The 72089-nt window shown below is 43.6% G+C and overlaps 2 protein-coding genes across 8 annotated transcripts in view; both read left to right on the forward strand.

Annotated features, from left to right (window-relative positions):
- Positions 1-29080: 29080 nt before the first annotated feature.
- On the forward strand, positions 29081-42614 carry col1a2 (collagen, type I, alpha 2). Its single transcript, XM_061882366.1, has 50 exons — positions 29081-29292; positions 30816-30825; positions 31424-31459; positions 31601-31684; positions 31826-31882; positions 31964-32008; positions 32078-32131; positions 32209-32262; positions 32326-32379; positions 32461-32514; positions 32609-32662; positions 32753-32797; positions 32874-32972; positions 33046-33099; positions 33181-33279; positions 33433-33477; positions 33579-33677; positions 33754-33807; positions 33888-33995; positions 34075-34128; positions 34207-34305; positions 34493-34546; positions 34636-34734; positions 35210-35263; positions 35342-35395; positions 35493-35546; positions 35717-35770; positions 35845-35889; positions 35971-36069; positions 36190-36297; positions 36385-36438; positions 36525-36578; positions 36729-36782; positions 36870-36923; positions 37016-37123; positions 37244-37297; positions 37498-37551; positions 39173-39334; positions 39408-39515; positions 39602-39709; positions 39784-39837; positions 39914-40021; positions 40094-40147; positions 40225-40332; positions 40939-40992; positions 41086-41193; positions 41266-41509; positions 41584-41768; positions 41848-42090; positions 42181-42614. The coding sequence occupies exons 1-50, from the start codon at positions 29219-29221 to the stop codon at positions 42325-42327; spliced, it is 4068 nt and encodes a 1355-aa protein (XP_061738350.1). The 5' UTR covers positions 29081-29218; the 3' UTR covers positions 42328-42614.
- Positions 42615-62670: 20056 nt separating this feature from the next.
- casd1 (CAS1 domain containing 1) overlaps positions 62671-72089 on the forward strand; it is a 126568-nt gene continuing 117149 nt past the window's right edge. For 5 of the 7 annotated variants that reach the window (XM_061882374.1, XM_061882375.1, XM_061882378.1 and 2 more), the window contains exons 1-3: positions 62671-62873; positions 69689-69785; positions 69907-70027. In XM_061882374.1, the coding sequence (XP_061738358.1) occupies positions 62741-62873; positions 69689-69785; positions 69907-70027 (351 nt within the window). In that variant the 5' untranslated portion in view covers positions 62671-62740. Of the gene's footprint in view, positions 62874-69688; positions 69786-69906; positions 70028-72089 lie in introns of those variants that run through there. The other 2 variants (XM_061882373.1, XM_061882379.1) reach the window with 2 other exon arrangements.

Below are 72089 nucleotides of genomic sequence, written 5' to 3' on the forward strand. Positions count from 1 at the left end.
TTATGGTGATTTAACCCCGAATTCCAACCCTTGATGCTGAGTGCCAAGCTCATGGGAGGCAATGGGTCCCATTTTTATAGTCTTTGGTATGACTCGGCCGGGGGTTCGAACTCACAACCTACCGATCTCAGGGCGGACACTCTAACCACTAGGCCACTGAGTAGGTGAGGAAGAAAAAGGAAGAGAAGAAAGAGGAGGAAAATAAAAAAAGAAGAGGAAAAAGAAGAGGAAGAAGAAGAAGAAGAAGAAGAGGTAGACGAAGTAGAAGAAGTAGGAGGAGGAGGTAAAAAGTGATGGAAGAAGTGTGAGGAGGAGTAGAAGAAGTAGAGGAAGAAGAAGTAGAGGAAGAAGAAGGAGGAGAAAGAGGAGTAGAAGAGGAAGAACAAGAAGGAGAAGAGGGAAAAAATGGGAGAAGAAGATGTAGAAGTAAGAGGAGAAGAAGAGGAAGAACATGGAGGCAGAGGGGGAGGGAGAAGAGAAAGGAGGAGAAGGGAAAAAAGAAGGAGAAGGAGAACAAAGAGAAGATGAAGAATAAGTAGGAGGGGAAGAAGAAGAAGGAAGAAGAGGAAGGAGAAGGAGGAGAGGAAGATGGAGGACAAGAAAAATGAGAAAAGGAAGAAGAATAGGAGGTGGAGGAGGATGAGAAGAAGTAGGAAGAGGAGAAGAAGAGGAAGAAGAAGAAGACATAGGAAGAGGAAGAAGAGGAAAAAAGTGGAGGAAGAAGTATGATTAGGAGGAGAAGAAGAAGAAAAGGAAGACAAAGAAGGAGAAGAGGAAAAAAAGGAGGAGAAGAGGTAAAAGAAGGAGGACAAGAAGAAAGAGAGGAGGAAGAAGAAGTAGGAGGGGAAGGAGAAGAAGAAGGGAAGAAGAGGGAAGTGAAGGAGGAGGAGAAGAAGATGGAGGACAAGAAGAATGAGGAGAGGAAGAAGAATAGGAGGCAGAGGAGGAGAAGAAGAGGAAGAAAGAGAAGCAGAAGAAGGAGAAGAAGTAAGAGGAGGAGAAGGAGAAGAAGAGAAAGAAGAAGTAGGAGAAGGAGGAGAATAACAAGAAGAAAGAGAAGATGAAGGAGGAAGAGGAGGAGGAGAAGAAGAAGAGGAAGAAGAAGTTGGAGGAGGAGAAGGAGATGGAGGAGGAGGACGACGAAAAGAAGAAGAAGAATAACTAGTAGGAGGACATCAGAGTGCAGATTGTAAGCAGATGCAGAAGGTTCACAGTGGAAGTGAGCCAGCAGGCATGTGCTCATGCTTCAAGTATGTCATTGGCCGCCTGCTCCAGGCTTCAAAGTCCCTCCTCCTCCATGAAATTCAACCATTCTCTCCTTCTTTCTATCCCACATACCCCACTTTAGTTTGGTTGTTTGACACTTCCACATGCTGCTCGTCCACTCTTCTCTTGCTTGTCCATCGATACTTATCTTAAGAAGCAGACGCACACTCTCGTCTTAAAAACAGACTATTCGAAATAATGCTGTTTATTCATCAACCACTCCACAAATCCAAGCAAGACACGGAGAGAGAACATCTAGGAGGAGCTAGACTGAAAGGAAATAAGGGAAAAAAGTCAAAGCATGTGCAATTCACGAGCGGAATTTCTTTCCTCATTGTTCAACTTCCTTAAAGCACTCCCTCTATGACAATTATGACGTGGATCCACACAGGAACCCTTGAGGGCTCTTTTGGTATCTCTCCCTAGCCTTCATCAATGTGCACCTCTAGTTGTTGGACTCCAAGGTAACAACACGCAGGCTTTTCATGTGGAAGAAACATGCAGACATCCCCCAAAAGTGCTGCAGAAGACATGAGACCTTCTACTTGGTTCCATCAAAACACAAGCAAGATGTTCATTCAGCCGTTTCATATTATAGATATGAGATGACACAAACGTATTGTCGACTCAAATGGTTACTGACTCAGTGATGTAGACTGCTATGGTTTGGTGAAAAGACTCTTAGCTCCACGCCGTGCTCCTGGTTCCTGCATCTTGGGGTCACAACGACCACAGCCATTGATTTTTTTCATGATTTCATTAATTTTTACCTCGTAATTGAGGGATTGTTTTGTTCACTCTGCTTGGTCTAAAAATGAAACCGTTCCTGACCACCACAACATATGTTGAATATTTCGTAAAGCCATTAGAAATTACTAAAGTTTTGTGTCATGTTTGTTATCTGATTTTTTTCTTATAAAAATGGAAACAACTGAATGAATATTCTCCAAAACTGGGGATGCCATCGTTTTTGCCAGGAGTTGTAGGCTGAATTAAATCATATTTACAAAGTACTCCCCCCACCCATAAAAAATATCTGTCCAGATGCTGAAAAATAATATCTATCTGCAATTAATCATTTTGAGTTACTTGTTGGATTTTCTGCTTCCATCGGCTTTTTGCAGGAACATCCTCCACACTTGCAAAAGACGAGGGGAATCAGGGGGATTATACATCAGATGATTGGACATCGAAGTTGATTGTCAATCAGACTTTTCTCAACAAGTGGTCAAATAATCTACAAACCCCGTGTCCATATGAGTTGGGAAATTGTGCTAGATGTAAATATAAACAGAATACAATGATTTGCAAATCATTTTCAACCCATATTCAATTGAATGCACTACAAAGACAAGATATTTGATGTTCTAACTCATAAACTTTATTTTTTTTTTGCAAATAATAATTCACTTAAAATTTCATGGCTGCGACACGTGCCAAAGTAGTTGGGAAAGGGCATGTTCACCACTGTGTTACATCACCTTTTCTTTTAACAACACTCAATAAACGTTTGGGAACTGAGGAAACTAATTGTTGAAGCTTTGAAAGTGCAATTCTTTCCCATTTTTGTTTTATGTAGAGCTTCAGTCGTTCAACAGTCCGGGGTCTCCACTGTCGTATTTTACGCTTCATAATGCGCCACACATTTTCGACGGGAGACAGATCTGGACTGCAGGGGGCCAGGAAAGTACCAACGCTCTTTTTTTACGAAGCCACGCTGTTGTAACATGTGCTAAATGTGGCTTGGCATTGTCTTGCTGAAATAGGCAGGGGCGTCCATGAAAAAGACGGCGCCTAGATGGCAGCATATGTTGTTCCAAATCCTGTATGTACCTTTCAGCATTAATGGTGCCTTCACAGATGTGTAATTTACCCCTGCCTTGGGCACTAATGCACCCCCATACCATCACAGATGCTAGCTTTTGAACTTTGCGTCGATAAGAGTCTGGATGGTTCGCTTCCCTTTGGGTCCAGGTGACACGATGTCGAATATTTCCAAAAACAATTTGAAATGTGGACTCGTCACACTACAGAACACTTTTCCACTTTGCATCAGTCCATCTTAGACGATGTCTGGCCCAGAGAAGCCGGCGGCGTTTGTGGATGTTGTTGATAAACGGCTTTCGCTTTGCATAGTAGAGCTTTAACTTGCACTTACAGATCTCAGCGCCGTCTGAGGGATCGAAGGTCACGGTCATTCAATGTTAGTTTCCGGCCATGCCGCTTACGTGGAGTGAGTTCTCCAGATTCTCTGAACCTTTTGATGATATATTGGACTGTAGATGTTGAAATCCCTAAATTTCTTGCAATTGCACTATGAGAAACGTTGTTCTTAAACTGTGTGACTATTTGCTCGAGCAGTTGTGGACCTCGCCCCATCCTTTCTTGTGAAAGACTGAACATTTTTGGGGGAAGCCGTTTTTATACCCAATCAATGCACCCACCTGTTCCCAATTAGCCTGCACACCTGTGGGATGTTTAAAATAAGTGTTTGAGGAGCATTCCTCAACTTTATCAGTATTCATTGCCACCTTTCCCAACTTCTTTGTCACGTGTTGCTGGCATCAAATTCTAAAGTTAATGATCATTTGCAAAAGAAAAACATGTTTATCAGTTTGAACATCAAATCCGTCTTTTTAGCATATTCAATTGAGTATGGGTTGAACATGATTTGCAAATTCAGTTTATATAACAATTGAATAATGGAAACAGGGTTTGTATAAACTCTTTGACATTGCCTTGTCGTGTGTTTGGAAGTTTTAGTTTTGTCGTTCAATGCTTCACAAACTTTTTGTCCAAAACGGATTAGATCCTTCGGTTTGATGTCCATGATACCAGAGTGAATCCTGAGTCAACTAGGATTGTACACAATGGAAACAAAGTCTTGAGCTAAAGATCTAATGGAAATAGCAGCGTGGTCCTCCCCACACAGCCCTAAGTGATGTGACCCGGCCAGTCCAACTGGCCACACGGAGGGGGGGTAGTGTCTTTATTGTGAAATGGTTAGCACCTACCACTTTAAGACTAATGTGCCCACCACATGGCTCCCTCCGTAAGAATGTAATGTGTTCCAGGTGTGAGTGCAGGCATTTTCCACCCTAGTCCACATACATATCTTTTTGGAAAACAGCACTTGCATGGATTCATGCTCAATGTGTTGCTTTCTTCTCACGCTGCAAAGCAGACAATTCTTGCATGAGCTTACTGAAACGCAGGAAGTTTTATGTCAATGAAAGCCTTTCAGGCGACAATGGAGGAGTGATTTCAGTCCGTTTACCCTCACTCGTTTAAACATGCAGGGTCTCCTTTTGACAACATACCTGTGGCCATTTTGGATTATTTACAAGTAGGACTTGTAGAAGTTCTTCTGCACACTGCATTTTCTCACTTTTGAGTAGAAAGACAAATTTCATTGACATGTCATTTGTGTTCATCCCTGGACTCACACAACTGCAGCACTCTTATTTCTGATCTGCAGTATTTTCTCTGGGAAGTAAAGCCTAGCATTTGTACGAAAAAGAAAATACGCAATAGGAAGAGAGAGCTTAGAGTCGGGAGAAAAGTGATGATGTTGAGCTTGTGAAGCCCGACTCTTAGGTCAAATACAGCATTAACAGTGAAGGTACATTAAATCACCAAGCACTTTTTTTGCTTTTTGTCTGAAAAAGAAGTAATTACAGTACACAGGATGGAAATCTTCATATATGCAATAGATTTACCCAAAGAGCTTTGCCAGTCCACCAATGTAGTCCACAATCTAGTCAATCAGTTCCTTTTTTGTCTCTATCCTCTTGTTGTAGAGCAGACTGGCTTCTACATGCAGATGCATCCTCCGCTGTTGCCACTTCTAACACAAAGTAGTGTATAGTTCCAACTTATATCTGGGGAAGATAAAAACTAAAACATGGATGAAACAAAACGGCTATTCCCGAAGAGACAGTCAGTAAGCTTCTTGAAGATGTCTCCATGAAACATCATCTATGCAACATTTTGACCACCTTTACATGTTATGTAGACCACAAGGATCAAGTTCTTTGGATGTAGGACTAGAATGAAGACTATCTCACAGTGAGCCTCAGGTTGAGTCAGGAAAAGTCTAAAAGGTGGTTTAACATTTGAAAAGTCAAAAGAGGGAAGAGAGAGAAAGGGAAGTGTTTATGGCTAATAACTGGAGCTTTTGGTTTTTTTTTAAGGCTTTTTAAGGATTTAATAAAACATTTGCTGGATGCCATTCTATTGTTTTTCCTACAAAAGTTATTTGAGGCATAAAATGGTGACATTTAGCACATATTCAATTGATGCCAGCAAATGGTAAATGAGGCATAAAAGAGATACAAATGTTTTGAGTTATGAGCTCGGTTGCGGTACCGATTAAGCTGGTACCAAGGAGATATTTATTAAAAACAAAAAGTCAGTTGAGATTTGATGATATCTAACGTCGTTCGTTTGTTCCGTCAACGGATATTGTCATACATGCTAGGGGTCACCTGGACCGGCTTGTGTGAGTTCGCCATTTTTATTTTTCGCAGTGTGTTTGTAGCCCAAACAAAAATATGTACATGGAGGGACCCATGTGTAAAATGCTCTTTTTTTGTTTGTATTGACTAACACTGGTCACTACACCTGCCTCCTGCCTCATTTGAAAAAGGAAATGGTTCACGTTTTTGAACTACTCAGGCGTATCTGATGCCGGTCCGAAGCACAGAAACGCCTCAGTCTGATAGTAAACGCACAGAAAGATTTACCCAAAACTCAATTTAATCAGGGAGATAATTCTTACACTTTTCTGCAATCATGGATAAAATGAAGCAGTAAATCCAGTAACAGTACATTGACAAATGCAATTATACGTTAGCGGTGTAGCATTAGCTCAGTACATGAGATAAACAGGCTAGGTAGGTATAATGTGAAATTTATGTAAACAAAAGACTGTTTTGTATGTGAAATGTATGTGAAATGTTTTGTAGACTCAGGGAAAACAATAGAATGACACATGTTCTTATTAAAAACCAACTTGAAATGAACAATAGATAGTATTTGTCTTGAACGGTGAAGCTTGCTTTTTCCACCAGCGACAGGAGATGTCTTGCACCCTTTGCTCTTACTTACACTGGAAGAAAGGAACAAGCCACCTCCCACCAACTTGGCGGCTGGAAAAAATGAGACAGCAGCAGACTAAATACTTGTGTGAACGTGCTCTCAGGCGCTGTGATCAAAATGAGGGCGGGGGCATTCTCAATGCTTGACTTCCATGACAAATGTGTTGATTCCGACGGGCCCCATCAGTCAGAAACATGCAGGTTAAGTTGATCAGCGATTGATAAAACTAAGTGACTTCTCTGCAGACCTATGCTTTCAAAAAGTTTGTGATGAAATGATTCATGATTGCTGCCTCATTGAAATAAGTGAGTCAAAGAGGCAAACCCAATGGCTCAGTCTAGTTGAAATATTCAGACCTTGGCCTCATTTCGGCAAGTTGTGGATTTAATTGGGCTGCCTTTGGCCTAAGGCCACATCTTTTGACCACACCCTTGGGGAGGTCTAAAGAGGCACCAACCAGGTGTTGTTTGGTGGCAGGTGTAAGGTTTGATTGGTAGCAGGTGGCAGACACTTCAAGACTTCAGCAGAAAAAGAAGACATTATTACCAACAAAGCAGTCCCACAGATCAGAAGTGTCTTGTATTGGCCCAATCATTTATCAGAAATATAAGAGTCCAATATCAGATTTCCTACCTTCAGTGGGGACTTTACCGAGTTCATCTGAATACCGCCACAAGCATGAATACACAAGCCATCAATATTGTACAGAAACACAATGAAACAAAGAGTGTCAGAAAGAAGCATCTCACATTTTGAGAATGAAAACACTGAATGAAGACACTACAACACTTCCTCATTCTCTGTCAATCATCTTTCAGGCACGGTTGGTGTGTTTGTGATCATAGGATCAATGGAATTCAAATCAAAACCACACAAACCTAAAGTATTACTACCAGCAAGTAGTTACACTATAAATAGATAGATAGACAGACAGACGGACAGACAGACAGACAGACCGACCGACTGACCCACCAGGCAGGCAGGCAGGCAAATAGATAGATAGATAGATAGATAGATAGATAGATAGATAGATAGATAGATAGATAGATAGATAGATAGATAGATAGATAGATAGATAGATAGATAGATAGATAGATAGATAGATAGATGGATGGATGGATGGATAGATAGATAGATAGATAGATAGATAGATAGATAGATAGGAGCAACAGCGCCAAGCAAGGGTGACATCATGCTCACTGTAGCTCGCCTCTCTGGTCAGGAACATGGAGGGACAGAAGAAGAGTCTAATATACATTAAACACCAGAAAAAAGATTTGTTGGTAGTAAATTTTCATGAAGAAAACGTCACATAAAATCTCTCGAAAAATTCTCAACAAGGTACATAAACATAAGCAGCAACAATTGAAAATATGGCAAAACAACATCATAAAATAATATCCTCCGCATAAATATTGCTCATTTCAATTGTTCTCACTTTCCACCTATCACTTGTTTGAAGTACTTGTTTAAAGTGTGGAAAGATATGGAAGTAGTTGGAACTCTGAGTCTGTCAAAAATGTTTTGATGGTTATTTGATATCCTGGTGTTCCAAATAGACTCTAACCAGAACCGTAGTCTAAGGCTGCTATAACTGAGTTCCAAAAGCCATAGATGTTATATGACTGGGCCGGCACGCTGTTTATATGAAGGAAAAGCGGACGTGACTGAGGACAGCATGCGGCCGTTATAGGTTGAAGGTTTCAGGGGAGAGAGGACGCTAAAGGCATGTCCCCAGTGAGCATATAGTGCTGCTATGTGCGTTGTAAATAAAAAAATTGCCAACAAACACATCACCAACATGGACGAGGTGCCGCTCACTTTCGACATCCCAGTGAAGCACACTGTGGAGAAGAAGGGGACCAGCACGATAGCGAATCGATACGCACAACGGGGCAGGAGAAGTCGGCTTTTACTGTTGTGCTAGTTTGCTATGCTAATGGACAACGAGACCGACATTGAAAATGAGGACAGGGAATCTGGCATGTTTGATAGAAAACTTGCCCAGCTGTTCATTTCGGACACAGAAGGTAAGGACTTTGATGGATTTGTGGATGAGGGTTGATAAAAAAAAAAAATAAGAGTACATTGATAAATACTTCAATGAAGTACAACCAAAGTTACTCAGCTTTGCTCCTGCAGCCTTTTTAAAACAGCATCCATGCATGTATATTTTAAGATAGTGTATGTTTTAAGCTAGCGTATGTTTAACCATGCCTGTGCCAAAAAATACGCTTTGCCCTATTTATGCATTAAATACAAAAATAACACCCGTAACTGACACGGCGCCTTTATACACGGTGAGCCCTATGATTGCGAAAATACGGTATACTGGCTTTGATAACGGGAACCGGTTTTCAAAAAGGAATTCGAATCCATGCAATCGGTTCTTTTCTTATCGAACAATCGAGAGAACCGTTTTCGAACATCATCCTTAGCAATCACATCACGTCAGGAGAGCTTTGGACAACAGCCTGAAATATTTCATTGCTTGAAAGCGTCTCTGCCTCAACCGACTTGTCTTTTTTCTTCCTTTCCATCTGTGAAATCATTCATGTGGGGTGAAGGTCTGGAGGAGTCGGCTAACTTCCATGATGGCACACGGACTTTAGCATTTCACTTGGAGTATTCAGTCTTTTAGTCCTTTGCATTTTTAAAATAGTTTTTGAACTCCAGCACTCCTCTGCAGACAGCTTCAAACTAGGAAAATGAAACATTGCTGTTAAAAAGGGTGTGATTTCTGCAGTGTAAAGTCACAGGTGTCAAAGTCAAGACCGGGGGGCTGATGTGGCACGGCACATCATTTCATGTGGCCCACAAAGCCTGCAAATGTTGTGCATTAAAAAGCACTCCATCTTTTTTATTTATTTGAATTTTGAAATTAAATGCACATCCAGGGTTAAGAGGGGGTTAAAAAACAGAACAAATTATGAAGGTGCATGCAGCAGCATTCGTGAGGGAGGGACAAAGACAGACAGAGCGAGGGAGTGGATTGATTGACATACTTGCGTTTGAGGTCAGGCAAGAATAGTTAGGGCATGTGCCTCGTTTTCTTTTCTAAAACCTCTCCACTTTGACTTTTGCTCTTCAACTCCCACCCATCACTCTCCATGTTGGAACTTGCAGATCAATATGTTCATCTTGAAAAAATTGACAAAATGTACTTTTAAATGGAAAATGAGAGCATTCAAAAAGTATCTACTGCTTGTATTCAGTCACGTGATTTCTTCCCAGAAGTGAAAAGTTGTGGTGGTTGACCAAGCCAAGATGGCTGTTGTGCAGCAAGCAGCGCACAAACTGTCGCAGTACAAAAGAGGTTTAAATTCTCCTGCAAAAAGCAGATACGAGCAGGAAATCCAACTACGCACCGTAATAGATCTTTATACTTTATTAAAAAAATATTTTGTGGAGTGATATCAAGGATTATACATCGGTGGTTTTCCCAGACATATGCAACGATTGTGCTCCAGACCTCATTCTACCCCAGTGGTTCTCAATAATTTTTCAGTAATGTACCTCCTGTAAACATCCATCCATCCATCTATTTTCTACCGCTTATTCCCTTTTGGGGTGGCGGGGGGCGCTAGCGCCTATCTCAGCTGCAATCGGGCGGAAGGCGTGGTACACCCTGGACAAGTCGCCACCACATCACAGGGCCAACACAGATAGACGGACAACATTTACACTCACGTACACACACTAGGGCCAATTTTAGTGTTGCCAATCAACCTATCCCCAGGTGCATGTCTTTGGAAGGGGGAGGAAGCCGGAGCACCCGGAGGGAACCCACGCATTCACGGGGAGAACATGCAAACTCCACACAGAAAGATCCCGAACCTGGGATTGAACCCAGGACTGCAGGACCTTCATAATGTGAGGCAGACGCACTAACCCCTCTGCCACCGTGAAGCCCCCCCCCCCCTGTGATTTTTTTTTTAATTCAAGTACCCTCTAATCAGAGCAAACCATTTTTGGTTGAATAAAAGAGATAAAGAATTAAAATACAGCACTAAGTCATCATTTTCTGTTTTATTAAATTGTATAACAGTGAGAAATATTGTTCATTTGTAGTGGTCTTTCTTGAACTATTTGGAAAAAAGATATAAAAATAACTAAAATCTTGGTGAAAAATAAACAACTGATTCAATTATAAATAAAGATATCTACACATATAGGTAATCAACTTAAAGTGCCCTCTTTGGGGATTGTAATAGAGATCCATCTGGATTCATAAACTTAATTCTAATAATTTCTTCACAAAAAAAGAAATCTTTAACATCAATATTTATGGAACCTGTCAACAAAAATCTAGCTGTCAACATTGTAATATTTCATTGTTGCATTTGTTTTCACAGTTTATGAATTTACATTCATATTTTGTTGAAGTACTATTTAATAAATATATTTATAAAGGATTTTTCAATTGTTGCTATTTTTAGAATATTTAAAAAAAAATCTCAAGCACCCATTGGCATAGATTCAACTACCCCCAGGGGTACGTGTACCCCCATTTGAGAACCATTGCCTACACGACAAAACAGTTGAGACTTGGAAAAGCATGGAGGGCTACAACTTCTTTGTATGTTTCTGGGTCAAGGACATGGGTATCAAGACTCTCCCGGATAAATATGTATCGTTTTTGTAAGAGTAAGGTTGCATTTCAGGATTTAACTTCACGTCTACTACCATGTTTATTGTTTTTGTTGCACGCACTGTTTACGAGTAGTGTGTTTTTATCAAAATATAACCATATATGTCAAGATTGTGTATGTGCTGAAAGATTCATTTATGATTGTTTATCAAAATATAACTATAGATGTCAACATAATGGTGTGCTGAAAAATTAATTTATGATTATCAAGACATGCACCTGGGGATAGGTTGATTGGCAACACTAAATTGGCCCTAGTGTGTGAATGTGAGTGTGAATGTTGTCTGTCTATCTGTGTTGGCCCAGCGATGAGATGGTGACTTGTCCAGGGTGTATCCCGCCTTCCGCCCGGTTGTAGCTGAGATTGGCACCAGTCCAAAGGAATGGATGGATGGAAAATATAACTATAAATGTCAACATTGCATATTTGCTGAAATATTAAGTTATGATTGTTCATCAAAATATAACTATAAATGTCAACATTGTGTATGTGCAGAAATATTCATTTACGATTGTTTTTCAAAATAAAACTATAGATGTCAACATTGTGTATGTGCTGACAATTCATTTACGATTGTTTATCAAAATATAACTATACCTGTCAACATTGTTTATGTGCTGAAAAATTATTTTATAATTGTTTGTCAAAATATAACATTATACATTGTGTATGTGCTGAAAGATTCATTTATGATTGTTAATCAATATATAACAATAGATGTTAGCATTTTTTATGTGCTTAAAGATTGATTTATGATTGTTGTCTTTGGTGAAAACTTAACTCTTTTAGGTTTTGCAGACACTTTCTTTCTTTTATTTAGCCTCGTGGAGTTGGTGCTTTGCGAATCACTCATAGCAAACATGTGTTTAAGAACTACAAATAATATCAAGATAATACTGAAATAAGAAACTTTAAAAGTATATCAAACAAACCTTTAACAAAGTGATTGATACTTTTATTGATTGATTGATACTTTTATTAGTAGATTGCACAGTTCAGTACATATTCCGTACAATTGACCACTAAATGGTAACACCCAAATAAATTTTTCAACTTGTTTCAGTTGAATTCAACTGATTTGTTTTGGTGCCTGAGAAAAACTGGGGTGGGACTTTCATATGATTTGTATGTTTAGTATGCTAAAAGCAGTCCACTGTACGCCAATAAATGCTAAGCTCGCTGAAGAAAGTATCCACATCTTGTTCCAGTTCCAAGTGACAAAGAACATGAGTTGAATATTCACTAACGTCAATATTCATGAAAAATTGGACATGCCAGGTTAGATTTGTCATAGTCGCAAATAAACAAGAACGTCTTGTTCCGTACCTGGTTCTAGATGCAAAATGACCTTATCATTTAGTTGCAAACATTAAAAGTAGAAAATTGCGACTGAAGCAAAACAAGGTTTTCCACAGTAGAGAGAAGAGCTGTAAAGTTTTCTCCCTCCTAAAAGCTAAGCCAGTCAACATCCATCAAACTAAAATCCAACTGTTGGCCTTTTAAATGGGCGGGACTGAGGAGGTAGGCGGAGTCACCAAAAGTCTCTCATTTCTGTTTATGTTCATCTTTCATCTTTCTCTTTTTTCCTCAACTTCATGTTTTTTTCCTCGTCGAAATGCTATATTCTCTATTCAAGCTTTAGTCAGTCAGTTAGTTATTTAATTAGTTAGTTAGTCAGTTAGTTAGTTATGGAGCACATTGTGTCTTTTTCTCCCAGGCATGTCATCCAGTGCATTTTCCCAGATGAGGAATTAAATCTGAGTGTTCAGCTTGCCTCCACGCAGCCAAAGAGTGAGAAAGAGAAAGAAACTTAAATGTGTTCCTCATGTGCACTGGAATATAGCAAAAATGTTTAATTTAACCCTTTAACGACCGAGGCTCCCTTTCTCTCTTGCAGCCGTCAACCACATTTGTTCAGTGTGGTTAAAAATACATATATTGTATCCAAAGTCCATTCTTTTTTTTAACCACATTGGATTAGTCACATGCTTGTTTACATCATTCAAATAAACTTTAAAAAAACATTCTAATTGTATCTGATCCCTAAGCAAGCCTTAGGCTAATCATCTCCTTCAGTCTATTCTGATTGATCTGCATATGTACACGATTAATGCAATAGCTTTTTGTGATGAGGTGTGTGAGGTGTGAGGTGGCGACTTGTCCAGGGTGTACCCTGCCTTCCGCCCGATTGTAGCTGAGATAGGCGCCAGCGCCCCCCGCAACCCCGAAAGGGAATAAGCGGTAGAAAATGGATGGATGGATTGTGTGCGTTAGTGCGTTAACTTTGACGGTCCAAGCCCTAGTGAAAATAAAAGTAAAATACTACTACTCCATGTTAGAGGGATCGGGCGCAAAAGTCTACCCCCCATTAGCTGCACTGTTAGCCACCTCTTACTTGCCATATTTGACAAATTAGAATGCATAAGAAAATACAAACACGTTCCTTTAATATTTGGGAACTATGGGCATCATTCCAAAAGAAGGCAGTTCCCCTTCAAGCTCAAACTGTGAGGAAAGCCCTTAGTCAAGTGTAAAAATCTATGTCAGTGGAGGTGCAACTCCGATTGAATGACAAACATTGCCTTCTTGGGGTCACATAGTCCTGATAGAACTCAGATCAGCACGGTCTTTCCAAGCAAAAGGAAAAGGTCCAAAAGGACCTTCACTTGCTCTTCCTTCCCTGCTCCTGTAGACCACAGCACAGCACTATGTAGCAATTACTCGACTGCCTCGGACTCTATCGACATTGTAGGGATATTTCTGTCCCGGTTATTATGCCTTTGCTGACCAGACTGTGAGTCATGTGGACATCTAACCATGGGCTTCTTCCAGCCAAGGGAGGCTCCGACTGCGTCCTGCCTTCACTCTTCTCTTTCTCTCTTCAGCTTTCACATTTCTGTTGGCTCCTGTCTCTTCTGTGACAAACCTTTGACTTTCACTCTTGCACCTTCTGCCCAGCCTGCCGATGTTGTTATTTGACGTAGCCACGTGGAGGTAGAAAGGCAAAGCAAGCAGATATGTTTATTCTTCAAGGATAAGCAACTGCTCGAATGAGAGAGGAGCTACATTTCAGATGCATATCACACGCTCACACACACACACACACACACACACACACACACACGCATACAGAAAGGCACTGCAAATATTCTTTGATTCAAAAATATGTTGCTTCCTTCCTGGTTGCAGAGCAACTTGTCAGTCATTGGCTGACATGCGCTCAGTTGGGTCCAAGCAAAAGTTAATTATTTGATCGGAAGTAAAGATAAAAGAAGGTAAGAAGTAAGTAAAGTAAGGTATAATTAATATCTTCTTGTTTTACACAACTGATGGTTTTATACAACTGATGGTTTTACACATCTGATAGTTTTAGACAACTGATGGTTTTAAACAACTGATGGTTATGCACAATTGATAGTTTTACACAACTGATGGTTTTAAACAACTGAAAGTGTTACAGAAAAAGTCAGAAGTAAAGGTAAAAAGAGGTAAAAAGTATGTCAAAGAAGGTAAGCACTGAGTAAAAAGAAGGCAAAATGAGTTAAAATGGTCAGAAGTAAACGTAAAAGAAGGTAAAAAGTAGGTCAAAAAAGGTAAAAGCTAAGTAAAAGATGGTATAATTAGGTCAAAAAGTCAGAAGTTAAGGTAAAAGGAGGAAAGAAGTAAGTAAAGTAAGTTATAATTAGGTTAAAAAGGCAGAAGTAAAGGTAAAAGAAGGTAAAAGGTAGGTCAAAGAAGGTAATTACAAACTAAGTAAAAGAAGGCATAATTAGTTCAAATGGTCAGAAGTAAAGGTAAAAGAAGGTAAAAAAGTAGGTCAAAAAAGGTAAGAGCTAAGTAAAAGAAGGTATAATTAGGTCAAAAGGTCAGAAGTATAGATAAAAGAAGGAATTAACTGAGTAAAAGAAGGTATAATTCGGTCAAAAAGTCAAAAGTAAAGGGAAAATAAGGTTAAAAAAATAGGTCAAATAAGGTAATTGGTTCAAATAAAGGTTAGAAGTAGATCAAAAGTAAAAAGGAGGAGAAAATAAGGTAAAAACTAGATCAGTGGTGTTCAAACTACTGCTAGATACTAGTGCGGCCCGCAAGAAATCACAAGTTTAACAAAAAGATTTGGCCTACGGCATGTTTTTGTTTAGGCCCTTGAGGATCGATATTGGCACCCCCTTGGGGGCGAAGATTAAACCGATTGTCATCCATTGCTGGAACCTTTTGGATGGCAGGTCGGATCCTGGACAAGGAAGGTGGGGTAGACCCTGGGCAAGGAAGGCAGTTTACACCCTGAACAAGGAAGGCGGGTTAGTGCCTGTAAAAGGAAGCCAGCGTAAACAAGTAAGGCAGGTAGACCCAGGTAAGTGAAGTGAAGTGAATTATATTTATATAGCGCTTTTCTCTAGTGACTCAAAGCGCTTTACATAGTGAAACCCAATATCTAAGTTACATTTAAACCAGTGTGGGTGGCACTGGGAGCAGGTGGGTAAAGTGTCTTGCCCAATGACACAACGGCAGTGGGAATCGAACCTGCAACCCCCAAGTTGCTGGCACGGCCACTCTACCAACCGAGCTATACCGAGCTATAGGATAAGGATGGAAGGGTAGACCCTGGACAAGCAAGGCAGGGTAGACCCTGAAAAAGTAAGACAGGGTAGACCTTGGACTAGGTTGGCAGGATAGACATGGACAAGGAAGGTAGGGTACTCCCTGGACAAGGAAGACGGAGTACACTCTGGACAAGGAAGGTGGTGTAGACCCTGGACAAGGAAGACTTGGTACACCCTGGATAAATGTCCACGTCATGACAGGGCTAACACAGATGGACAACATTCACATTCGCATTCACTCACTGGGGACTATTTAGTGTTGACAATCAACCTATCCTGAGGTGCATGTCTTTGGAGGTGGGAGGAAGCCAGAGTACCCAGAGAGAACCCAGGCAGTCACCGGGAGAACAAGCAAACTCCACACAGAAAGACCTTGAGCCCGGAGATCAAACTCAGGATCTGGATCATTTATTTTCAAATCTCTTCCTGAATTAGTTTTCCCCTTTTTCCATCTAGCCACAGGTGAACAATACCCCCGGTCAGGCTCCTCCCAGAAGTGTGTTTGTGATATCTGAGACACACAGAGAGTTTGGGTTGGAGGATAGGATCAATGGGAGCACTGCACATCTGGAGGACTCTGCAGGGTTCTGATCTGAGGTCAGAAATGCAAAGAGGGCTGATTTTGACTGGCATGTATTGGCGCCTCTTTGGCATATCCTTCTTGCACCCTGATAGTTGACCAGGTTCTGGAAAATGGTTCAACCAGGAAATGAGTGGAAGAGAATTCAACCAGTAAGTGAGTGAAAGAGGGTTAAACCAGGACGTGAGTGGAAGAGGGTTCAACCAGGAAGTGAATGGAAGAGGGTTGAACACGGAAGTAAGTGGGAGAGGGTTCAACCAGGACGTGAGTGGAAGGAAGTTCAACCAGGAAGTGAGTGGAAGAGGGTTCAACCAGGAAGTGAGTGAAAGAGGGTTCAACCAGGATGTTAGTAGAAAAGGGTTCAACCAGGAAGTGAGTGCAAGAGGGATCAACCAGGACGTTAGTGGAAAAGGGTTCAACCAGGACGTTAGTGGAAAAGGGTTCAACCAGGACATTTGTGGAAAAGGGTCCCACCAGGAATTTAGTACAAGAGGATTCAACCAGTAAGTGAGGGAAAGAGGGTTCAACCAGGAAGTGAGTGGGAAAGGATTAAACCAGGGAGTGAGTGGAAAAGGGTTCAACCAGGAAGTGAGTGGAAGAGGGTTCAACCAGGAAGTTGTTTGCGAGAGGCAACCATGAGAGATATAGCAGATTAATCTCGCTTAACAAGTGGCTGGCTAATTTTTGTGGAAAAAAGGACTAACGTTTATTGATAACTGGCCCTCTTTCTGGGGCAAACCGGGCCTGTTGATGAGAGATGGCCTTCACCCTAACCAGGAAGGCACCATCATCCTATCTAAGAACATAGATTTTTGTTTGAGTCACACTTGACTAACTTTTTACACTTGAGCAAGCCCGGTCACAGGAAATTACAGAGTCTGTTAGTCCGGGTGAGGAGTCTGTAAAGCTAGAACTATCCAGTGCCAGGCTTGAAAGTTCTTGAAATTTCTCGTAGAATACACAACTCACATAATCTTTTTTCTGCAGTGACTGTGCCAGAGGTGGACATATGTTCTACTGAGGTGGTAAATTAGGATGTGTTCAGTGTATCGCAGCACCAAGCAAACAATCTGAAAATTCCCGTCATATCAATTCCTAGATATGGTCAAAATTATTTAAACACACTACGCAAAATAAATGCAACATTATTAATATTATAACTATGGATAATTTTAACAAAAACTTCTCAAACTAGCCCACTACTTATAAGATAGGCTTTTTAAACATAAGATCATTGTCTCCCGAAACGTTATTAGTAATGAGGTCATTAGAGACAACAATCTTAACATCATTGGTCTCAGCGAAACCTGGCTCAAACCAGACGATTTTTTTTGCGCTGAATGAGGCATCTCCTCCAAACTATTCGAATGTGAATATTGCCCGTCCCCTTAAAAGGGGTGGGGGGTTTGCACTAATATACAATGAATACCTTAACCTTACCCCCAACCTAAGTAATAAATATAAATCGTTTGAGGTGCTTACTATGAGGTCTGTCGCACCGCTGCCTCTATACATGGCTGTTATCTACCGTCGCCTAGGGCCCTATTCGGACTTTATGGGTGAATTCTCAAAGTTTGTTGCTGATCTAGTGACGCATGCCGACAATATAATCATAACGGGGACTTTAATATCCATATGAATACCCCATCGGACCCTCCGTGCGTGGCGCTCCAGACTATAATTGATAACTGTGGTCTTACACAAATAACAAATGAACCCACGCTTCGCAACTGTAATACGATAGACTTAGTGCTTGTCAGCGGTGTCACCCCCTCCAAAGTTATGATACTCCCGTATACTAAAGTAATGTCCGATCAATACTGTGGTGGGCGTGGCCTGCGCGCTTGCAGCGAAGCGGGGTGTGGCAGGACCGGCTTCGAGGTTGGCGACAGGTAAGTAGATGACAAAGCTGAAAGTGTTCATCTAATCACTTGAAATTCTGTTAAAAGGCAGCAGTCAGAAAGGACAAGTGGTTGGAGTGGAAGCACACGCATGAGCGAGGAGAACAAGACAAACCACTCTGAGGGAAATAAATTTGCTGAAAAGCACAAAAAGATTTTTGCACAATCCATCGAACAATGAATATTACAGTTAACAACCTGCAAAAGGAGTGGTGATGTCGGTGACTGGTGGCCAAAAGAACCCGGAAGGAAGCAACTTCCACAATTTGGCGCCCAACGAGGGGCCACCAGAGTCGGGGAAGGACGACTCCCTGACTGATCTCGCAAAAGTGCTCGCCCAGGTGGCAGCGAACAGCCGCCAACAGTGCGAGGTCCTGCGGGCGTCGGTGGAGCAGATGGACGAAGCACGGCCAAGGCCAACGGCCGTCACCCTGCAACACAAGGGGAGGATGAAGAACTCCATGCTTTCGCAGACAATTTTTGCGGCCACGGCGACAGCCTGAGCGTGGAGGGAGGAAGAGTGGGGCGTGCGACTATTGCCGCTCCTGGCAGGGGAGGCGCAGTGTTTGGCGCTCAGCCAGCCGGCGGCATCCAGGCTGCGCTTCACGGACCTGAGGAGGGCGGTGCTGGACCGGACGGGAGGCACCGCCGAAGAACACCGATGCCGGTTCCGGTCCATGCGCCTGTGGAAGGAGGACCGGCCATTCGCCTTTTGCCAGCGGCTCTAAAAGGCAGCGACGCGCTGACTGCAACCAGGAGAGGGAGATGGCCGACTGCTGGACCAGATCATCCAGGTGGCGCTCTGGGAAGCGATCCCCAAAAGACGGCCAACTGGGGCCGGTACCACCGGCCACTGGACCGGACAGCTGTGGTGACCCTCGCTGAGAACCACATGGCCGTCCACCGCGAGGCGCAACCCCGCACCGAGGGCGCACGGACGGAGCACACAAAAAAAAGGAGAGATCAGTACACATTCCCCGCCTTAACCCGCATGACTCCCCGTATGTTTTTTCCCTGCAGGTCCGGACTGATGCCCCCAGAACATCTCCCGCACAGACGGCCCCTCAAACGCTTGGGCAGGCGTGCTGGAGACGTGGGCGGCCCGGTCGCGCCCGTCAGTGCCCTCCCCCGACCGGGGTGAGACGTACGGTATCAAGGTAATAATACAAGGGAGTACATACCAGGCGATGGTGGTTTCAGGCTGCGGACAGACCATGATCCACAAGAACCTGGTTCGACCCGGGGCTTTGAGGCATGCAGCACGGCTAAAAATCAGTTGTGTTCATGGGGATGTGCACGAGTACCCTACGGTGCCTGTAGAAATTTGGTACGAGGGCCAAAAGCATAGGGTTGAGATAGCTGTAAGTACGATCCTCTCGCACCCTGTAATTTTGGGCACAAATTGGCCGGGGTTTAGTCGTTTACTGAGACAATGCGTAGTGGTGCGTTCACGGACCATAGGAAAAGGGCGTATCCGCGCAGTTCTCAGTGGCGAGGCGGGGCCATCCAACACTGCCGAGCGGGAACCGGCGGAGGCTTCGCGGGAAGCCTCCCCGTCCCCCTATTGGCGTCCTACGGAGGATTTTCCCCTTGAGCTGTCTCGAGACGAAACTTTGCGTGCGGCCTGGGACCAAGTAGACTACATTGACAGTCAGCTGATGCGCCCGGGAACAGCGCGGGTATTCCCTCAGTTCTCTATTATTAGAGATAGATTGTACCAAGTGAGCCGTGACACTCAAACAGGAGAGGAAATCACCCAGTTGTTGGTGCCCAAACGCCGCCGGGAAATGGTTTTCCAGGCGGCGCATGATAATCTTATGGCTGGCCATTTGGGGTATGATAAAACAATCAAACGGGTCATGGTCCGGTTCTATTGGCCGGGCATCCGGGCAGACGTGCGCCGCTGGTGCGCTGCCTGTCCGAACTGCCAGTTGGTGAGCCCAGCGGCCACCCCGAAGGCCCCTTTGCGCCCATTGCCGCTAATGGAGGTCCCATTCGAGAGAATTGGGATGGACCTCATAGGACCATTTCACCCGAGCTCACGGGGGTATCACTTTGTGTTAGTCGTGGTGGATTACGCAACACGCTACCCCGAAGCAGTGCCCCTGCGCTCCATCTCTGCAAAAAGTGTGGCGCAAGCGCTGTTTCAGGTCATCTCCCGAGTTGGAATCCCGAAAGAGATTCTGACTGACCAGGGCACGTCCTTTACGTCAGGTACCATAAAGGAACTGTACGGATTATTGGGAATTAAAGCAATCCGCACCAGCGTATACCATCCACAAACGGATGGGCTGGTGGAGCGGCTAAATAAAACGTTAAAAACCATGATCCGTAAGTTTACGCACAAGGACAGGCCATATTGGGATAAATGGCTGGATCCCTTAATGTTTGCGATGCGGAAGGTACCCCAAACCTCCACTGGCTTTACGCCTTTCAAGCTATTATACGGCAGGAAACCCCGCAGAGTATTGGACGTAATTAAAGAAAGTTGGGAGGACGGTCCAAGCTCCAGCAAAAATGGACTGCAGTACGTTATGGATATGTGTGCAAAACTCCACACGGTGTGGCATTTGTCACATGAGAATTTGCTCCGTGCCCAGGAACGGCAACAACACAGGTATAACAAGGGAACCCAGCTAAGAAAAATTTCACCGTAGAAAAAGTCCTTGTATTACTCCCAACATCCAGCGGAGGAGGAGTTGGGACCAGTGATGCCGCGCTCTGTCCCTCCCTCTCCTCTCCCCTGTGATAACCAGCTCACGTTAGCGCAGAAAGCGGATGTTGCTAAGCTGTTTCTCAGACGTATTACGTTTTGACGCGTACTCCATGCCTCGGTTTGACGAGCTCATGGATCGGCTGGGCACTGCTCGTTTTTTCACGACACTGGATTTGACCAAGGGCTACTGGCAGTTTCCTTCATCACCAGAGTTCAAGGGAAAAACTGCCTTTTTCACTCCGGAAGGTTTATACCAATTTGTAACACTTCCGTTTGGCTTGTTCTGTGCGCCTCATGGACCGGGTGCTGCAACCCCACGCTGTATACGCGGCCGCCTACCTGGATAATGTCATCATCCAGAGTAGCGGCTGGGAACAACACATGCAGCGGGTGGGGGCAGTGCTCGAGTTCCTGAGGCAGGCAGGGCTCACTGCCAACCCGGCGAAGTGTGCAGTTGGCCGAAGAGAAGTACAGTATTTGGGGTACCACTTGGGAGATGGGCAGGTTCGGCCGCAGGTAGATGAAACAGCGGCAATTGCGGCCTGCCCAAAAAGAGGTGAGGCAGTTTTTGGATGTGGCGTGTTACTACCGGAGATGTATCCCCCGGTTTGCGGCCCTGACCAGCCCAATAACTGACCTCACCCGAAAGGGTGCCCCAGATCTAGTCCAGTGGACGGAGCAGTGCCAGCAGGCGTTTGAGAGGGTAAAGAAGGCCCTCTGCGAGGAGCCGGTCCTACACATGCCTGATTTTCCCCTCCTGTTTTGTCTGCAGGCGGACGCGTCGGGCAGAGGACTGGGTGCTGTTTTGTCCCAGCAGGTGGAGGGCGTCGACCGGCCCATCCTTTACATCAGCCGCAAGCTATCTGAAAGGGAGGCAAGGTACAGCACAGTGGAGAGGGAGTGCCTCGCCATTAGGTGGGCGGTCGGGGCCCTCAGATACTACCTCCTGGGGCGCTCATTCAGTCTCTGCTCGGACCACAAACCCCTCCAATGGCTCCACCGCATGAAGGATGCCAACGAGCGTATCACTCGCTGGTATCTGCCTTTGCAACCCTACAACTTCAGAGTGATCCACAGACCGGGTGCACAGATGGCCGTGGCCGACCTCCTGTCCCGCTCACTCCCAGGAGGAGGGGGGGGGGGGTAAGCGCGGCCGGATGGCATCCCGGCCTGAGTCTGGCGGTGAAGGTATGTGGTGGGCGTGGCCTGCGCGCTTGCAGCGAAGCGGGGTGTGGCAGCACCGGCTTCGAGGTTGGCGAAAGTGTTCATCTAATCACCTGTCGTTCTGTTAAAAGGCAGCAGTCAGAAAGGACAAGTGGTTGGAGTAGAAGCACACGAATGAGCGAGGAACGCAAGACAAACCACTCTGAGGGAAAGATATTTGCTGAAAAGCACAAAAAGACCTTTGCACAATCCATTGAACAATAAATATTATTGTTAACAACCTGCAAAAGGAGTGGTGATGTCGGTGACTGGTGGCCAAAATAACCCAGAAGGAAGCAACTTCCACAAATACTTTATAAAATTTGAAGTTCTTACTCATTGTCAACAAGCAGATAATAATAATAACTGCTTTAGCAGCCGCAATATTAACGCTTTCAAAACAATGACTCTTGCTGGCCATTAGCCTTCGGTAATGGCGCCATTCCCAAATTATGTGGGCTCTATTGAAAACCTCATTAACAACTTTAACGGCGCCCTGCACAATAACAATTGATAGTATAGCACCGCTAAAGCTAAAAAGGGCCCCTAAAAGGCGTACCACGTGGTTTACATAAGAAACTACAGCTCTTTAAAGGGGATCATTATCACCAAACCTATGCAAGCGTCAATATATACCTTGATGTTGCAGAAAAAAGACCATGTATTTTTTTAACCGATTTCCGAACTCTAAATGGGTGAATTTTGGCAAATTAAACGCCTTTCTGTTTATCGGTCTTTTAGCGATGACGTCAGAACGTGACGTCACCGAGGTAACACACCCGCCATATTCATTTTCACATTACAAACACCGGGCCTCAGCTCTGTTATTTTCCGTTTTTTCTACTATTTTTTGGAACCTTGGAGACATCATGCCTCGTCGGTGTGTTGTCGGAGAGTGTAACATCACTAACAGGGAGGGATTCAAGTTGCACCACTGGCAAGAAATCTGCCGCCAGACCCCCATTGAATGTACCAAAGTGTCTTCACATTTGACCGGCGACGCTTAGACAGACATGGCACAGAGATGTATGGATAACCTGGAGATGCATTTGCAATGATTAAGTCAACGAAATCACAAAGGTGAGTTTTGCTGATGTTGTTGACTTATGTGCTAATCAGACATATTTGGTCACGGCATGACTGCCAGCTAATCGATGCTAACATGCTACGCTAATCGATGCTAACATGTTATTTACGCTAGCTGTATGTACATTTGAAACTAGATACCCACATTTAATGTGAAACAAACACTTACCAATCGATATATTTAAATTGCTCCAGTGTCACAAGATGCGAAAGTCCTGATCGTTTGGTCTGCACATTTTAAGCTATAGGACACTTCATTAGGTACACCCACGCTATGGCCGAATAGCGTCAATAGCTATTCGCTCAAAAGCTTCAATTTCTTCTTCAATTTCGTTTTCGCGATCTGCCTCCATACTCCGACCATCTGTTTCAATACATGCGTAATCTGTTGAATCGCTTAAACCGCTGAAATCCGAGTCTGAATCCGAGCTAATGTCGCTATATCTTGCTGTGGTAACCGCCATGTTGTTTGTATTGGCAGCCCTGTATGACGTCACAGGGAAATGGATAGTGGTTTCGAAGATAGCGAAAATAAGGCACTTTAAAGCTTTATTTAGGGATATTCCGGGACCGGTAAAAAAATTTTAAAAACTTCAAAAAATACAACAAGCCACTGGGAACTGATTTTTATTGTTTTTAACCCTTTTGAAATTGTGATAATGTTCCCCTTTAAATATCATGTAGAATGCTGGAACGCAAATGACAGAACTTGGGGTTTTCTATCAAGCATAAGCTGATAGTTAAATCATTTATAAACACATGCTTACCTTAGCTAAAGCAAAATACTACTCAAATGTTATCGGCCTCAACAAAAACAATCCTAAATATTTGTTCAGTGCAGAAGCATCGGTAACCCAACAAGGGACTCCTCCCAATAGATCCACCCACTTGACTATGAATTTATCATTAGAAAGGAGATCCAAGACAAGGCATCCCAGCTACAACTGGGTTCTATTAACACAGATATGACTGTATATACGATGGATATTGCCCCTCCAAAATGGTCTGTCTCTTTTTTTTTTTCTTTTTTTTGATGAAATAACATTAGAGGAATTGCTACAGAGTGTAAATGGGATTAAACAAACAACGTGCTTACTTGACCCACTTCCTGGCAAACTTATCAAGGAGCTTTTTGTAATATTAGGTTCATCAGTGCTAAATATTATAAACTTATCACTTTCTTCTGGCACTGTTCCCCTAGCATTCAAAACATTGGTTATTCATCCTCTGCTCAAAAGACCTAACCTCGATCCTGACCAAGGTGTCCCACCTTCCGTTTATTTCGAAAACTCTTTAAAAAATTGTTGCACAGCAGTTAAATGAACACTTTGCGTCTAACAATCTCTGTGAACCCATTCAATCAAGTAATATTTTATTAGCGCATATCAAAACACGTATTGGTATGTTACACTTAGCCTTGTCTTAGTTTAACTCTTATCTTACTGACAGGATGCAGTGTGTCCCCAATAAAAATGTGAACTCAGACTATGTTAAAGTAATGTGTGTGGGGTTCCCCAGGGTTCGGTCCTTGGCCCTGCACTCTTCAACATCTACATGCTCCCGCTAGGAGACATCAAACGCAAATACGGTGTTAACTTTCACTGTCATGCTGATGACACCCAACTTTACATGCCCCTAAAGCTTACCAACACGCCGGATTGTAGTCAGCTGGAATCGTGTCTTAATGAAATTAAAAAATGGATGTCCGCTAACACGGTGGCAGAGGGGTTAGTGCGTCTGCCTCACAATACGAAGGTCCTGCAGTCCTGGGTTCAAATCCAGGCTCGGGATCTTTCCGTGTGGAGTTTGCATGTTCTCCCCGTGAATGCGTGGGTTCCCTGCGGGTACTCCGGCTTCCTCCCACTTCCAAAGACATGCACCTGGGGATAGGTTGATTGGCAACACTAAATTGGCCCTAGTGTGTGAATGTGAGTGTGAATGTTGTCTGTCTATCTGTGTTGGCCCTGCGATGAGGTGGCGACTTGTCCAGGGTGTACCCCGCCTTCCGCCCGATTGTAGCTGAGATAGGCGCCAGCCCCCCCCGCAACCCCGAAAGGGAATAAGCGGTAGAAAATGGATGTCCGCTAACATTTTGCAACTCAAAGCTAAGAGAACAGAAATGCTGATTACCGGTCCTGCTAGACACCGACACCTATTTATTAATACCACCTTAACATTTGACAACCAAACAATTACACAAGGCAACTCGGTAAAAAATATGGGTATTATCTTCGGCCCATTTCTCTTGTTTGAGTCATACATCAAGAGTGTTACTAAAACAGCCTTCTTTAATCTCCGTAATATCTCTGAAATGTGTTCCATTTGGTCCACTAGCGACGCTGAGATCATTATTTATGCATTCGTTACGTCCCGTCTCGATTACCGTAACGTATTATTTTCGGGTCTCCCTATGTCTAACATTAAAAGATCACAGTTGGTTCAAAATGCGGGTGCTGGACTTTGGACAAGAACAAGAAAGTTTGGTCATATCACGCCTGTACTGGCTCACCTGCACTGGCTTCCCTTGCACTGAAGATGTGACTTTAAGGTTTTACTACTTACGTATAAAATACTACACAGCCGAGCTCCATCCTATCTTGCTGATTGTGTTGTACCGTATGTCCCGGCAAGAAATCTGCGTTAAAAAAACTCAGGCTTATTAGTGATTTCCAAAGCCCAAAACCGTCTGCAGGCTATAAAGCGTTTTCTATTCGGGCTCCAGTACTCTGGAATGCCCTCCCGATAACAGTTAGAGATGCTACCTCAGTAGAAGCATTTAAGTCTCATCTTAAAACTAATTTGTATACTCTAGCCTTTAAATTAATCCCCCTTTTAGACCAGTTGATCTGCCGTTTCTTTTATGTCCTGCTCTGCCCCCTTCTCCCTCGTGGAGGGTTGGGGCACAGGTTCGGTGGCCACGGGTGAAGTGCTGGCTGTCCAGAGTCAAGACCCGGGGTGGACCGCTCGCCTGTGCATCGGTTGGGGACATTTTGCGCTGCTGACCTGTCTCCGCTCGGGATAATCCCGTGCTGGCCCCACTATGGACTGGACTCTCACTATTATGTTGGATCCACTATGGACTGCACTCTCACAATATTAGGCTAGATCCCCTCAACGTGGCTTGCACCAGTCGCCCAGGAGGGGTCCCCACATCTGTGGTCCACTCCAAAATTTCTCATTGTCCCATTGGGTTGAGTTTTTCCTTGCCGTGATGTGGGATCTGAGCCGAGGATGTCGTTGTGGCTTGAGCAGCCCTTTGAGACACTCGTTAATTACGGCTATTTAGGTAAACATTGATCGATTGATTGATTGAAGAGGGTTCAACCAGTAAATGAGTGGAAGAGAGTTCAACCAGGAAGTGAGTGGAAGAGGGTTCAATCAGGAAGTGAGTGGAGTACAGCATGCTCCCTTCACATTCTTTGGTAGAGGAAAAATTATCTCTGCACCTTTTCAAAGGTTTGAGAAGAATCTCTTCCGAAAGACAACCCAGCTAGGGTTTTATGTTAAAGCTGATGATGTGGAGCTTTGCCGCCATCTTGGTATCTCCTCTTTTCTTTCCTCCCAAGCACTTGTGGCAAACGGGACAGTGTAACTCTGCACTGAGTGGGAGGCCGGCCATCTTGAAGACACATTTCATACACCCGCCCCTCCTCCCCTGCTGCCTCTTTTTCTGTGTCCTTTTGACTCAGCCATCTTCGAGTGCTGGAAGGAAGAGCAAGGCCTAAACTTATGTTCGCAGGTCCATTAAGTGTAGTTTTCTCTCCAACCTGCAGTCGTTGTTGTGTTCATAAATGTGTGCATGTCTTTAGAAAGTTGTGTGCAAGGGCCTGGGAGGTGTTGTGAATGAGGGGTGACAAGTCTGGTCATGTGGACTTACGGGGAAAGACTCAATGGGGTGTCCAAACATTTTCCACTGAAAGATCAAAGCATGTGGGGGCCATTTTGAAATATTTCCATTTGAAAACCCACACAATACTCCAGTTTGGTGAATATAAAAGGTTCGCGGGGACTCGAAATGGTTTCTGTCAGAAAAGTTTTAACAGTCATACAACAATTGTTTTATTTTTTTACTTTCAACGCTTCAATCTCAAGACCAACTTCAGAGCCATCTGTTGATATAAAGTTTTTTTTGGTTTTTTAAAAAATGTCATGGGTTGTACTTGTATAACACTTTTCCACCTTTTATTTTAAGGAACTCAAAGCGCTTTGACACTATTTCCACATTCACTAATTCACACACACACATTCACACACTACAATCGGGCGGAGGGCGGGGTACACCCTGGACAAGTCGCCACCTCATCGCAGGACCAACACAGATAGACAGACAACATTCACACTCACATTCACACACTAGGGACCATTTTTTTAGTGTTGCCAATCAACCTATCCCCAGGTGCATGTCTTTGGAAGTGGGAGGAAGCCGGAGTACCCGGAGGGAACCCACGCATTCACGGGGAGAACATGCAAACTCCACACAGAAAGATCCCGAGCCTGGATTTGAACCCAAGACTGCAGGACCTTCGTATTGTGAGGCAGACGCACTAACCCCTCTGCCACCGTGAAGCCCGATTGTAGCTGAGATAGGCGCCAGCGCCCCCCGCGACCCCAAAAGGGAATAAGCGGTAGAAAATGGATGGATGGCATTCACACACTGATGGCAGGAGCTGCCATGTATGGCGCTAACCAGGGACAATCAGGAGCAAGGGTGAAGTGTCTTGCTCAAGGACACAACGGACGTGACTAGGATGGTAGAAGGTGGGGCTTCAACCGGGAACCCTCAGATTGCAGGATTGGCCACTCTCCCAACTTCGCTATGCCCTCTTTGTTACAGAAAATGGCCAAAAAAATAAAATTAAATTAAATTAAAAAGCAATATTTTCCCACAAAATATTTCAAAGTGTAATATTTGGACCCTTAAATAGGCCAATTATTGGCAACATTAATTTTGATTTATTATTATTTTTTGAGCAATGATTAAAATTAAAAAATAAGAACACTTAAGATCTCAGGGATTCAAAACGGGCTCACTCATAAAAGGTTAAAGAATGAGTAATACATGTATATGGTTTTTTTTTAACTACTGCTTTATAATTGGATTAAACATGGTCATCATTTTTGTGCTTTATGCCATTTTTGACAACAAAAACATTTGTTTTTATATGGCAAACACCCAAAATATGTAATGTTTCCCTATAAGTGGAATACTTGATTTGATTGATTTGAGCCTTCAATAGGTCAATAATAACAACATTGATTTTGATGTATTATTATTTTTGAGCATTTACAGTTTTAAAGAAAAAACATTCTTGTCTTATTTGTGTCAACATTTTAACTTTTTCATTATACACTCTTTATTCCACTTGTTATGTTGTATTTGTGTACTCGTAATTTTACAATTAAAAATTAGCTGTTGGCCGCAAACACTTTGGACACGTTTGCTCGAGTCTTTTATTTGTGTGCATTCGTGGGCTTTTGGTTAACACATGACCAAAAAGGGGGAAATGTTTGCAAAAAAAAAAAAAAAAAAGCTGAACTACATTTTCCAAACATATTTTGGATCAAAGAAAAGAAAGACTTTTTCTACATCCGAACGGCAGCACAATTCGCCATTGCACGCCTTAGGGTACATTTTACGCGCATCCAAACGCTCGCAAAATTGACCTGTCCGCTCTTCCCGGCGCCCTGCAAAAGAAAGAGGGGAAAAAACGGCGCGCCTTCCTCTCCCCTTTTAAGCCTCGACGATGTCCACGTCCTCAAAAAGAATGGATCTAATTAAATCGATGCACTCGTCATCACGGCGTAAAGCCCAGCCAAACAGTCTCTGGCGGTGCGTGGTGGCGCAGAGGAGGCTGGGAGATGCAAGAAGGAGAGGGATGGGAGTCAGATTGGGTTTCTTGTCTCTCATTGGCCGGTGGGCTGACTTTTGACACGCAGACCCGGGACCCTCCTGCCATATAAATAGGCCTGATGGAACTTTATTATTCTAGCATCACGGCTGCAGGCTTCTGCTCAGTTTGGAGTTACTAGCGTCACCTCAACTGTATGCCTGTTTGAAGGTGGTTTAAAAACAGGGGCACAGCAGCACAAGGAGTCTGCATGTCTGCATAGACATGCTCAGCTTTGTGGATACTCGGATTCTGTTGCTGCTTGCAGTAACTTCATACCTAGCAACATGTCAATGTAAGTGTGATTATCTGCTCTTTTTTCTGATGGATATTTACACCCACGCTGCTTGAGGATCTTTTTTCTTCCTTTGTTTGGAACTTACATTGAACTTGAATACAGCTCTGCTGGTTTACATCATATATATATATATATATATATATATATATATATATATATATATATATATATATATATATATATATATATATATACATATATATATATATATATATATATATATATATATATATATATATATATTTATATACGTGTGTGTGTGTGTGTGTGTGTGTGTGTGTGTGTGTTTGAAAAAGAGGAATGCAATGGAATCTTCTCTTTTTATTCCCAGGGATACGATAACTCTCATACAAGTATATCATGCACTCCTGAAGAAAAGTTTGTTTTCGCGTGAGCCATCGAAATGAGTCATATTTGCATCCGTTTTAGTGTGTTGTTTGTCCAGTCAAGAGATTTGGGGCGTTGTACTTATTGTTCCATCCAGACCTCATGAGATGAAGGTTTACTATAGGAAAACTGCAAGGGCCCTCCCTGGTGGTCATTGCTGCAAACTACACCTTAGAACCCCAATTAAGTTATGTTTTATAAAAAAAAGAAAAGTAGATATAATACCATTTTCACTATGTGACGTTGTTTTTTTAATCATGTGTTATTAAATTAATTATTAGTTTAATCAAAATCAAAATTTCGAACGTCATCCTTTATGCTTTCATGCTATTTACATACAGATATATCCATCCAGTTCTACCGCTTACTCCCATATATATGCTGTTAAATGTAAATTTTGCACATTTAAACGAACCAGTTAGCGCAACAGTCTGACGTCACCTGGTCCGCCCATTGGCGCCACCTTGTGGTGCAGATAGCACCCGACGCTTCATAGTTCACTGGGGAGGTCCTGTACTGCTGAAACCCATCCAGAATCATCTGGTCCATATTCAAAGATGCATCATATTGCAGCACTGTAAGACATGACACATACATTAGCACCATGTTGAAACAGATTTATCGCCCAAATGGCATTTGACAAGATACATTCATCAAATGTTATCCAACGTTGTAGTTGTTGTTTGCAGGCTGACTATATGTGCATCTACAAGGATTCTTCATGTTCAGGACTGTTAGCCAGTCTGGAATGCTTAGATTTGCATTGTTGTTGAGGACATTATGAAGTAGGCTCCTGCAACAAGCACATTCCAAACATCTGGATGTTAACATGCAGGAAATAGGATTAGTTTCTTAACAGCAGGTTTTGTTTTGTTGCTTTAAAGTTGCTTGTGTTCTAATGGAATATTCCCTTTTCTCCCCTCCCGCTGCCTCCTCTTCACCTGCCTCTGGCCACAGACTCGGTTAGTACATGCATGCATGCAAACATCAAACACAAGGGGGATTTCGAGTACGCGTTACCTTCCGAAGGAGACCTCTCTGACGGTCCTGAACAATTTGAGCAATCTCAAGGAGTCGCAAACTTGTGCCCCCTCTTGCCCAAAGTTATTCCTCCCATCTGTCCTCGGTGTAGGTGAGGGTCCGATTGGTTAAAGGCTGTCAGTGAAAGCTGAGGCGCCCACTGGGGGCCTGCAAGGCACAAAGGAGCCTTTCTAAGGGGCAGCAGACTTCTTCATCACTTTACATTCAGGGATGGGATCTGATCTCAGACCAGCTAACCAAGCCTATCCACATTGAAACTCACAATTGACATTGCCCAAATTTGTCAACAGCATCTTCACTCCAATGTCTGCATTATTAGCACACTAAAGCACTCGCAAGTGAACTCTCATGCTAGCCAGTCCGCACATGAGCGTTGCATCTGAGTGATCCTTGAGCATTATTCCACAGTCACACATGAAGACTAAAGAAATACATTTCCATGACTTTTATGGTCTTATCTCTGGCAGAATGAAGATGAGCACATAATCTCGTTACACATGACTGCATGGCATAAGCAGAGTCAAGACAAAGTCAAAGGGCACTGAAAATGTGTCCTAATTCGCTTGTGCAAGTTTGTTTCTATACATACGTATATGCTCACGTCCAGGGTGCTATAGTCCGGGCTATTTTAAGTAGCTAAGAAAGGAAAGTGGAGAAACATCTGCTAAGTCCTTGATGCTGACTGAGTGCTTTTCTTGCTGCAGGGCCCCCGAGGAGACAAAGGACCTCGAGGTGACCGGGTGAGTTCAAGTGAATTCAATTATTTGAATCCCCAAACGTGGACTTTTTGGGCGTTGGACCCAGACTTTGTTGACCTTCCAACCTCATTAGCTGTGCTCATTTATGACCACAACTCACCGCCATATTTCTCTCTTCTCCAGGGTCCCCAGGGACCTAACGGAAAAGATGGAAAACCCGGACTCCCCGGCCCCGCTGGCCCCCCTGGACCCCCTGGACTTGGAGGAGTAAGTTGACATTTGTCAAAAATGGGAAAAAATACTTTTGTGTGCGATCACCAGGTGCAAACTTGCGATGCACCTGTCTATACTAAAAGACTTCCCCTGCTCAAAATCATTTATCTGACACAATTTTTTTGTCCTTTGCAGAACTTTGCTGCGCAGTATGATGGCGTTAAGGCTCCTGATCCCGCTCCTGGACCCATGGTAAGGAGCCCTCTATGAAACAGAAATATTGCAGCACATTACACTGTTTGTTGAACCACACTCATGATTCCTTCTTCTCAGGGTATGATGGGAAACAGAGGCTCTCCCGGACCTCCTGGACCCCCTGTAAGTTCACTCAAGTCCCAGTTGAACCTGACTGTGACTGACTGTTACATGTCTTATTTGTCATGACAGGGTCCTCAGGGACACACTGGACACCCTGGTGAGCCCGGAGAGCCTGGACAGACTGTGAGATTTTTTCTTATTGCAAAACAACCGCAAAATACTCCTTATGTTTTGGAGAACACTGATTATTTTGGTCTCAGGGCCCTGTTGGTCCTCGTGGCCCCCCTGGACCTCCTGGCAAAGCTGGAGAGGACGTAAGTAAACATTTTCTCAACAATAAGTACCATCTTGAATTAAATGGATTTGTTCACTTCCAGGGAAACAATGGCAGACCTGGCAAGCCCGGAGACAGAGGTGTCCCCGGTTCTCAGGTATAAGTCCCACACCTCAGCAGACAATTACCTCTCATTTAAAGAACTCCTCTCACAAATATCGTGTGTTATTAACCGCAGGGTGCTCGTGGATTCCCCGGAACCCCTGGACTTCCTGGAATGAAGGGACACAGAGTGAGTCAAACGCTGACCAAAAAAATCAATAGTCAAATAACTCAGGCACATAAATTAAAATGGCTTCCCTGTCATTGCCTTTTGCTTGCTGCAGGGTTACAATGGCTTGGATGGACGCAAGGGAGAGGCAGGTTCCGCTGGAGCCAAGGTGAGAAAGCAGCGATCAATAGACAATAGTCATCCTAATGCTGGTTCCTTTTCTGGTATTTTACCGTTCTCTCTTTCCCGCTCCTTCCAGGGTGAGTCCGGTGCCCATGGAGCTGCTGGAAGACCCGGACTGGTTGTAAGTGTCGCATCCAGCATGGACACCCAACATGCCCACAGGTGTTATTGTCTCTCACGTGCTGTACCTCATCTAGGGACCTCGCGGTCTGTCTGGTGAAAGAGGTCGTGCTGGCCCTGCTGGCCCTGCTGGTGCTCGGGGTGCCGATGGCAACACCGGACCCGCTGGTGCTGCTGTAAGTAGCTTTCTAGAGTAAAAAGAAAAAAGACAATTTTGGGGTGATGCATTACGAAATTTTTTCTCCACAGGGACCCGTTGGTGCTGCTGGTGCCCCAGGTTTCCCCGGCGGTCCCGGACCCAAGGTAGGTCTCTTATTCTCTTTCTCACTGGTTGATGCGATCATCTGTACATGTATTGATCATGACGCATTTGCTCATTGACAGGGAGAGGTTGGAGCTGCTGGTGCCTCCGGTCCCTCTGGACCTCAGGGAGCAAGAGGAGAGCCTGGTGCCAATGGTGCTGTTGGCCCCGTCGGTCCTGTTGTAAGTACGCTTTTTTATTGTATTCTTATCATTCAGAAATGTTCCCTTGTCTTTTTACTGACATTGAGCTGATACATGTACAATTGGATTTAAACTTATTGACGAGTACACTGAGTTGTTTGACTTATTATCAAACCATTTCTTCCCCCCTAGGGTAACCCTGGTGCTAATGGCCTCAATGGAGCCAAGGGAGCTACTGTAAGTTTTCTGAATATCTTCCTCACAAGACTGATATTCAAATAATTTTGGGTTCACAATGGTGCTGTGCGAAGTGGTTATCAAATTTGTGTCGTTTTTAGGGTACCCCTGGTAGTGCTGGAGCCCCTGGTTTCCCTGGATCTAGAGGAGGACCTGGACCTCAGGGACCTCAGGGTGCCGCTGGTCCCAGAGGCTTGGCTGTGAGTTCGCTTGCACACAGAAACACACCTACATAATATTGTGTATTGGTATTGAACACTTCCGGTTGTGTTTCAGGGCGATCCTGGTGTTCAGGGCTTGAAGGGAGATGTTGGTGCCAATGGCGAGCCTGTACGTTGGAATCACATCCATGTTTTATGACAGTATTATTTTATTTTATGTCTGGATAATTAAATGTCGTTATTGTACAGGGCAGCGCTGGACCACAGGGAGCCCCTGGCTCTCAGGGTGAGGAGGGCAAACGTGGACCCACTGGCGAGGTTGGTGCCAGCGGCCCTGCTGGTGCCCGTGGATCCAGAGTGAGTGGTGTTACCAACATCGGCACCCATCTTTTTTTCGTCCTCTCCTCTGACAGTGGTGTGGTCGTGTCTCCTCTAGGGCTCTCCCGGTAGCCGTGGAATGCCCGGTGTTGAGGGACGAGTCGGCCCAATTGTAAGTGGGGCATCACACATGACGTAAAAACCTGCGCCTCAGTTTTATGACGTACTCCCTTGTGCTTGTCGCTTATAGGGCATGCCTGGTGCTCGTGGTGCCACTGGTTCTGCCGGACCTCGCGGACCCCCTGGAGATGCTGGCCGTGGTGGTGAGCCCGGACCTGCTGGTCTTAGGGTGAGTACTAAAATATATATCCTCCAGAGAACCAGGGTCCTCAGCAGTGGACATTTGTGTTATGTATAACACAAATGTTATGTATTTCTGACAAGAGAAATACACAAAAAAAAATGTCCACTGCAGACTGTAGCTCTGGTGCCACAAATCGATGGCTCATCAACATTCTACTCCTACATCCCAACAGGGTCTGCCCGGAAGCCCAGGAAGCTCTGGACCCACAGGAAAGGAGGGACCTTCTGTGAGTGAACTTAGAGAAAGTTTGATTAATGAGTTCAATCCTTTCTCCTTGTGATAACGATTTTCATTACTTCCCGTTTCCTTCTGTAGGGTCCTGCTGGACAAGATGGCCGCACCGGTCCTCCCGGACCAACTGGACCAAGAGGCCAACCCGGAAACATCGGCTTCCCTGGACCCAAAGGACCTGCTGTAAGTAGAAACAAGAACTAGATATGCTATATAAAACCGTTGTCAAACTTAGCGCCCGGAGGCCAGATCTGGCCCGCCAAAAACCTGGTAATGTTTTTGGCGGGCGCTACATGCATATTTTGACAGAAAATATGCATGTACTGCAGGCAATTGTGTATCATACAAACAATATCATATTGTCATAAATACCAAACATTTTTTTTGGTGAAATGAAAATAAATGGTTAAATATCTGCTTGATTTATAATTTCAAAGAAAGTTAGCCATAACTTCGTATGTAAAAAAAAACAATGCTAAAATACATCATGAGGCAGCTATACACTAACTGTCATACTTTTTTACTCTTACAAGCAGCCTTTTTCTGGCTTGTCTATAACAACGAAGTTGACAAATAAGAGCAGTATATAAATTAGAGGAGCATATCTATGGACAATGCATAATAAATGTCAACTAAGTCACATGTTTACCTCTTTTAGGGTGAGCTCGGCAAACCTGGAGACAAGGGAGCTACCGGAGCGACTGGACTGAGAGTAAGTCAGATGACTGACTTGGTGCAATATTAATTATGAAGAAGTAGTTATTGAATTGTGTGATGTCTCATTGTGTAGGGCGCCCCTGGACCTGATGGCAACAATGGAGCCCCTGGCCCCATGGGAGTTGTTGTAAGTATTCTTGTGGTTTAAAGCTTTTATTTGGACCATGATCTGCTATTGTACTTGGTACGTTTTTTTAATAGTGCTTTGCTCTTTCCGACTGCAGGGCGCTCCTGGTGAGAAGGGAGAGCAAGGACCATCTGGAGCTCCTGGTTTCCAGGTTTGTTGGGAGCCGTCAGTCAACCTTATCTTTGTCTCATTCACCTCTATAGATGGGATCAAATGAGTTTTTTTGCATGAATCAATGGTAAACATGGGTGTAAGCATGATCAAAATAAGCTAAACAATGACCACGATTTGGCACCAAAGCTGTCGCTCAACATTTTTTAGGGTCTGCCTGGTCCCGCTGGTGGTGTTGGAGAGGCTGGCAAGCCCGGAGACAGAGTAAGTAGTCCTAATAAATAATATTTCATACAGTATAAATAACCAGCTAACCAACCTGATACGTCCTCCAACAGGGTATCCCAGGAGACCAAGGGGCCGCTGGACCCGCTGGTGCCAAAGTATGTGCTTTATTTTCCCAAGCATCACAATGACAATAACCAGCGAGCCTACCACTGACTCGCTTGTGTGCATTCTTGCAGGGTGAGCGCGGTAACCCCGGTGCTGCTGGATCTTCTGGACCTCAGGGACCTATGGGAGTCCGTGGACCTGCTGGAGCTCCTGGCGCTGATGGTGGCAAGGTAAGATAGGTTGTGGTAAACTAGTGAGGTCAAAGGTGAAGCAGAGGAGGCCTGACTCTTGGTTGTGCTTCAGTATGAATTGAAGTAACATAATGAGGTTTTTTTCTTATCCAATTCCAGGGAGAGCCTGGCGTTGCTGGACTTGCTGGTGCCCCTGGACACCAAGGACCTGGTGGCATGCCCGGAGAACGTGGAGCTGCTGGTCCCCCCGGAGTCAAGGGAGAGAAGGTCTTCACCAAATAACAAATACATGGATCTTCCATAGCATTTTAGTGGTATGTTGGGTTTCAACTTGTTTTCTTAATTTTTGCACAGGGAGAGGTCGGACACAAAGGACCCGACGGCAATCACGGCAGAGATGGTGCCCGTGTAAGCACAGCTCTCATCCTCAAGCTCTTAATACACAATTGTCAAGAGTGCAGGTTTATAATTTTTCCACCTTTCCTACGTTCTAGGGTCTCCCTGGACCCGGTGGGCCTCCTGGACCCACGGGAGCCAATGGTGACAAGGCAAGTTGACCACAGAAGCTACTGGAATGTTTTATATAAGCATAAAATATTCAAAAACCAGGAAGTTGCATTCATATCTAATAGTTTTGGTTTCAAACTGTCAATATATACTTGTATTAGTACACACTTCATTGTAAGTCTTATTTGCAGGGTGAGTCTGGATCCTTCGGACCCTCTGGCCCAGCTGGAGTCCGTGGTGCCCCTGTAAGTTGCGATTGTTAAAAAAAAAAATCAACCCTTGTGTTGTTTTGAAATGTATTGCTGAGGGTGGTTGTTTTTTTATTAACATAGGGCGAGCGTGGAGAGGTTGGACCTGCTGGAGCCCCTGGATTCGCTGGACCCCCTGTAAGCCAACACACGTATAGGGGCAGGAAACACTTGTACTGTATACGTTTTTAGAAACTATAGTCAAACCTTGCTACTGCTCCACCTAACAGGGCGCTAACGGTCAGACTGGAGCAAGAGGAGAGCGTGGACCTGCTGGAGGAAAGGGAGATGTTGGCCCCTCTGGCCCTGCTGGCCCCGCTGGACAATCTGGACCTGCTGTTAGTATTCCTTTGATTAATTTTTAGACCAATGTTTTTTTATCTTGGAATTGTACAGATGTCATTAAGTCATCAGGCGTTCGATACGGAAATAAATGTGATTATTTACCTGCCTTGCAGGGTCCTTCCGGACCTGCTGGACCCACTGGTGGCCGCGGAGACAATGGTCCTCCCGTGAGTATTAAAACATTCAGTATAAATTATTTGCTGCGCTGCAGAATTTATTGATATATCCCTCAGAAATACATTGTGTTCACTCACTCATATGACAACTACTTGTAACAGCTAGTTTTCATGTGAATGCCAGTTTTGTTCTTATTTGATGATTTTTTTTATTTTGAGGAAAGAATGAGCTTTTATTTTTTTGTTGTTAGGGTCTGACTGGTTTCCCCGGACCTGCTGGCAGAGCGGGACCTGCTGGATCTGCTGTGAGTACACTTTAGATCAGTGGTTCTCAAATGGGGGTACGCGTACCCCTGGGAGTACTTGAAGGTATGCCAAGGGGTACGTGAGATCTTTTTTAAATATTCTAAAAATAGCAACAATTCAAAAATCCTTCATTAATATATTCTTTGAATAATACTTCAAGAAAATATGAATGTAAGTTCATAAACCGTGAAAAAAATACAACAATGCAATATTCAGTATTGAAAGCTAGACTTTTTTGTGGACATGTTCCATAAATATTGATCATGAATTCAGATGGATCTCTATTACAATCCCCAACGAGGGCACTTTAAGTTGATGATTACTTCTATGTGTAGATATCTTTATTTATAATTGAATCACTTGTTTATTTTTTAACACGTTTTTAGTTATTTTTATATCTTTTTTTCCAAATAGTTCAAGAAAGACCACTACAATTGAGCAATATTTTGCACTGTTATACAATTTAATAAATCAGAAACTGATGACATAGTGCTGTATTCTACTTCTTTATCTCTTTTTTTCAACCAAAATTGCTTTGCTCTGATTAGGGGGTACTTGAATTAAAAAAAAAATTCACAGGGGGTACATTACTGAAAAAAGGTTGAGAACCACTGCTTTAGATCACTGACACACACACAAAAGGAAGATAATGGTACTTCAACCTACATGGCTCTTACCTCAAAACACTTGTATTTCAAATCAAATCTGAGTATTCCTCTCAGTACTGTCTTCGTTCCAGTTGCGGGAAAACAAAGCAATGTCCATCTCTAACTGTAAGCTATTGCTAGTGCAGTGGTTGTCAAATGGGGGTACGTACGCGTACCCCTGGGGGTGCTTGAAGGTATGCCAAGGGGTACGTGAGATTTTTTTTTTAAATATTCTAAAAATAGCAACAATTCAAAAATCCTTTATGAATATATTTATTGAATAATATATCAACAAAATATGAATGTAAGTTCATAAACTGTGCAAAGAAATGCAACAATGCAATATTCAGTGTTGACAGCTTGATTTTTTTGTGGACATGTTCCATAAATATTGATGTTAAAGATTAATTTTTTGTGAAGAAATGTTTAGAATGAAGTTGATGAATCCAGATGGATCTCTATTACAATCCCCAAAGAGGGCACTTTAGGTTGATGGTTACTTTTATGTGTAGAAATCTGTATTTATAATTGAATCACTTGTTTATTTTTCAACAAGTTTGTAGTTATTTTTATATCTTTTTTTCCAAATAATTCAAGAAAGACCACTACAAATGAGCAATATTTTGCACTGTTATACAATTTAATAAATCAGAAACTGATGACATAGTGCTGTATTTTACTTCTTTATCTCTTTTTTTTCAACCAAAAATGCTTTGCTCTGACTAGGGGTACTTGAATTTAAAAAAAATTCACAGTGGGTACATCACTGAAAAAAGGTTGAGAACCACTGTGCTAGTGTGTAGCATTCGCAACACAAACTAATGGCGGGTATGCTTGTAACTCATATGTTTGCTTGCAATTTAAAGCATACAAATCAGCCGAGGGTGACAACTCCTATCTCAAATCACTCTTAAGTTGAGGTACCACTGTACACACGTTTGATTAATCCTCCTCTTCCCTTCTCCCCTCTCAGGGTATTGTCGGCCCCCCTGGCCCTGCTGGTCCCGCTGGTAAGGATGGTCCTCGTGGTCTCCGTGGCGACCCAGGTCCCGCTGGTGCCAGCGGAGAGCAGGGTATGGTCGGAGCTCCCGGTCCTGCTGGAGAGAAGGGTTCTTCCGGAGAGTCGGGTCCTGCTGTAAGTTGGAATGCACTCACTCACCAAATGCTCCTGTCGTCTGTAATCATAATTCATCCTGTTTTGGGCTTAGGGTGCTCCTGGTGCTTCTGGAACATCTGGACCTCTTGGACTTCAAGGATCTGTTGGTCTTCCTGGAGCTAGAGGAGATCGTGGTACTCCTGGTGGTCCCGGTAGTGTTGTAAGTGTTGATTTCTGACACTAAAATATCTCTCTGCAGCATCTTTGGGACAAATAATCAAATTCCTTCATTTTGACACATCATAGGGAGAGCCTGGTAGAGTTGGACCTGCTGGTGCCACTGGACCTCGTGGTGCCCCTGGCGACATTGGCATGCTTGGTATGACCGGACCTCAAGGAGAGGCTGGACGTGAGGTACTGAGCTCTATTCAGTTCCATTTTGTTTTGATTAGGGCTTGGTGTTAACATGTATGCTGTCAAATTCACAGGGTAGTCCTGGTAATGATGGACCTCCTGGTCGTCCTGGTGCTCCTGGACTCAAGGTATTGTCCCCTCCCTACTTGATGTAGAGAAAATACTCTGTTCTTACCTTAACCTGCCATCTTCTGATGTTTTCAGGGAGATCGTGGTGACCCTGGTCCCGCTGGTGCCCTCGGACTGGCTGGTACTCCCGGACCTGCTGGACCAAGTGGAGCCTCTGGAAGACCTGGAAACCGTGGAGATGCTGTATGTTTTCCCACAGCAAGGTTTTTGTTCAACAGATTTCTGACAATTGATGATGTCTGTCTGTATCTATAGGGCCACTCAGGCCCCGCTGGAGCTGCTGGAGCCGCTGGAGCCAGAGGTGCCGCTGTAAGTAGAGCCTAGAATCTAAAGATCATTTTATGTATCATTGTGCTCCAACAATAACGTGTATGTACATGTTCTAGGGACCCGCTGGTGTCCGTGGAGAGAAGGGCGTTGGTGGAGACAGAGGAGAGAGAGGAATGAAGGGTCTTCGTGGACACCCTGGTCTCCAGGGAATTCAAGGACCTTCTGTAAGCTTTAGCATGAAGCTAGACCAAGGGCTATTCAACTGGCTAGCCGAAAATGACACCCTACCGGCAGTTCAAAACTTGGGAAACAAACATTTTTGTCGCAAATTCCTAACAAAAACTAGAGTGCCCCTGTTGTGAAGAGAAACTTGGACCATGTAAACATGTTCAAAGATCCTTGCATTGACATTTGAACCTTGCTGCAAACATAGAACATTGGGGTCCTAATTTGTGATTTACATAACTGAGGCGTTCCTCGAGGCTCTCCTTAAAGTCCTCTTCTTTTGGGCAGTTTTCTGTAATTCATGTAACGAAGGTGTTGCTGTAGTTTGTAGGATTCAGATGTATGGATCTTTGACTTTCTTTTTTTGCAGAAGGTCTTTAAAAACAGCAGAACACTTCTGTAACTGACAAAAAATACCTCAAAATCAAATATCCACTTTAAAGGACACTGGTTCTCCACAATATACAAAATAAGACTAATAGTCCCAGATTACGTTTGCCTCACAGTCAATAGCTTAATGGAAATGGGGCCCCCAAAACACTACAGTTGAATATCCCTAAGGTAAACTGTAGCTCGTATTGTTTATAATTGCTTACTCCTTCCAGGGAGCCCCTGGTGAAACCGGAGCTGCTGGTCCTAATGGACAGGCTGGACCTAGAGTAAGTGAAATGTTCTGATCCCTAGTCTGTTTTCACATATGTACTTGACTTTGATATTGCTCAGCATAACACAATGTATGTCTCCCTCTTCAGGGCCCTGCCGGACCCCACGGACCCCCTGGTAAAGAAGGTAGAGCTGGTGCCCATGGTAGCATTGGCCCTGCTGGTCCTCGTGGACCACCTGGACACATCGGCCCTGTTGTAAGTATATCTTCTAAAAGCTGACACACATTTTATATTCAGCATATCAAAGCCTTATCTTGTCTCTATTAGGGTCCCGCTGGAGCTCCTGGTCTTCCTGGACCTGCTGGCCCTTCTGGTGGTGGATATGATCTTTCCGGCTACGATGAGTACAGAGCTGATCAGCCCGCCATGAGAGCTAAGGATTATGAAGTCGACGCCACCATCAAGTCCCTGAACACTCAGATCGAGAACCTGCTCACCCCAGAGGGATCCAGGAAGAACCCCGCCCGCACTTGCCGAGACATCAAGCTGGGCCACCCCGAATGGACCAGCGGTCAGTTGAAAAACTTCTCGAAATTAGAAATTAATCGTGCAGCGAAACCAATCGACTGTCTTGCTTTCCTGCAGGATTTTACTGGATCGACCCTAACCAGGGTTGCATCAACGACGCCATCAAGGTCTTCTGCAACTTCGCCTCCCGTGAAACTTGCATCCATGCCCACCCTGAGAGCATCGCCAAGAAGAACTGGTACAGAAGCACGGACAGCATGAAGCATGTGTGGTTCGGAGAGACCATCAACGGCGGTACCGAGGTGAGAGAATAACTTTAGGGTTTATCGTCGCACCGCGGTCCAATTTTCAGAAAGTTACATGGCTATGTCTTTTTTGCAGTTCACCTACAACGACGAGACCCTCAGCCCACAGAGCATGGCCACCCAGCTGGCTTTCATGCGCCTGCTGTCCAACCATGCCAGCCAGAACATCACCTACCACTGCAAGAACAGCGTCGCATACATGGACGCTGAGACCGGCAACCTGAAGAAGGCTGTGGTTCTTGGCGGCTCCAATGATGTGGAGCTGAGGGCCGAGGGCAACAGCCGCTTCACTTTCTCCGTTCTGGAGGACGGTTGCACTGTAAGTATCGTTAGTCTCGTAATTCTCCCAAGCTTTGCTGAGCACCATATTGAAACCAAGTCTCTTTTTTTTCTCGTCTACCCCCCGCAGAGACACACTGGCGAGTGGAGCAAAACAGTGATTGAGTACAGAACGAATAAACCATCTCGCCTGCCCATCCTCGACATTGCACCTTTGGACATTGGTGGAGCTGATCAGGAGTTTGGTTTGGACATTGGCCCAGTCTGTTTCAAATAAGTAGACTCATGATAAATTAACACCCCAAAAGAGAGAAAGAACGAAAAAAAAGAAATCTCTGCCCCTTCTTTTCGTGTTTTTGTTTTTTTTAAATGCTGATTTCTCACTGCGCATCCACTTGCTTAAGATGGGCAACTATCGGAGAGGACTAAACGGACTGAAAGGAGCGATCGTGCAATGCAAATGAATACAGCAACCCAAAGGGACGCGGGAAAACACCTTGTTGTGGGACATCATGTCATCCTTTTGTAAAAAATCAAAGAAGTGTAATAAAAACGCTGAAAGTACGCATCACTTTGTGGTCTTTGTATATCTTCCAGAGAGGAGGTTTAAAACCACAATTTCCATGAAAATAAGGTTTGAACTACCTCATGCATGTACTTAAATAGGGAAAAACCAGGGTCCACATCAGAGATGTTTGAGCTTTTATGCTTCAATGGAAAGGTGCTCGGTAACTTTAATTAATCAATGGTGCTAATATTGTGGACCAAACCACTGGAATCTGTATTCCTTTGTATTGACCTTGGAGGAGTCTTGCATTGGTCCTCTGATACTCCCACTTTATGTAGGTGGAATACTCCTCAACCTGATGTCTAGTATTTTTTTCATGTTTTTGGTTTGTCTTGAAATCTTTAGTTTGTTTGGGTTTTTTGTTCAAGTTTTAAACCCCACATCCAGACTTCATACTGGCATCAATTTTTTTTTCATCCAATTCCGAATGGATTTTTAGGCCACCTGTCTCCTCCCTCTCTCTCTCTCTTTGTCTCTCTCTCTCCCTCAGAAAATGACATCCCAAAGTCTATTGTACCTATTTTGTATATGTGAGATGTTTAAATAAATTGTGAAAAGTTCTGAAATAAAGCATGTCCAATGTTCCAAAACACACTACTCATTGACTTAAGTGCTTTCCTGTTGACACAAAAGTCCGTGTCACTTACTTTTGTCTCTGCTGATGATTGAAGGATTCGGGAGATGGGGAGGGGGGCTGGGAGTGTTGAAGTGTGGGGGAAGTGGAGGGACGGAATTGAGGTGGGCGTGGTTGGGGTGGGGGGTGTTTCGTGGTAGGAGGGGGTGTATATTGTAGCGTACCAGAAGATTATTTGTTCTGTTGTGTTTATGTTGTGTTTATGTTGTGTTTATGTTGTGTTATGGTGCAGATGTTCTCCCGAAATGTGTTTCTCATTTTTGTTTGGTGTGGGTTCACAGTGTGGCGCATATTTGTAACAGTGCTAAACTTCTTTATATGGCCACTCTCAGTGTGACCTGTATGGCTGTTGATCAAGTATGCCTTGCATTGCTCATGTGCGTCTGTTAGAGCCGCATATATTATGTGACCGGGGCCAACATGCAGTTTGTGTGGAGGAAAAGCGGATGTGACGACAGGTGAGCGAGGACACTGAAGGCAGTGCTTTAGAGGCAAGAACCCAATATTGTTGTCCGGGTGGAAATCGGGAGTAATTCAGGAGAATGGTTGACACGGGAGATTTTCAGGAGAGGCACTGACATTTGGGAGTCTCCCGGAAAAATCGTGAGGGTTGGCAAGTATGGTAGACCTGCTAATGTAGAGTCAAAACATGTCTGTTTTGATTAAACTGACCATACAGCCTCTTTTCCCCAGACATGTCCTCTTTTGCGGGACTGTCCAGGGTGTCCGAGCGGGGTTTCTTAAATGCGTCAAATGTCCGGCGTTTTGGGTCAGGGTTGCTGTGTATTTTCAACGTACATACATGGTTAAGGAGTTAAAAACAAAACAAATTGTGAAGGTGTGCGAACGCAGCAGAGTACGTGAGGGAGGGGCAGAGACAGACAGAGCGGGACAGTGGATTGATTAATAATCAAGGCTTACTTGATTAACAGTCATACATGTCACACTGAGGGTGGCTGTTTAAACAACTTTAACACTGCTACATATATGCGCCACACTGTGAACCCACACCAAACAAGAATGACAAACACATTTTGGGAGAACATAAGCACCATAACACAACATAAACACAACAGAACAAATACCCAGAACCCTTTGCAACACTGACTCTTCCGGGACGCAACAATATACAACCCCGCTATCCCCAACCGCAACCCCGATTACGTCACATCAAATATTCCACCTTGAAAAATTATTTTGGTGGAATATTTTACATGTTTTATGTTTGCCATAAAAAAAATTGTTTTGTTTGACAAAAAAAGGGCAGAAAACAACATAAAAACGTTTTGAAATGAGGAATAGATCTGAAGTTGACGTAGATACCATTATCATCATTTCATGACCGATGCAAAAAACTTTTTACACTTTTATACTGAAATAGATACACTTACAACTTGTTAAATAGAAAATAGAACAAACTACCAGCAGTGGTAAAGTTCAAATCCATGAAGGAAAGAAGATATTGAATGAATTGTTATGGGTCACACTCCTGCTTCCTCTCTTCCTGCTATGTCTCCTCCTGCTGGGCGTCCGGACAAGCACACCACGGGCCACTCCCACATGTGCTCTCTCTCCACTGCGGGCGTGCCTCCTCGCACCTGCAAACACTCACCAAACTACACACCTGCCTGTGATGAGCGAGCTGCCTTCAAGAGCAGACGCAGCCTGAGATCCGACGCGAGAACGTAGCTTCACGTACCCAGTACAGTAAGCCCACACGTATCTAGCTCCTCTGCATGTGCAGACTATTTCCCTGTGCTCCTTCCCTGTTGTGCTCATTGTCTCCTGTGTTGTGTCGTCTTCCAGCCTCCCGCCATCCTTCCTTGTCGTCGAGTTGTGTGTCTCGTCACCTTGGACCCCCCGTGGATTTTCCCTTGCCTTCCTGGACATCGACCTCACGCCTGCCTAACGACCACGAAACCAAGCTCCTGCCCTTGACCATCTGCCTGCTCCCCGACGTTCGATTCCGCCTTGCTCCTTGCTGGACTTCCGCCTGGATCCCAACACGCAACCTCAACACCCTCTGGCAACCATACTCAGATAAGTCTCACACTTCGTCACACTACATCTCTTTGGTTAAATACACATCTCACTCACACACTAAACTGTCATTAAATACGCTGACAGCTAACGACGTCATCGTTCCTCTGCCGTCTTCTTCTCCCGTTGTACCGTCACAGTACGTTCTCGCCATGTCAGAACCAGACGGCAAAGACGCGGCACGTACCCCGCTCCCCTCCCGAGGCTCCCCGGTACCAAGTGTCGCAGCCATGCACACTGCACTCCAGCAGCACCAAGAGCGCTTTTGTGTTCTTGAGAATAAGCTGGATGCTGCTTTTGCTAGCATGTTGGCTCGACTGGACTTGATCTCCCCAAGCTCTGCCGCTCCCCCGGAGCGCGTACTAGCCGCCCCCGCCGCGGCAGCCCCCACACAGCCCCCGTCTTCCTGCGAGCCGAAGATCGCTAGCCCTAAGGCTTTCGAAGGGGATTTTGAGTTATGTCGTGGTTTCCTGGTCCAGTGTGATATGGTATTTCGTCATCAGCCCTCCCGGTACACCTCTGACGGGGCCAAGATTGCCTTTATTTTTTCTTTATTGACCGGAAGGGCTCTCCAGTGGGCCACAGCAGCTGTGGACCACAACCTTGGCCTCAGCATGAATTATGATGCTTTTCGCACGGAGTTTAGGGCAGTTTTTGACCATCCCTCCGATGGAGGAGACGCCGCCTCACGTCTACACTCCCTTCAGCAAAGTTCTCGTTCTGTGGCAGATTACACTCTTGAGTTCCGCACCCTGGCCGCAGACAGCGGGTGGGATAACAAGGCCTTGTTGAGCGCCTACCGTCGAGGCCTCTCCGACGAGATCAAGGACGGATTGTTGCGGGACCAACCTGCCTCCTACCAGGACCTCATTCAGCTGGCCCTACTGATGGACAAGAGACTCAAGGAACGAGCGGCTGAACGAAGACTTTCAGTCCAGGAGAGGACCAGAAGGCCGGTGTGGGGGAACCGTACCGTTTCTTACTCTCCTAGCGCGGCCAGAGGTGGGGATGAAGGCGCCCACTTGGTGGACCAGTCTGGGTTTCTCCCTGCACCAACCAGCGGGATGGAACCCATGCAGTTGGGCAGGACTCGACTGGCCACGGAGGAACGGGAAAGGAGGTTCCGTCAGCGCCTCTGCCTCTACTGTGGTTGTGCGGGTCACATGATCGTGACCTGCCCCACACGACCAAAAGACCAGGCTCACAAGTAAGGGGAGTACTTGTGAGCCACACCACCTTTACCCGGAGCCACTGTGACCCTGGTATTCTTTTCCCCGCAACATTGTCTTGGGAATCAAGAGGACTGAAGGTGGGAGCGTATGTGGACTCAGGAGCAGATGTTAGTTTTATGGACCGTAATTTTGCCTGTCAGGCCGGGATTGAGCTTCTGCCTCTGGACAAGCCTTTACCAGCTCAGGCCCTGGACGGGCATCCCCTGGGTCCCATCACCCACCGTACAGCACTGCTCACACTAACCCTGTCCGGCAACCACACGGAGCAGATTAGCTTGTTAATCCTCAATGCCCCTATCGCTCCTCTTGTCCTCGGCCGTTCATGGCTTCGCCAGCATGACCCCCATATTTCCTGGATCTCTGGTAAGATCCTATCCTGGAGCACGGCATGCCATGCTAACTGTCTCAAGGCAGCATCCCCTGTCTCGGAGAGCCCCAAACTTAAGTCATCCCCATCTGACCTGTCTGGGGTCCCCGCGGTTTACCATGACCTTGCAGCTGTATTCAATAAGGCCCAGGCACTATCTCTACCCCCGCACAGACCGTACGACTGTGCCATTGATCTCGTACCTGACGCAGTACTTCCTTCTAGCCGCTTGTACAACCTGTCCATACCTGAGAAGAAGGCTATGTCTAACTATATTACGGACTCACTCTCTTCAGGTATCATCACTCCCTCCAAGTCACCGGTAGCCGCCGGATTCTTCTTTGTCGGCAAGAAGGATGGCTCCCTACGCCCTTGTATCGACTACCGAAGACTCAACGCCATCACAGTCAAGAACCGGTATCCCCTTCCACTCATGAGCTCCTCCTTTGAACCTCTTGCTCCTGCAACTGTCTTCACCAAGCTTGACCTCCGCAATGCTTACCATCTTGTCCGGATTAGGAAGGGGGATGAGTGGAAGACAGCCTTCAACACGCACCTTGGCCACTTCGAGTACCGGGTCATGCCCTTTGGCCTGACCAACGCCCCAGCTGTCTTTCAAGCTCTAGTTAACGACGTTTTAAGAGACATGCTCGACAAATTTGTGGTTGTGTACCTGGATGATATTCTGGTCTTCTCTCACAACATGCAGGAGCATCAGCAGCATGTCCGACAGGTCCTACAGCGCCTCCTCGAGAACCGCTTGTTCGTCAAGGCAGAGAAATGTGAATTCCATTCATCTTCTGTAAACTTCCTTGGCCACATCATCGAGAAGGGTAACATCAGAGCCGACCCCAAGAAGGTCAAAGCGGTTATGGAGTGGCCTCAACCAAACACCCGTACGGAACTGAGGCGATTCCTAGGCTTTGCAGGATTTTACCGTCGATTCATCCTCAACTTCAGTAAGGTAGCTGCACCTCTCCACGCACTAACATCTACGATCACTGCATTTAGGTGGAACAAGGAGGCAGACGTGGCGTTCCAGAACCTCAAGAGGAGCTTCAGTTCCGCCCCCGTTCTCGTACACCCTGACCCGGATGTGCCGTTCACGGTTGAAGTGGACGCTTCTGACTCCGGGATTGGGGCAGTCTTGTCCCAGCGTTCCAGTGGGAGTAATGTGTTGCACCCTTGTGCATTCTTTTCTAGACGTCTCTCTCCAGCTGAGAGAAACTACGATGCTGGGAACCGAGAACTGTTGGCAGTCCACGAGGCGCTGGTCGAATGGCGACACTGGCTGGAGGGGGCCAAGCATCCGTTCCTGGTCCTGACCGACCATCGCAACCTCATTCACATCCGATCCGCTAAAAGACTGAATGACAGGCAAGCTCGCTGGGCACAATTTTTCTGTCGATTCGATTACACTCTCACCTACAGACCTGGTTCACGCAATGGCAAGGCGGACGCTCTTTCTCGAATATTCTCAGAGGAACCTACCGTTAAGTCTACTTCCGAGACCATCCTTCCCCCTAACCGCATCATCGGGATGGTAACTTGGGAGATCGAGGGCCTGGTCAAGACGGCCTTACGTTCTGACCCTGGTCCCGGAATCGGACCCCCTAATAGGCTGTTCGTCCCAGAACCTTTAAGGGCCAAGGTACTTGATTGGGCTCATTCTAGTGTGTTTACCTGTCATCCCGGAGTCCATAGGTCACTAGGCTTTATCCGACGCCGTTTTTGGTGGCCTACCATGGAGGCGGATACCCGGGAGTTTGTCGCCGCCTGCAGCGTCTGCGCCCGTAACAAGGCAAGCCACAGCCCTCCTGCCGGCCTCTTACACCCTCTTCCCATCCCCAATCGACCTTGGTCCCACATTGCTGTTGATTTCATCACGGGACTTCCCACTTCTAGAGGTAACACCACAATCCTCACTATCGTCGACAGGTTTTCCAAGGCAGCACACTTTATTCCTTTGCCCAAGCTTCCATCCTCTGCTGAAACCACAGACCTGCTGGTCCAGCATGTGGTCAGGATCCACGGGATCCCCTCCGACATAGTCTCTGATCGTGGCCCTCAATTCATTTCTCGGGTCTGGCAGGATTTTTGCAAGGGCATTGGGGCCACGGTCAGTCTGACTTCCGGCTACCACCCCCAAAGCAATGGTCAAGCAGAGAGGGCCAACCAGGGGGTGGAGACCATGCTGCGCTGTATGGCTGCGCAACAGCCTAACTCCTGGAGTAAGTTTATTCCATGGGTGGAGTACTCTTTCAACTCCTTGACCTGCGCAGCTACGGGTATGTCTCCATTTGAATGCTGGCTGGGATTTCAACCTCCCTTGTTTCCCTCCCAGGAGATCGAGGTGGCAACTCCTTCCACCCAGGCACACCTGAGACGATGCCGCAGAGTGTGGAGGTCCGCCCGTGCTTCCCTATTGAAGGCGTCTGTTAGGATGTGTCGCAATGCCAACCGGCGGCGCATCCCGGCTCCCGACTACCAGCCCGGACAGCAGGTCCTGCTTCGGGCCAAGGACCTCCACCTCCCGATTTCCTCCCAGAAACTTGCACCACGTTTTGTTGGACCTTATACGGTCAAATCGAAGATCAACCCTGCTGCTGTACAATTGGATCTTCCACATTCCATGAGATCTCATCCTGTCTTTCATGTCTCCCAGATCAAACCTGTTGTTAACAGTCCCCTGTCCGCCCCCACCCCCGCTCCTCCCCCTCCTAGAGTCCTCGAGGATGGGGACCAAGTCTGGACCGTCAAGGAGATCCTCAAGGTTCGGCGACAGGGGAGGGGTTGGGTCTACCTTGTGGACTGGGAGGGCTATGGCCCTGAAGATAGGTCCTGGGTACCGGCCTCTTACATCGCCGACCCCTCCCTTATCAAGGACTTTTACAGAGCTCACCCCGAGGCACCCCGAAGCTCGCCGGGAGTCTCGCGTAAGAGGGGGGGTGCTGTTATGGGTCACACTCCTGCTTCCTCTCTTCCTGCTATGTCTCCTCCTGCTGGGCGTCCGGACAAGCACACCACGGGCCACTCCCACATGTGCTCTCTCTCCACTGCGGGCGTGCCTCCTCGCACCTGCAAACACTCACCAAACTACACACCTGCCTGTGATGAGCGAGCTGCCTTCAAGAGCAGACGCAGCCTGAGATCCGACGCGAGAACGTAGCTTCACGTACCCAGTACAGTAAGCCCACACGTATCTAGCTCCTCTGCATGTGCAGACTATTTCCCTGTGCTCCTTCCCTGTTGTGCTCATTGTCTCCTGTGTTGTGCCGTCTTCCAGCCTCCCGCCATCCTTCCTTGTCGTCGAGTTGTGTGTCTCGTCACCTTGGACCCCCCGTGGATTTTCCCTTGCCTTCCTGGACATCGACCTCACGCCTGCCTAACGACCACGAAACCAAGCTCCTGCCCTTGACCATCTGCCTGCTCCCCGACGTTCGATTCCGCCTTGCTCCTTGCTGGACTTCCGCCTGGATCCCAACACGCAACCTCAACACCCTCTGGCAACCATACTCAGATAAGTCTCACACTTCGTCACACTACATCTCTTTGGTTAAATACACATCTCACTCACACACTAAACTGTCATTAAATACGCTGACAGCTAACGACGTCATCGTTCCTCTGCCGTCTTCTTCTCCCGTTGTACCGTCACATGAATGTTTATAACTGAATACATTAACATCCATCCATCCATCCATCCATTTTCTACCGCTTATTCCCTTTCGGGGTCGCGGGGAATACATTAACATATGCATACAAATTTGTCTTATTTTATTATTTATTTTAATGAATTAAGTAACATTTATGACAACCTTTTTCCAAAACACAATATAGAATGTGAGATATAACAGGAAAATGCATACAAAAAAGTGGGACTCCAAACATTTAATGTGTGACCCCATTTTTTTTTTAATTGACATCCAGCATCAAACATTTCTATCCATTAAATCATATTCACATACATCACATGGCTGTTGTCTGCCTGAAATGTCAAAAGTATTTTTGTTTATATACCCATCATACCACCCAGCCCCCCAAAAAAGAAAAAGAAACAAACAGAGAAAAACAAAAAACAAACCCCCATTTTTATGACTTGATAGGGTCCAACACTGCTGTCAGAGGAGAAAAAATGCTTTATTTAAATATATATGTTATTTATAAAGCAAGGTCAGGAATCATTGGCAAATTTTCACCTTGTCCCGGCCTTGGCGTGCTGCCTGCCTTGGCACGCATATATGTGTCCTCTTTTTGGGATTTCAGAATATGGTCGTCCTAGTTTTAAATAGAGGATGCAATTGTACCATCAAAACAGACATGTTGACAGTTACATCATCTAATGGTTTATTTTCCTTGCGTATTACTGCTTTTGCATCCAAATAAATTGCTATGATTTGGAACAACTAATGGATTTAAGTGAAACATACTTTGTCATCCTCCTCAAAAGTATCGATTTGTTTTATTCAAGCAATTGCAAACGCTATACCTAACTGATAACCATTCTTAGGTATCATTCCATTTCAAAACGCCACACACCATTCAAAAAGTTATTTCAAAAGTAGCTGGCTTCCCTCGGTACTCCGGTTTCCTCCCACTTCCAAAGACATGCACCTGGGGTAAGCTTGATTGGCAACACTAAATTGGCCCTAGTGTATGAATGTGAGTTTGAATGTTGTCTGTCTATCTGTGTTGGCCCTGCGATGAGGTGGCGACCTGTCCAGGGTGTACTCCGCCTTCCACCCAGTTGTAATTGAGATAGGCGCCAGCGCCACCCGCGACCCCAAAAGGGAATGGATGGACGGTATAAATTGGATGGATGGAAAAGTAGCTCAAACTGAAACAGAATGCTGCAAGACTTCTTAGACCTATAGAGGGCAGTAGTTGTGTACTTGTGGTTGTGTACTGCACGTGCCTAAAAGCAACAATATGGCATATTTTGTCTTTCAAATTCGTGTCTCTTTTAAATATAACCAAAGTGCAATACGACCATACGGGACACAAGCCCTTCTAACGCCCTGAACACATCACTTTGAAACCTACACAAAGCTAAAGAACGTCGATCAGGATACAAATCAATATGGGTCACTCAGCTGGTAAGTCCTAAAAATTACACTCACCAATAATAGAGAATATATATATGTTCCAATACCATACGTTTTTTTTTAAAGCATGTTTTTATTTCTCTTAACACAAGGGTGCTATAAAGGAATCAACGGAAGTAAGTAAAAAAGCATGGATAGTTACCTGGAAGAGGTGCACGACGGACTTGAACGCCACATGGTCACATGGACTTTGTGTCGAGGACTATACATTACACGTCCAACACAGCCAGAGATAAGGGCATTGAAATCACGGAGAAATTTATGCAAAAAGCCAGAACTTTGGCACCACCGTCTGTCCCTTGGGATTTGATGGTCCTGAATGTTGTTCACATGGCTAAAACTACACTGTCTGACATTTTAAAAAATGTACTAATGGATTGGAATAGTGACCGTTTTTACGTGACCCACCTTTTCACTGTGTATGCACTGTTTACTGATGTTGTGAGATATTGCATACAAAATTCAACAACTGTAAACATTACTGCAGAGTTACAAACAATTGAACTAAAAGCAAAACAATCCGTATTAAAGCAGGGTCTATTGGTCATCCGGTCATGATGTTTTTTTATCAAGTATATTATTTTTATAGCCATATCAGTATTATTTATTTCATTCCTTAGATCATTATGTTTAAATAATTTATACGATAACCCTAACCATAACGCTTTGTAAACTTTTTAAATGCTATCCATAATCATGTTTACCTTCATTAGTTGTAAAAATTCCTTAAATATGTTAACCTTACATATTATTTATGATGTATAAATGCAACCTCTGAGAAATTCATGTACGACTATAATTGGGCAATAGTCCCATACGAGCCTTGTAAATAAAAGTGTACCAATGACACTGGCTCTACAGTTTGTGATGAACCTCAAAGAAGCATGGTAAATACAGTCCACCATCTGAAGACAAAAACGAGTAGGATTCATATAATAAAATCACCACAATCTAGCACAGATTAAAATGTGGCAGAGACAAGGCGCTGTTTTTTTGTACACCAAAAAGAAAACATCTCTTATTGTGGAAGAAAAACCCCAATTTAAGTTGTAGTTTCTTCAATAAAAGTGAGAGAGTCATCTAAGAAAATATTTATATTTATATTAAATTTATTTATATTCATGCACCACTTCTACTCTTTTGCAAACACACCCATAATCTGAGCCATCTGATTTCCTTTCCAGCCAAAATAGTTTATTTCGACACTTTCCCTCTCCCAGCACGCCTATGTCACAAATTTTCATTGGTGAGACTCTCCATGTCCTGTAAATCCAATAATGAGCTAAAAGTGTATTTCTTCTCATTTTTAAAGGCGTTTCTCTTGCTTGTACTTGAAAAGCACACACCAGTGCCTTACCCAAAGTCATTCCAGGGGCGGGTTTATGACTGAACAAGATCCGGGGGTTAGGCCAAATTAGAGATGGATTTTTTTACCTTGTGCAAAAAAAAAAAAGGTTATTTTTTTATTTTTTATTAATAAACACCTCAATTATTGCATTCTGAACACCTTCAAAAAGACAAAAAAAAAACCTGGATTACACATAAATCAATATGCTTTAATGAAGCGAAATCAATATTTTAATTTCTCCTCGGAGAGTAATAAAGTATTTCTGATTCAGATTCTGATGTGGCTGTACTTTGTGTTTTTGGGGAAAAAACATCCTAGTATTCATGTTTTCAGTCTTCCCGTGTGGGGGCTTAGTCTGCAGGCTGCTGAAGCGCTTCTTATGGTGCCTTCCATTTACCTCGGAAGTTGGAGTCGGAGCTGGAATCGAGGTCACAGCTGAGTTATGAACGTTCCAGTTAGGAAATCAAGATGACCACGAAGGCTATTTTTTCACATGTCTTGTCTTCTTACTCGTCATCGCCATGTCTATTCGTCGTTCTTCTGCTTCGTCTCTGTTATGTTTTTGGACATTACTACTTGCCGTAGTATTGAAACAATGCATGATGGGAATCCGGATGTTGTGTGTCAGACTGTCAGTGTATGCGAAATAGCTCCGTGCCTGCCTACTTTATGGGTTACAGATAAACCTATGGATAACTGATACATATATAATAGTCTCCTTTTCAGGTGAGAGAGGACGCTAAAGGCAGTGCCTTTAAGGCACGCCCCCAATACTGTTGCTCGGGTGAAAATCGGTAGAAATTCGGGAGAATGGTTGCCCTGGGAGATTTTCGGGAGGGGCACTGAAATTCGTGAGTCTCCCGGGAAAATCGGGAGGGTTGGCAAGTATGCCCTAAGACAGACCTGGGCATTTTGCGGCCCGCGGGCCACATCCGACCCTTTGTGCATCCCTGTCCGGCCCACGTGAGGCCAATCATAAATTACAAAATACATTTTAAAAAGTATCTATGTCGAGTGTGCATTACAACTGTCTTGTTTTTTTTTGAGAAGCGTTATTTGTATTGCTTCCGTGTGGACGTAGGCACGTGCGTGATTGTGAGTGAATGTGAACAGCGGCAATCACAAATTCCATCCACCCATCCATCCATTTTCTACCGCTTATTCCCTTTGGGGTCATGGGGGGCGCTGGTGCCTATCTCAGCTACAATCGGGCGGAAGGCGGCATACACCCTGGACAAGTCGCCACCTCATCGCAGGGCCAACACAGATAGACAGACAACATTCACACTTGCAATCACACACTAGGGACAATTTAGTGTTGCCAATCAACCTATCCCCAGGTGCACGTCTTTGGAAGTGGGAGGAAGCCGGAGTACACAGACGAAACCCACGCATTCACGGGGAGGACAGGCAAACTCCACACAGAAAGATGCCGAGCCCGGGATTGAACCTTGACTACCCAGGACCTTTGTATTGTGAGGCAGACGCACTAACCCCTCCGCCACCCTGAAGCCCGCAATCACAAATTACAAAATAAATTTTAAAAATCATCTGTGTCGTGCATGCAATACAACTGTGCTGTTTTTATTTTGAAAAGTGTTATTTATTGTCGTATGTCCGTGTGTAACCTGTGAGTGAAGGTGCACAGCGACAAGTAATGCCCGGTTACCCCCGAGATGTCAGCTCATGCTACAAAAAGAAAAGTTGATGACGAATACCGTGTTTTCAACAAGACATGGACTACCAAGTATTTATTTTCAGAAATGAAAGGTAAAGCGGTATGCTTGATTTGTGGTACACAGATTGCTGTGTTTAAAGAATATATTTTGAATCGCCACTACACGACGAAGCACGAGGAAAAATACCGCAATCTGTCTGATGAAGAGCGCACAAGGCTGATGCGTCGATGGTAAAACTGCAAACCCAACAAGGACTTTTTGCCAAATTTCACACCCCCAGAGATGCAGTCTTCAGGACAAGTTTCGTAATTCCTCACAAAATCGCCAGAAAAATTAAGGCGTTTTCTGACGGAGAGGTTATTAAGGAGTGCTTATTGAACTCTGTTGCGCTGATAAGCCCGGAGAAGAAGGCCGCATTTGAGAACATGTCACTCTCCCGACGCACTGTAACAAGGCGGGTTAAGATCATCGCTGGAAATTTGGAGCTTCAGCTGAAGAGCAGAACGGCCGACTTTGACAGTTTTTTGCTGGCTTTGGGTGAGAGCTGCGATGTACGTGACACCGCCCAACTGCTCATCGTCTTACGTGGGATAACTGCAGACAAATCACGGAGGAGCTGGCAGCCATGCAGTCAATAAAAAGGACAACCACAGGTAATGACTTGTTCAAAGAGGTAAGTGCGTTTTTGGACGTGTTAAGACTGAAATGGGACAAGCTGGTAGGTGTGACAACAGATGGTTGTCCAAATCTGACGGGGAAAATGTTGGACTTTTATAGAGGATGCAGGATAAAGTTACAGAAATTAACCCTGTGCAGAAATTTAAATTTTTACATTGTATTATACACCAAAAAGTGTTGTGTAAGACAGTGTTAAAATCATAAAACCATCAAAAGCAATCTGCTTTTGTATAAAGTTAAGTTAGGTTAAATTAAATTATTATTATTATTATTATCCATCCATCCATTTTCTACCGCTTATTCCCTTTTTTGGGGTCGCGGGGGGCGCTGGCGCCTATCTCAGCAACATTCGGGCGGAACTATTATTTATCTTACAGTATATGAAAAATTATGTTGAGTAAAATTTAATTTAAATATTGTCGATGTGGCCTTCCAGCAGTGCTCGGGTAGCTCATGCGGCCCCCGAAAAAATGAATTGCCCACCCCGCCCTAAAATATACAGATATATAATGTATTCATACATTGTTTATGTAGGATATATGCATGTATAAATAACCTAATCATATTGTTTCTTGAATTTAAAAATAGCTGACCGTTTTTCCCCCCTTCTCTGGGATGATATTCCCAGTTTTTATCTCGGACGTCTGGTCACTTATACACACCCCGTTTCCTTATGACTTGGGAAATTGTGTTAGATGTAAATATAAAAGGAATACAATGATTTGCAAATCCTTTTAAACCCATATTCAGTTGAATGCACTACAAAGACAAGATATTTGATGTTCAATCTCATAAACTTTATTTTTGTTTTGCAAATAATAATTAACTTTGAATTTCATGGCTGCAACATGTGCCAAAGTATCTGGGAAAGGGCATGTTCACCACTGTGTTACATCACCTTTTCTTTTAACAACACTCAATAAACGTTTGGGAACTGAGGAAACTAATTGTTGAAACTTTAAAAGTGGAATTCTTTCCCATTTTTGTTTTATGTAGAGCTTTAGTCGTTCAAAAGTCCGGGGTCTCCGCTGTAGTATTTTACGCTTCATAATGCGCCACACATTTTCGATGGGGACAGGTCTGGACTGCAGGCAGGCCAGGAAAGTACCTGCACTCTTTTACTACGAAACCACGCTGTTGTAACACTTGGCTTGGCATTGTCTTGCTGAAATAAGCAGGGGCGTCCATGATAACATTGCTTGGATGACAACATATGTTGCTCCAAAACCTGTATGGACCATTCAGCATTAATGGTGCCTCACAGATGTGTAAGTTACCCATGCCTGGGGCACTAATACACCCCCATACCATCACAGATGCTGCCTTTTGAACTTTGCGCCTAGAACAATCTGGCTGGTTATTTTCCTCTTTGTTCCGGAGGACACCACGTCCACAGTTTCCAAATATAATTTGAAATGTGGACTCGTCAGACCACAGAACAGCTTTCCACTTTGCAACAGTCCATCTTAGATGAGCTCGGGCCCAGTGAAGCCAGCAACGTTCCTTGGTGTTGTTGATAAATGGTTTTGCTTTGCATAGCAGAGTTTTAACTTGCACTTACAGATGTAGCAACCAACTGTAGTTACTGACAGTGGTTTTATGGAGTGTTCCTCAGCCCATGTGGTGATATCCTTTACACACTGATGTCGGTTTTTGATGCAGTACAGCCTGAGGGATCAAAAGTCTGTAATATCGTCGCTTATGTGCAGTGATTTCTCCAGATTCTCTGAACATTTTGATCATTTTACGGACCGTAGATGGTAAAACCCCTAAATTCCTTGCAATAGCTCGTTGAGAAGTGTTGTTCTAAAACTGTTCGACAATTTGCTTACAAATTGGTAACCCTCGCCCCATCCTTGTGTGTGAATTACTTAGCATTTTATGAAAGCTGCTTTTATACCCAATTATGGCACCCACCTGTTCCCAATTAGCGTGCACACCTGTGGGATGTTCCAAATAAGTGTTTGATGAGAATTTCTAAACTTTATCAGTATTTATTGGCACCTTTCCCAACTTCTTTGTCACGTGTTGCTGGCAGCAAATTCAAAAGTTAATGATTATTTGCAAAAAAAAAAAAATATATTTATCAGTTTGAACATCAAATATTTTGTCTTTGTAGCATATTCAACTGAATTTGGGTTGAAAATGATTTGCAAATCATTGTATTCCGTTTATATTTACATCTAACACAATTTCCCAACTCATATGGAAACGGGGTTTGTGGCATATAAGAATATTCTATATTTGTTAAGCAAACTGTGAATAATAAAATACACCAAAACATGTGTCCTTAATCATAGCTGCATGTATGACAAAAAAACGTGGGAAAATCAGTAGTATTCAGTGAGGTAAGATTAATTAAATGCGCTGACAGTTCATTGCTCCTGCCAAATGAATTGCACTGAGTGAAGCGGATCACCACTCCAATATGGCAGCTCCAAGTCTCGTCAGCGCCAGTAGGCAGTAGCGGTCGATGCTGCGTCTACTTATAAGGTTAATGACTACAATACCCAAAATACCGTCTTCAGCCTGTGATTCCTCGTGACTGGCTGTGCTACCTATCATCGGTCGGCTTCATATTTCCCACAATGCATTGCACTTACAAAACGGAGTTAAACTAGCACTGATAAAGACTTAAGCGCCTGGGAAACACGGTTTCAGTTTATTTCAAACATGCATACAATAAATGAAATGCATCACATATTTGAACGTTGTTTCATTACAGCACCGTAAGTAGAAATTATTGACGACGTAATCAAACTCCCTGTTGCCCCCCATATTAGCCAAATAGGTTAATTGATAAATGTTACCATACATACAATTAAATATCAATTATGGTAATTTCACAACCAGGCCTACTACATATGTGGGTTAAAAATGTCCTGTTCTCAACATCATATATCTTATCTAATGACTCAAAACGGAAGAGTTTATTTCTATGGTTATCCTGTTTGCTGTGTTTCTGATATAATAGATTCCTGTACACAGCTCCCTGGCCGTATGAAGGTGTCATGTGTGACTGAGTCAAAGGGCCATCCCAGATAAAGGCCTACTGAAATCAGAATTTCTTATTTAAACGGGAATAGCAGGTCCATCCTATGTGTCATACTTGATAATTTCGCGATATTGTCATATTTTTGCTGAAAGGATTTAGTAGAGAAAATCGACAATAAATTTCGCCACTTTTGGTACTTCCTGAAAAAGCCTCGCCTTTGCCGGAAGTCGCAGACGATGACGTCGCAAGTCTGGGGGCTCCTCACATATTCACATTGATTTTGATGGGAGCCTCCAACAAAAACAGTTATTCGGACCGAGAAAACGACAATTCCCCCTAAATTTGAGCGAGGATAAAATATTCGTGTTTGAGGATATTGATAACAACGGACTAGAAAAAAAAAAAAAAAACGTGGTAGCATTGGGACGTATTTAGCTGTTTTTAAACACATTTACTAGGATAATTCTGGGAAATCCCTTATCTTTCTATTGTGTTGCTAGTGAGTTTTTAGTGAGTTTAATATTACCTTATAGTCGGAGGGGTTTGTCCACGGGTGTCTTGACGCCATGTCTCACGGGTGTCAACGGCAGCTGTATGGAAGACACAAGCTCAGCTGATATCCGGTAAGTGCCGACTTTTTAACCACAATTTTCTCACCGAAACCTGCTGGTTGACATTTGGTTGGGATCCATGTCTGCTTGACCGCGCTCTGATCCATAGTAAATTTTCACCTCCGGGAATTTTAAACAAGGAATCACCGTGTGTTTGTGTGGCTAAAGGCTAAAGCTTCCCAACTCCATCTTTCTACTGTAACTTGTCCAATATTAATAAAACAAATTGCAATATATTCAGCAACACAGATGTCCAAAATACTGTGTAACTATGCCGTTAAAGCAGACGACTTTTACCTGTGTGTGTGCGTAGCGCTCATACTTCCTAAAAACGCGTGAGGTCCTGCGTACACGTCATCATTACACGACGTTTCCAAGACGAAACTCCCGGGAAATTTAAAATTGTAATTTAGTAAACTAAAAAAGCCGTATTGGCATGTGTTGGAATGTTAATATTTCATCATTGATGTATAAACTATCAGACAGCGTGGTGGGTAGTAGTGGGTTTCAGTAGGCCTTTAAGGGAACATATACATAATTAATACATTAGAACTAACATTATGTTAGCTCTCTATGATGGCTGTCCGTCCATCCATTTTTGCTACCGTTTGTTCCCTTCGGGTTTTGGGGTTGCAGGGGGCACTGGAGCCTATCTCAGCTACAATCGGGCGCAAGGCGGGGTAAACCCTTGACAAGTCGCCACCTCATCGCAGGGCCAACACAGATAGACAACATTCACGCTCACATTCACATACTGGGGCCAATTTAGTGTTGCCAATCAACTTATCTCCAGATGCATGTCTTTGGAAGTGGGAGGAAGCCGCAGTACCCGGAGGGAAGCCACGCAGTCACAGGGAGATCCACACAGAAAGATCCCGAGCGCAGGAGCGAACCCAGGACCTTCGTATTGTGAGGCAGACGCACTAACCGCTCCCCACTGTGCTGCCCATGATGGCTGTCAGTATGTCTATATAAAAAAGAAATATTGATTTATCATGCACTCGGACAGTCTCCTAGGCGAAACACTAACACGACAACACTTCCAGTGCCATCTCCCTGAGCTCCCCCCAGGGCTCCGTTCTGAGTCCGCTGCTGTTCACGTTGATGACCCATGACTGCTGTGCCAGGTCCACTACTAACCGCATATGAAATATGCGGGCGACATAACAGTAGTGGGCCTCATCTGTGACAACAGCTACATGGACTACAGGGAGGATGTGAAACATCTGGTTGACTGGTGCAGAACCAACAACCTGGTCTTGAACGTCGACAAGACCAAAGAGATCATCGTCGACTTCAGGAAGCACCAGTCCAGCCACGCTCCACTCTTCATCAACGGCACAACGGTGGAGATCGTAAGCAGCACCAAGTTCCTGGGGGTGCAGATAACTGACAATAAGACCTGGTTCCTACACACCCTAACCCTCTTGTAAAAAGAGCTCAGCAACGCATGCATTTTTTGCATCGGATGAGAAGAGCACCCTCCATTCTCACCAAATTCTACAGAGGCACTATAGAGAGCCTACTGCCCAACTGCATCTCTGTCTGGATTGGATCTACAGAGAGTGGTGAGGATGGCGGAAATGATCATCAGAACTCCTCTTTCTCCTATCCAGGGGATCGCAAAAAGGCCACTGCCTGACCAGAGCTCAGAAATTCTGCAGAGACTCCTCCCACCCCCAACAAGGACTGTTTTCACAGCTAGACTCTAGAAAGAAGTTATGCAGTCTCCGTAGCAGAACCTCCAGGTTCTTTAAGAGCTTCTTCTCTCAAGCCGTAAAACTCTTGAACGCATCAGAAATAATCCCCTCAATTTCCCCCCAAAATGGATTAACTCGCTGGAATATAAAGACAATATAACATACATCCATAAATGTGGATGCATATGCAAAAGTGCAATATATTTATCTGTACAACAAAGTATTTATTTATAACTCTATATATATTTATTTATATCTCTCTATTTATATATATTTATACCTATATCTATATATTTATTAGTACCATGAATTGATTAATGTGGACCCCGACTTAAACAAGTTGAAAAACTTATTCGGGTGTTACCATTTAGTGGTCAATTGTATGGAATATGTACTGTACTAGGCAATCTACTAATAAAAGTTTATATCAATCAATCAATCAATCAATCAATCAATCAATCTTCCCCCTTTTGCTCTTTTATCCTGCACTACTATGAGCTAATGCAACAACATGTCATTACTTATCTTTACTGTAAAGTTCAATGACAATAAAAGGAAGTCTAAGTCTAATGTTTAAACTTACAGTTATGGATTCTGCACAAGATGGTTCTAATAGGAGCCAAAATTATAAGCCGTAATACTCTTGTCAACCTGTAGGGGTAATAAATAATTAAGGACTACAATCAAAATGGCAGAGCTCATAAACCCCCCCTCGCTTCCTGTCATAAAACAATAATCCATATTCCCCGCTGGCCCCTCTTGAATGATGGGCCATATCTTCTGTGGTTGAAACCGAATATAGTCACTGGACTCAGATTTTTACGGATGGATTCAAGGACCCAGAGAATAAGACCAGGTCAGTGATATCGGTACCGGACATCAGATTATATTAGTGTGTATAGAGCTGAACTGTTTGCGATAGTAATGGCACTAGAATGGGCTAAAGAAAGTGGATGCAATATGTAGTGATTCTGTTTCAGCTCTTACGACTATTGAGTCAGGAAATGTTAAGTGTCATCAGAGAATAATGAATGAAATTATATTTATCCACTCCAGAATTATGAGAGAATGAAAATGAGTGGCATTTGTACGGGTACCTGCTCATCTGAGAATACTGGGAAACAAAGAGCAGATAGGCCAGCAAAAACAGCAACCAAGAAAGAATAGATTGATGTAAACATGAACTTATCTCAGAGGGAAGGCAAATGCATAATTAGACAGAGGGCTATAGTCAACAAATAATTAAGGAAAATTATGAAAAAAGGCAGTTATTTTCTGTTCAGAACCAGGTTTCAAGATGGAGAGGGATTGTTAGGATCAAGTAGCACAATTACGATTGGGCATAGCTATTTAAATGATCAATTGTTTTGAATTGGGAAACATCTCACAGGAATGTGTGAACAATGTAGAGTATTAGAAACAGTAGAACATGTTTTATGGAATGTATTAAGTATAACATAGAAAGACGATATGAACTGAGGATACTAGGACCCGTGGATGGGAAATCTTGCGTACACTGAAAATGGAACGAAAATAATATAGGATTTTTTTTTTAATAATACCGGACTCAATGAGAGGCTGTGATGTAGTTATAATATAGAACAGAGAGTAGCAGTAATGCAACACATATGGGTACCAGCTGCCGTAAAACCGTAAAGAAGAAGAAGAGTTTGTGTAGGGGCGGGGGAGTTAGTAGCGAGCTCACAGCTGCTTGTTGTCATGGAGGAGCAAAGATGGCAGTCCTGGCCTACAGCCTGGGCAAGCGAGAAATAAACCAACATTTTACCATTAAAAACGCCAAGCTGGTATCGTTGGTGCTCGTTATACTGCTCTTCATATTCCACACGGCTTCGCGGTATTTCGGAGGTAAGCGATCCGTTAAAGTTCTTCGGGGCGAACGCTTGACACATGCTAATGCTAACGCTAGGTAGCTGGCTGTTTATGTCTGCTCTTTTTTCACTGAGGTGCATTCCCGTTACCCGGATGCCACTTTAAGGCGGGGATGTGCGGGTTTAAAGCGACCATGTTGATGGTTTAAGACAATAAAATCGAAATGTTGTAGTAGCGGTTTTACCAGCGAACACTGGCGAGCTATCGCTGCGTTCAGTGAGCTATGTTTACATGCTTCACAGCATGATAGATTGCTTACTTTAGGAGCTGAATGGAGAATCAAGTCAAATAAAACAGTTTTACTTGGACGACTTGCATATATGATGCATTATCATTTGAGTATGCTTAAAGTATTTTACTGATAGTTCATTCACACCCATAACGGTTACATTAGGTTCACTTCCTATTTAACAGAACGGGTGATGCTCAATGAGTGTTGTGTGGAGGATGTAACGATATAAATATTTGAAATTACTGTTCTAATGACGGGTTTCATGGTGGAAGAGGGGTTAGTGCAGAGGCCTCAAACAGGCGGCCCGCGGGCAAATTGCGGCCCGGGAGACAATATTGGGTGGCCCGCGCTTTGATATAACAATTTATTGTTGGTGCGGCCTGCTAGTTCAATATGAACGGCGCTTGATAGGTGAAGCTTGCTAATGTCCCCAATTTCCCAGAGAGACCCCTGAATGTCAGGGCACGAATTCTCTCGAAGCCCCTGTCAATTTCTACCAGATCAACATTATTCAGGGAGTGCCATAATGGCACTGCTTTTAGCACCCCCTACATCCTGAACTGACATTGTGTAAGCCCAGTTGTATATTGCATTTAGCCATGCAAGATATATTTGATCAACAGCTACACACGTCACACTAAGGGTGGCCGCAAAAAAAATGTTCAACACTGTTACAAATATGTGCCAGACTGTGAACCCACACCAAACCAGAATGACAAACACATTTCAGGAGAACATCCGCATTGTAATACAACATAAACACACCAGAACAATTACCCAGAATCCCATGCAGACCTAACTATTCTGGGCTACAATATAGACACCAACGCTGCCACCAACCCCCCACCCCCCACCCTCCCTACTTGTGTCGGTTGAGGTGTTGTATATTGTATCCCTGCAAGGTGTTCTGGGTATTGTTCTCTTGTGTTTAAGTTGTGTTAGGGTGTGGAAATTCTCCCAAAAAGGGTTTGTCATTCTTGTTTGGTGTGGGTTCAAAGTGTGGCGCATATTTGTAACAGTGTTAAAGTTGTTTATACAGCCACCGTCAGGGTGACCTGTATGGCTGTTGAACAAGTAGATCTTGCAGCCACTGATGTTGATCTGCACAAGACTCACACAGTGTGTTACAGAGCTGGCAGTTGGTTGTGTGATATAAAAGCGTGCGCGTTGACATGTAGTGGAGCAGTAGTCCTCTTTTGAAGGTGCGCAGACCCCTGGAGGAATTTGAAGGTATGCCAAGGGACAAGTGAGATTTATTAAAAACATTCTAAAAAACAGCAGCATTTCATAAATCCTTTATAAATATGTTTATTGAATAATACTTCAATGAAGTATGAATGTAAGTTCACAAACTTTGGAAAAATAATCCAACATTCAGTGTTGACAGCTAGACTTTATGTCAACATGTTCCATAAATATTGATGTTGAAGATTTCTTTTTTTGTGAATAAATTTTTAGAATGAAGTTCATGAATCCAGATTGATCTCTATTACAATCCCCAAAGAGGGCACTTTTAGTTGATGATTACTTCTATGTGTAGAAATCTTTATTTATAATGGAATCACTTGTTTATTTTTCAACAAGTTTTTTTTTGTTATTTTTATATCTTGTTTTCCAAATAGTTCAAGAAAGACCACTACAAATGAACAACATTTTGCACTGCTAAACAATTTAATAAATCAGAAACTGATGACATAGTGTTGTATTTTACTTCTTTATCTCTTTTTTTTCAACCAAAAATGCTTTGCTCTAATTAGGGGGCACTTGAATTAAAAACATGTTCACAGGGGGTACATCACTGAAAAAAGGTTGAGAACCACTGTTGTAGAGGACTTTAAAGGCAGTGCAGTCACGGCAGCCCTTAATAATGTTGGCCGGGTGAAAATTGGGACAAACTCGGGAGAATGGTTGCACTGGTAGATTGTCGGGAGGTGCACTGAAATTCAGGAGTCTCCCGGAAAAATCGTGAGGATTGGCAAGTATGTTGCTAGGGCGGGAAAGCCATTCATAGAAGGTGAATTCATTAAAAAGTGCATATTAGATTTTTTTAAGAAATCTTTTCTTGTGGCCCAGCCTCACCCAGTTTCTGCATCCAGTGGCTCCCAGGTAAATTGAGTTTGAGACCCCTGGGTTAGTGCGTCTGCATCACAATACGAAGGTCCTGAGTAGTCAGGGTTCAATCCCGGGCTCGGGATCTTTCTGTGTGGAGTTTGCATGTCCTCCCCGTGAATGCGTGGGTTCCCTCCGGGTACTCCAGCTTCCTCCCACTTCCAAAGACGTGCACCTGGGGATAGGTTGATTGGCAACACTAAATTGGCCCTAGTGTGTGAATGTGAGTGTGAATGTTGTCTGTCTATCTGTGTTGGCCCTGTGATGAGGTGGCGACTTGTCCAGGGTGTACGCCGCCTTCCGCCTGATTGTAGCTGAGATAGGCACCAGCGCACTCCACGACCCCAAAGGGAATAAGCGGTAGAAAATGGATGGATGGATGTTCTAATGACCAAAGTTGTCACAGTTATCATTATTATCATGGTATTGTTGCATATCTGAGCAGACGCACAGTGTTAATATAGCTAGCCCCTTTATGGTCTTGTGACAGCAACGTTTATTTTCCCAACAACTTCCTCAAATTTAATCCACTTTTTCTGGATTTATTTCGGCGCCTGCTTGTTTGCTTAAATCCTAACATGAAAACAAGATACATTAAAGTATTTTCCCATTAAAAAACGATTTAACCCCGATTCAAAATCATTTAAACACATTGGTGTCTGAGCTACTAAAATATAAAATTCTATACATTGAACCTGCAAGCTGTGTTCCCTTATAACAGAGGGATCGATATAAACTCAGTGGAATATGAGACGGAGGTGTTTTTACAGTGCATTAAAAGAACTGCTGAACAAAGTAGGAAGGAGGTGTTTTCATGTTGCATTAGAGCAATGTTCCCCAACCACCGGCCCGCGGCCCGTCTTGATTAGTACCGGGCCGCAAAATAATTTTTTTTTATTTTATATATATATTTTTTTCTAAATTGAATCAACATAAAAAAAACACAAGATACACTTACAATTAGTGCAACAACCCAAAAAAACTCCCTTTTTAATGACGAAAAAAAAAAAAATAGATTCCCCTCCTCGCCGTGCCGCGGGACTAATTATCAAGCGTTGACCGGTCCGCAGCTACAAAAAGGTTGGAGACCACTGCATTAGAGTGTACATGTATATAAGTTGCACCCACTAAATTTTGGAAGAAAAATATCATGTGTCCATATATTAGCTGCACCAGACTACAAATTAGTTACAAACCCCCTTTGCATATGAGTTGGGGAAATTGTGTTAGATGTAAATAAAAACAGAATACAATGATTTACCAATCTTTTTCAACCCATATTCAACTAAATGCTCTACAAAGACAAGATATTTGATGCTCAAACTCATTAACTTTATTTTTTTTTTGCAAATAATAATTAACTTAGAATTTCATGGCTGCAACACATGCCAAAGTAGTTAGCAAAGAGCATGTTCACCACTGTGTTACATCACCTTTTCTTTTAACAACACTCAAACGTTTGGGAACTGAGGAAACTAATTGTTGAAGCTTTGAAAGTGGAATTCTTTCCCATTCTTGTTTGATGTAGAGCTTCAGTCGTTCATAATGCGCCACACATTTTCGGTGGGAGACAGGTCTGGACTGCAGGCGGGCCAGGAAAGTACCCACGCTCTTTTTAAGAAGCCACGCTGTTGTAACACTTGTCTTGCTGAAATAAGCAGGGGCGTCCATGATAACGTTGCTTGGATGACAACATATGTTGCTCCAAAACCTGTATGGACCATTCAGCATTAATGGTGCCTTCACAGATGTGTAAGTTACCCATGCCTTGGGCACTAATACACCCCCATACCATCACAGATGCTGAATTTTCAACTTTGCGCCTATAACAATCCGAATGGTAATTTACCTCTTTGTTCTGGAGGACACCACGTCCTCTGTTTCCAAATATAATTTGAAATGTGGACTCGTCAGACATCAGAACACCTTTCCACTTTGCATCAGTCCATCTTAGATGAGCTTGGGCCCAGCCAAGCCGGCGGCGTTTCAGGATATTGTTGATAAATGGGTTTGGCTTTACATAGTAGAGTTTTAACTTGCACTTAAAGATGTAGCGACCAACTGTAGTTACTGACAGTGGTTTTATGAAGTGTTCCTAAGCCCATGTGGTGATATATTTTACACACTGATGTCGGTTTTTGATACAGTACCACCCGAGGGATCAAAAGTCCATAATATCATCGCTTACGTGCATTGATTTCTCCAGATTCTCTGAACGTTTTGATGATTTTACAGACCGTAGATGGTAAAATCCCTATTGTTTGTGAATTACTTAGCATTTCATGTAAGCTGCTTTTATACCCAATCATGGCACCCAACTGTTCCCGATTATCCTGCACACCTGTGGGATGTTCCAAATAAGTTTTTGATGATAATTCCTCAGCTTTATCAGTAATTATTGCCACCTTTCCCAACTTCTTTGTCACGTGTTGCTGGCATCAAATTTTAAAGTGAATGATTATTTGCAAAAAAAATTTTTTTTATGAGTTTGAACATCAAATATGTTGTCTTTGTAGCATATTCAACTGAACGTGGGTTGAAAATGATTTGCAAATCATTGTATTCCGTTTATATTTACATCTAACATAATTTCCCAACTCATATGGAAACGGGGTTTCCATATGAGTTGTTTCGACACGGTGTCGTAACATGGCAGTAAAATGAAAACATCAAACAAAACAGAAGTCATCGTCATGGACCCACTTGTTGCTGAGGCTAGCTCTCCAATCAGCTAAACAGACTCAATAACTCAACGGTGACATTTTGGTGAATTCACTGAGGAATTTGTGAAACTGTCATCATCATCTTTTGTCATTGGTCCTGTAGACACGTGAAAAAACAACACTTGCAAAAATTGTGGAAAAAAAGAAGCACAATGAGAATTTTTTTAAAAAAAATAAAATGTTGACATCAGCCAATAATAAAACCACAAAGCTTTGTCTTTAGAAAACAAAAACAATATGTTAAATGTATATACACACACACACACACACACACACACACACACACACACACACACACACACACACACACACACACACGTTGAAACCAGGGATCTTGGGCTGGAAAAGGTTGGTAAATGGTGAATGGGTTATACTTGTATAGCTCTTATATACCTTTTTAAGGAACTCAAAGTGCTTTGACACTATTTCCACATTAACCCATTCACACACTGATGGCGGGAGCTGCCATGCAAGGCGCTGACCAGGACCCATCAGGAGCAAGGCTGAAGTGGCTCAAGGACACAACGGAAGTGAAGGTGGTAGAAGGTGGGGATTGAACCAGTAACCCTCAGATTGCTGGCACGGCCACTCTGGTGATTACTGCTGTAAAACTTACAATTGTTGCTTTGAATGATGAATGAAGAATCCATATGAGTAAAAACACTATAGACATTTTGAAGATGGAACTGAAATTGTACTTCGGTTGAAAGTTTTAAACAGAAGGACACTGCAGCACCAGCGGTGAGCAAACTCGTCCAAGAGTTGGCGCCACAGCATAAACAATAACACTTTTTCAGTGTCTTTGCCTGTTTTAATTTTTTTTAGGAAAAAAGTATTGACTGTTGTCCGGAATTTACGGTAAAAGTTATAGATTTTAATTGTTATGCACTTTTATTTTAAATACATCTTAAAGTACTACAGTACAAAGCAATATTTAAAACAATAAAAGTTTAGCCATTAAAACAGGTAAAATACTATGACTAAAACACTATCAGTGACCCTTAAACATGAAAAATAGCGGCTTCTCTAACAATGTGTTTTATATATCTTTGTTATTTAAAATAATGACCTGCTGAAAAGATTTCCGTGTGTGTGTCGAAGTCCTTTTTGAAACCATTCAACCATATCGCGATAACAATGATAACCATGATTTGAAATTTTAACATCGTTGTATCCCTACTACAGGTTCAATGTTTGTCATTCCAGAGTCTGCAGTTATATATGCCGGTAGAAACTCTGTCATGGAATGGTTAGGGTTAATCAGTCAGCGCGGCAGAGGAAACGGTAAGGGGTTGGCTATGTAATGCTCACATTATTTGCTTTCTAAACTGGTGTCTAATGTAGTGGCCGGTGATAATGATGAATACATATACACTGGCGTGTGTTCACAGGAAGGGGTCATTGTTTACTCGCTGAGAGCAGCTGGTGGGTCTTGTGATTACACTAAATCTCTTTGCACTCCACCAGGCCTTCTATAGAGTCTCTTCCTATTGATTAATTCAATTGCAGAAGGCTCTTCTCATTTTGTATACTCAAATGACTGACTGTCTCTGAAGGCTTCATTTATTTTGTGTCATGCTCCAAAATTGGAGCCCAGTGTTACCGATAGCTCTGAATGGGTGCAGAGAGAGGAGGGTTCGGTCAGTCTAATGGAAATAATTGGAGTAAACAGAGCATTGTTTAGTGCCTGGTCTTAACCAGTAGCTTCTCTGTGCTTTGCCCCCCAGGCGGAGATTCTTGTGAATGGCTGCTGTCCAGCGGACGTTACTTGGGGGAGAATGTGTGGCAGCCTTATGGCTGCATGATGCACAAATACAAAAGCATGTGAGTAGCACTTGCTGTTGTTATAAGGAAACGTGAAACAAAGCTCTAAGAGCAGTGTTAGAAAAAAATCACTTTTATGGCTCTTTTTGCATTGTACTGACACTTTTTTGTTCTTTCACAGGGAAGCCAAAACTTGCCTTTCAAAAAAGCGAGTGGCCTTTTTAGGAGATTCCCGAATCAGACAGCTATTTCATTCCTTCATCAAAGTTATTGACCCTGGCCGAAGAGATGGCGGTGTCAAGGTATGCTTGGGACAGCAGCTTCTAAACATGGTATTACATATAGGGCAGAGTTATTCAACTTAAATATGTTTGGGGCCACATTTCCAGAAGGCCTTAAAGGGGCTGTTTGCACCTTGCTCACAGTTATGATTTCAAAGCAAAAAAATATCACAAGAACACTACGGGCAAGATTATGTTACCATATGTTACACATATATGTGTTTATAGGGGAGCTGCACTTTTTGGGGATTTTTGGGATCGTTCACATTCACTATGAAAGAACATTACAACAGGTGTATTTTTTTAATGCATTCTAAATAAATGCAATCAAAGGTTTGCCCTATTCTGCCTATAAAGCTCTTAAAAACACCCAAACACCTCCAATAAGCTTTTATATAGATGATGTAAGTATATATGTAGTGTAGTAACAGACTCGTTTATAATAACATTTAATATTTATGTGTTTGCTCATTTTTAAACATATACCGATCATTAATTTCAAAAACACATCACATTTGCTTTTTTTTTTTGGAACAACATCCCTGATTATCATTCACTACAGACTTTCTGAGAGACAACAAAAATAATAAAACCTCACTTACTGAACAGGGTCTACTGTCATTAGGATGCCGACTGCTAGGATGTTTATATATTCCCAGTTAGATGGAAATCGATTCATAATCCTCACCAAGAAAAGGGAGTTGGAGCCAAGCATCTTTTCGTGTCGCCATTTCTGGGTGTAAATTGGCTGTCAAAGTGTACTAACTTGTCGAAATATGTCCGTATCCTTCTACAATCTAGGTGAGAGGAATTATTTATGATATAGAATAAAGTTTGACGAGCAAGGAAACAAAGCAGCTGATCAGTCTATCATGTCAACATTGGCACACAAGCTCACGATTACGCTGCCGCTATAAATGATTTGTTTGCGTTAGCGCTTATAATAACAATTTTACTAAACCGCTTTTTGGATGTTTTTTTTATTGGGTTATATGGGCGGAATAGAGGACCACCCATTGGTTTTGCTGTTAGCCGACTTATATTTACAAGTTAGAATTAATTTAAAAAAAAAGTTTTATAATGATTGCAAACAATAGGCTAATTTCGAGAAAAAGGTTCATTTATACTTTAAGTTGTCTATATGTTTCCCAATTACTAAATTTGTGCAACACTTTTTCTTTTACCAGCCCGAATAAAATGATTGGATTTTATGGCACTCACTCACCCGGTCTTGTCAACACTTACGCGTAGAGAGCGTGTGCACGCGTATAAAAGCAGTCCAAGAGAAGCATGTTGTTGTTATGATAGGCTAATGTTGACTATCCAAATCTCTATCATTAGCAAACAAGACCCAAAGCTAATGCGCTTGTATGTGTTACATTCATGGTCAGAAGTTTACATACACTTGTGAAGGACATAATGTAATGGCTGTCTTGAGTTTCCAATAATTTCTACAACTCATATTTTTTGTGATAGAATGATTGGAGCACATACTTGTTTGTCACAAGAAACATTTATGAAGTTTTGTTGTTTTATGGATTAATTATGGGTCTACTGAAAATGTGACCAAATCTACTCGTCAAGCTGAGAACAACACAGCACTCTTCTCCCCTTCACAATAATAGCGCGGTGCACAACACCCGCAAAATCAAGGTTTCAAAAAAGTATGTTACGCATATATAATGTACTTAAAGCACTTATTGATACACTTACAAAATATTATGCTTTGACCTAAAATACTGGTCAAAATTGTCCAAAGATACCAATACCAAGGTACCAATACATGTTAGGATTTTTGCATTTATGTCAAAGTCACAACGATAGTCTCACACACACACACTAGGTGTGGTGAAATTATCTTCTTATTTGACCTATCCCCATGTGAGCAGCAGCGGTGGCAACGCTTCGGAATCATTTTGGTGATTTAACCACCAATTCCAACCCTTGATGCTGAGTGCCAAGCAAGGAGGCAATGGGTCCCATTTTTATAGTCTTTAGTATAGGGCTGGGCGATATATACGATATATCGCGGGTTTTTCTCTGTGTATTCGTTCTCACGCAGTTTCTTTTAGCTGCGGGCATT

Source organism: Nerophis ophidion, linkage group LG21 (genome assembly GCF_033978795.1).
Source record: "Nerophis ophidion isolate RoL-2023_Sa linkage group LG21, RoL_Noph_v1.0, whole genome shotgun sequence".
In the NCBI taxonomy this organism is placed as follows: Eukaryota; Metazoa; Chordata; class Actinopteri; order Syngnathiformes; family Syngnathidae; genus Nerophis; species Nerophis ophidion.

What these genes read in the sequence shown, in the direction of transcription:
- col1a2 (XM_061882366.1), top strand. Translation starts at nt 29,219, where the DNA reads ATGCTCAGCTTTGTGGATACTCGGATTCTGTTGCTGCTTGCAGTAACT. An exon ending in AAGGACCTCGAGGTGACCGG is followed by an intron (nt 31,460 to 31,600) that starts GTGAGTTCAAGT and finishes TCTCTTCTCCAG; the next exon opens with GGTCCCCAGGGACCTAACGG. An exon ending in CCGGACCTGCTGGTCTTAGG is followed by an intron (nt 34,306 to 34,492) that starts GTGAGTACTAAA and finishes ACATCCCAACAG; the next exon opens with GGTCTGCCCGGAAGCCCAGG.